Here is a 59,180-nt window from a genome sequence, read left to right as displayed (position 1 = left end):
CAATCCAAAAGAAAAAGAAGGAATCGCAATCAATTCATCCTACACGTGTTCTTACAACTGATTATTACGGTCTTATCCCACTTGTAAATGTTGAATGGTTCAAATCAATTGAATCAATTTATCGTTTCGTAACGTCTCAAAGGTCTCCTACCGAGGCTGTTCTTCGGTCTTGCAAGCGGAAAGAAAAAACTGACTTTTCCATTGCGCGGAAAAAAGTCATCTTGATAGTGAGGTCCGGTCGAGAGAAGGTAAAAACAAATAGAAATGAGGAAAAACTAGAACAAAAAGACGGAGAAAGAAAACGAGATGCTACAAATGCGTTGCGACACAGGGAGTTGGTAATATTTTCTTTCTTCGTACAGAATTCACTTACGTTTGCCACCGGACACCACGACGACCGGCTTAGCAACTCCTTGCAGTGTCATGAATATGAAAGTACGGAACGGGAATCCTTGGCCGTGCGGGTTCAACAATTCAAAGCTCCGGTGAATGGAGCGAGAGAAAGAAAAAGAAGCGAACTGAAATAAAATTTAAGAGCAGTTTTGTGTCCGGCGGATTGAATTTGCATTATCCAGGATTCCGGGGTTTTCCCGTTGCTCGTACTACTCGTCTGAAAGAGAGAGAGAGTAAAAAGAGGATGCCTGGGAACAAATGCGCAACCGGGCGATGTGATATTAGTGCTGATCCTTTGGCAATGATTACGCCCAGTACCGTTCGGGATCCGACTTCTGGCGTCCCCGGGAAGCCATTTCCCGCTCAGCACAATCACCACACTGTTGGTCACCGGTTGGTGGAACTATTCCGGGTTGTTTCTGGCCTTAAAAAGGATGTCGTTCGCTTTGCCTTCCAGGCATCCCTGAAACGGTTTCCATATGAACCAGCGCACGTCCTAGCGCCAGCTAGTCCGCATCCTTGGATCGTTCGTTATCCTTCGTTACATTACGTCCGTACAATACACGTACGTTGTGGGAAGTGAAAGAAGAACTTTCCCTCGGGCTACGTTTGGAGGTTTTCTTCCTGATTTCACTCCTCTCTCTCTCCCTCTCCTCGTCAGTCAAAGGCTTTCATTTTCTCCAATTTAATAATCATGCAATCCAGCAGTAGTCCCACGTGCCTCGCATCGTTCTCCCACTCCCCTACCCCCCGGTAATAATCCCATTTCGTCCACATTTTTCCAACCAAGCTTGCCGTCCGGGAGGATGGACGATAATAAGGCGCAGGATAATCCGATCTGTGTGTTAAATTGTTAAATAATAATATTGAATTTAATCCTTTTTGTTTTACCGAAAGTCGGGGGAATGATCGGGACGCAATGGACAGCAGCAATGAGGTCCTTTCGTCGGTAAGGATATGATTGCGGTGGAATTATGTTCACTTCGCCGCCCGCCACGAAGCCACACGAAGCGCCAGAATTAAACACCGAAATGCCACCGGACCACCGGAGGGTCCTTTTTGGGGCTGCCGGACAACGAATGGACCTGATTATGAATTCAACGTCATCCTTTTTCGTCTTTGCACTGCCAATCTATCGTTTGCTTTTCCGGACGACGACGAAACGGAAACGAAATGTCCTCCCCGTCGTTCGCAGGGTGCTTGGTGTCGATGGAAAAATTATCTTTCCCTCACCATAATTGCATTACACTTGGCCGTCGGCCACAAGGCGCAAGGCACAATGTGCCATAACCATTCGGGCAACAGTCATCTCCATCCAAAGCCAGAACGGGAAACAATATGCCGAATCGGAGGACAACGCGTCGGACGAGCTAATGCCCGGGCTTAACCTTCTGGCAGGAAACAAATGCTAATGTCGAATTGACTTTCATTATATTCACCAGGCAAAATGGTTTTTTCCAGAACGTGATGTGATTAATGTGCCAATATGGATGGCTCGGTAGGATTGTCCTTTTCCATATTTTTCTCTCTCTCTGATTAAATAATGCATAATACAGCAAGAGATATAAATTACTACAAATATTATTATCTTTATTTACGCTTCGTGAAACATGATTGAAATATCTTTCTCAAAAGATTTTTTAATTAAGAATTGAGATTAGATTTTGTTTTAAAATCATTATCCATTTTAAAGATTGGCGAAAATATAGTCTGCCAATTGGATTTTCATTTTTTTAAAAGCTGTTCAATTATTGAACTAAACAAAAACAAAGTCAAACTATGAATAACAAACTCACAAAATAAAACTAAGAACTAAGAACTAAGAAAATAAAAAAAAACAAGAAAAATCATAATTGAAACAAATATGATTTGAAGAAAGTAAATAAAAGTAAATAGAATTAAAAAAAGTATTTGAATTATACTGGTAACCGCTAAATAGTATAACCGAATATGATAAAATTATATGTAGCCCATAACTCATTCCACATCTTTAACAACTTTTTGAAGATTCAGACAAAACCATAAAACTGTCAAAGAATATACTAAAGTTATTTTTTCTTAACTTCAAAGTTTTTGTATAATTTAAAAATGTTTATGTTGACGCTTAAGTAAAACATTAATAAAAGAAAAGGTAAAATGATATCGTGTGGCAGAAAGAGTTTTTTTGCTGGGTTTAAATTGCTCTACTAACCTGAAATTGTAGGCGATGTTCTCTCACATGGCAATCTTGCATCATTGCTGGCTGGTGGTTGGTAGAACCTTCCATTACGGCGCAAGTAGGACCATGCATTACGATGCAGTCGGTTCACTGAAAACAGGCGAAAGCAACATCAAACCAAAACTTCCCGATGAAGCATCCATTCGAATGTTTCTTTCCGCAGTCACGCTGATGTTCGTCGGTTGCCAAATCATTTTACTCGTTACACTGCAGCAACATTGATAGGTATTTTATTGGTAATTCAAATCTGTCAGTTCCGCCGTGGTGGTTTTACACTTAGATTCCTTTCGGGTTCGATAATTTGTTTGTTTTATTTTCTGTTTACTCTTTCTTCTCTCAGTTCAGTGGAGGGAGCCAATCTTTCATGAAGTTGTGGTTTCCATTTTAGCTTGTTTTGCTTTCGTGCTCCATCTTGGACAATCATGTACGATTTAACTGGTTTGTTTCGAAAATGTAAACGAATCTTGCTCTTCTCACTTAAGTTAGCATTTTACATTCACTTGCGTTCGGGCACAAAAAGAGTAAATCACGCGTTCTCAACTGCTGTCCTTCGCTTTCTTCCCAGTATATCGTGGAGCTCGTTCGTGTTCGATTCAGCCGATCAGCAAATTGTTTGCCCTGTTTTCTGTTCCTATGTTCCATTATTTATTCACCTTTCACAGCGCTTCTTCGCCCAGCTGGTAATGTCTTTTATATTGTTCTCTGTATGCTGCGTTGCTCGCTTGTTTCAGCTTAAGCTCCTATCGTTTTCCATCTCCGCTTATTTGTTCTTATCGCTCAATTGTATTGTTTCGAGTAGAGGTGTTTAATGCACCAAGGGCAGTTTTAACTAAAGCACAAAAAAAAACATAGAAGATGAGTTGTTTACTGGGAGTTGGAAATTATAGTGCCGATGAAAATCGAGAGCACAAAAAAAAAGATAAGACCGAAATATGCTACACACACATGCACTAGCGTAGATGTTGGATAGTGGTAGTTTTAACGCACCGGAAGCTGAGTTTCTATTTTATTTTTCTTTATTCCGTATTTACTTTTTGTGTCGTCATTGCAAGCAGTTTTATTGTTTTATGAGTTTGTTATACTTTTTTGTTACCGAGTTTTCCTTATGTCCTTCTTTACCTTCTTTAATTGTGTCAAATTAGGCTTTTATTTACATTAAAAATCATACATCATACCTTAACATCGTGCACACTAGTCGTACATACAATCACACTTACTCTTGCACACCATGTAAACACACACACGTACACATACATATGTACACCAGCACACGATAAACCTAAGCATCACAACTTACGCATCAAAACTGATTAGACCACTCAAAGTTAAACATATAATGATCACAAAACGACCTTCTCTCCATTGCCTAAGAGCTTTCTCCAGACCGTCGTCTCCGTCGTATCCAGCATACCCAGCAATGGGCCGGTTCATATCTCACTAATCGTGTCCTGTTTTTTTGCCTGTTCAATCAAACAATCATCAATCAATCATCGGTTCGATATTCGCTAACTGTCCTGTGACTAATCGCCTATGGAATCCTTTCTGTTTCTTTTAACACCCCATTCCAACTGAAGCCAATAAAATTAAGCCATCGGTCGGAGTTTGTTAAGTTTTGTTGTGTTCTACTATTGTGTTTTAGGTTTGCCAATCTATTTCAACACTCTACCATGGTTCCTTTGCTACAACAATCGCTACACAACCTCTTCGCGCCACCAAGCGTCGCTAATATTGCACTGTCTGGGGTAAAGCGGGTTAAATCGTTTAATCTGCTGTGCTTTCCCTAACCGGACTCCCTGCCCTTGGTTTGCTTGCTATTCGCACTAAATCGCTTACACATCGAGGAACGAGAAGATACTGCATTAAGTGGTTTGAATTATCACTACGGCTACGTTTGTTTATCGTGCCGGAGTTCTGTTAGGGTCTCTGTTTGGGTGACTTGTCCTAATCCTGGTACGCTGATGGTTCTATTCCACAGACATTTTCACACGTACACACAAACACACACTATGCAAAATATATATATATCAAGCGGCAATGAAGCGTGTTGTGTTGCGAGTTTTGAGCGGGCAGTAGCGTAATTGTAGTTTTTGTATTTTTTAACGAGGAAAACGATAGAAAAATAACTCTAGCAGTAGTCCCGGTCTAACTTTTCCCTCACTTTGACTTTGGGAAAACTGTACGGAGAATGCAACAAGGGTCCGTGTCAAATACCACAGATCATCGAGGATGCAAATAGGTTCCATAATCTAGTAGTAATTGAAATAAACTGTCCCTAACAACCACTTCTATCCGAGTGATCGCCTACTACGAAATAAAGCGGAAACAAAATAGAACGAACCTGTGTTTGAATGTGTTGTTCCTACTGACCGGTGTCGCCGCACACGGGTGCGGACATTCTAGTGGGTGCGGAGTACTAGTGTTTTTTCCATCCCTATCTGGAACCTACGGATCTACACAGATGTCGACACCGAGTCTAGTTTCGCCAAAAACAGCCCTTCCCTCTTTCGAGGTTTTTGTGTTCTAAACGGATTTTACGGGAAACATCATTTCCAAAACCCGCTGTATATGGCTGCTGGTGTTTAATGACCGCATTTGAATGAGAAGCTGGTCAATCGCCCGTCCCCGCTTACGTTTCTTTCCTGTACTCGCCATTTCCGTGTGTGTGTGTGTTTTCGCACATGTTTATCATATATCGGGTTTATTCACTGTTTACATTCCTTTATCATGCCTTTTGCTTAACTTATCCCACACTTTATATTGATAAATTTTTCACGTTCCTTACATGGTTTATCCCTCTTTTACTCTCCTTCTCTCTCTCCACAAACACACTCACACAGACCTTTTATTTTTCCTTCATCGAGAAGGTATCACACATTAAGATATTTTTTTATAGTTTGTCTTGCGTTCGGCTATAGTAAAGATATCATTTGACGGCCATTTAAATTCGGTCGATAACGGTCAAAAAAAAATGGTGCTCGCTTCGGAGCGCCCCCCGCAAAAGTGACCTCGACGGGGGCAGAAGTTGTTGTTGGGCCGAAAGAAATCCCGGAAAAGCAAAACCGAACCCATCTCTAGAGCGCCAAGAGGGCGCGTCTGTTTCACCATCGTCACAGAAATACTCCAGCGAAGCACGAGTTGAAATCGAATCGAAGCGTACCAAAGATTAAATAAAATTAAAGCAAGTGGGGGTGTGGGGTCGGTTTCCCTACCCTACGTAACATAATATAAAAAATAACAGTACTCGAGAGCAGTAGCATTAATAATCATTATCTTCGTAACAGTGTAGCTGGTAGTAAGAGCGCGTGTTCGTAATAACTAGATGATCGGCGATAAATATCAATCAATATTATCAATGAAGTGTGCAACGGAGTGGAAATAAAAATAAACATAACGAAAGGAGGCACCGCGTGCCCATTTGTGAACGATTTAAAAAAAAAAACGGAAACCGATACCGGATGTGAGTCGAACCGTTCAACGTGGATGTTGCACTAAATACCGCGATTCCGCCCATCCCTAGTCCTTGCCGCCGGCGGTATGCTTCTTATTGCCACCGCCACCATTCCCGTTGCTTCCACCTCCGCCAGCGCCATTGTTGTTGCTGGCCTTCGTTGCCCCCGCCGGTTCGACGCCCGCCTCCTTGATGGCCATCTTCTCCATCAGTGGGATGAGTTTGTCCGCTGCGGCACTGCTTGTCGCCGGTAGCTGCTGTTTACCGCCGTCCTCCTTCGTCATCGTCGTGGAGGCCAACGCTCCGGTTAGGTTGCGGGTTCCGGATGCTTTCCCACCACCCGTTGACGATGCGCCTCCGACCGGGTTGTTGTTGACCAAGTTGCTGTGACTCTGTGACGACGCCAAATACGATGAGGACGATGGTACGGGATCGGTGGCGGTTGCGGTTGCGGTTCCGGTGGCAGTCGTGATGGTCGAGTTTTGACTCGAGCGCCAGATGCCGGCCACGGTTCGTGGGGTCGTTTTGAGGGAAGTGTTGCAGCACAGCGGCGACAGGACGCACTTGCTTTCGGCGGCACTGCGCGGATGCAGTCGATCGGGGGACAGGGCGCGCCGCAGCAACGGTGAGCTCGGTTCAGCCGTTTTCGCCCGCGGGAAGCCCTTCTTCGTCGTGGGAGCGCCGGGTGCACCACCGGCTACGAGGCCCGGTACGCCCGTGGGAAGCGGAAGGCCGGTCACCAAGGCGCTGCTACTGGCACCGATGCAGGTGGCTCCGGGCAGTCCTCCGGGGCTGTACGATTGCGTCGTGTTCGAGGCACCGAGTGGATGCACCACTGGGAACGCTAGCGGACTGGAGGAGCGAGTCGGGGAGGCGGGTAACGGCGAAGGGCTGGGTGTACGGGCGAGTGGCGACAGTGGCATGTGGTCGGCAGATTTACGACGATTCGAAGGACGCCCACCCGGGCCACCGGTCGAGTGGAGTGCCTTACTGCTGGCACACGGCGACGAATGAAGCTTGTGCTTAAGCACGTGCAACGTCGAAGGGCGCTGGTACAGCGGCGCACCATCGTTGTACCCGAGCGCCGACTGTCCCACCACGCCCGTCGGTGTGCTCGGCGCGGAGGTGCTTGGTGATCCGGACGCCGGTGATCCGGTGGACGCATTCGCATACAGCGCTGCTGCTCCGGAACCGGAACTCAGCGGCGAAAGACTCAACCGGTTTACGGCGGGAGCGCCGACAGATGATGCCGCTACGACTGGCAGGGAGCCAGCTCCCGGGCCGCCGCCAACGGGAGACTGACCGCCGGGTGGAATGGGTGACATTTGCAGTCCCGGATGCCCCACCATGATGGCACCACCGGGGGCGACGGACGGACCGCCCGTGCTCGGTTGGAGCAGGTTCGGCTGGCTGCCCTGGAAGCGGGCGAGCGACTGGAAGCTGCGGCTCGGTGGAACCGCCGACGTAGGCGACTGGATGCCGGCCACCATCTGCTGCATCTCCGCACTCGCCCGCTTGCTGCTGATCCGCCGGAACAGCGACGCTTTGCGCTTCTTCTCGTTGTCCTTCTTCTGCTTGCGCCGGCTGTGCGTTGACTTCTTGGCGAACTTGCTCTGCCACGGTTCACGCTTGCGGCCACCCGTTTGAATGCTCGTGTGTTCGAGTGGTGTCGCCCGGAGGCTCACCACTTCCGAGCCGCTCAGCAGCAGCTGCAGCACTTGCGTGTGGTACAACCCCTGCACGGCTTCACCGTTTACGTGCGTAATGAGATCAGCCGGCCGAAGACCGGCCTCAAACGCCGGGCTGCCTTCGTCCACCGCCATCACCAGATGGTGCATGGTGTAGAAGTCCGTATCACCATAGTACACCCGGATCGTGTGCACGGTGAAACCGAACCCACGCGGACCCCTACGGATGATCAACGGTGGCTTCAGGTTCGTGACTAGTGGGCTCAGCTCCCGACACGGAGACGTATCGCGCGAGCTAGCCGTGCTGGAACAGTTTCCGGCCGAATGCATCGTGGACGAAGCGATACCCGTACTGCACCCGGAGGAGGACGAAAGGTTCGAAGCGGTCGTACCGGTAGCGTTCCGGCTCAAGCCACCGCCCGCGCCACCAAACGACCGACCAACGGCGGTCGTGACGGCCGAAGAAGAATCATCCGACGACGTCATAAGCGAAAGTCCCAACGCCGACGCACTCTTCACGATGTGCCGCGAGCTTCCGCTGAGGTTGTGCAGCGAGCTCGACGGTGACGAGGAATTGTGCACGATCTGGGACGGCGTGGAGGACGACGTTTCGTGCCCGCTCTGGTCGTCCTCGATCGAGATGGAGAACTTCGGCAGGATGCGATTGTGCACGTGAATCTTGCGCTTGCGCTGTATCTGCGGCGACACGTCGTCACTGTCCGTCTGGGACGATTCCGGTGTGCTGAGCTGCTTCAGCGAAGACAGCGGGTAGAAGTCGCTGAACCGTTTGTTCGTCTCCGGCGTTTCCGGCGTGCTCGGGGCGACGACGCGCATCGATGAAGGGTAGCCGGAGGGGCCAGCACCGACATTCGCCGGCGAATGGCGCAAACTGATGCCATGGTGGACGAGGAAGTCTTCCCGATCCGGTGTGGCCAACTCGGGCAGGTAGTCGAGATCGGGCGTCGAGGGCATCTTGTAGCGGGATGGATTGATGTTGAACTTGCGCAGCTCGGGCGTGATGATCAGCTTGCTGATGTCGTTCGGGCGTGGGTGTGTCGCATCGAAGCCATCCTCGAAGAGGCTCGGCAGCTGCTGCGGTTTGACCACGCTAGTGGTGGTTGTGGTGGTGGTGGTGGTGGGAGTTGTTGCAACACTTGACTCCGAAGACACCGCCGCCGGAGTCTTTACGTTCGAGGCGACGATCGTCGTAGAAGGTGTCGCCACGGAGGAGGAGGAAGAACTCGAGCTCACCGGCAGGGGTGAAGCAAGCACCGCATCGGGCACGGATGAACCGGAAGATGAAGAAGAGGGTGCCTGTGTTGGGGTTTCACCCTGCACGACCGCCGGTCCTGGTGGTCCTGCTGCGGCTCCAGCTTGCGGGATACCGACCGCACCGGTGCGACTACCCGTACTACCGCCGAACCCATCCGACGAACTGGCAATGGACGCCTGGGACAGACTGTGCTGCTTGCGATACTGCGGCGAGTATGAGCTGAACGACCCGAACAGGGGTGAATCCTCCATCTCATCCGTATCGTCCCCGCAGATCTCGTGGTTGTAGCGATCAACCCGCGTATCGAAGTAGCTCGTGTCCTCCTCGTTGTCCAGCTGCGGCACAAACTCCGCCTTCTGGCGCAGCAGATTGTTCCAGTCGAGCCCGTAGAAGTAGCAATGCTCCTTCACCTCGTGCGCACTGCCCGTGCCGAGCCGGTCGCGCGGGTTCTGCTGCAGCAGCGCCGTTATCAGATCCTTCGCCTCCTCCTGCAGCGGCCAGTCGTCACCGTCCGGCCATTCGATGTCATCGTTGACGGTGTGGGCGAACAGTTCCTCGGGTGTCTCGCCGAAGAACGGTACGCAGCCGATCAGAAACTCGTACAGGATGATGCCCATCGACCACCAGTCGACCGGTTTGCCGTAGCCCTGGCGCAGGATCACCTCCGGGGCGATGTACTCGGGCGTACCGTACACCTGCTTGTCGGAAAACTGGCGCGTCTCGCTGTCCAGGTAGCCCTCGTAAAGGTTCGTCGCCAGCGACATCAGGCCCATCTTCGAGAGCCCAAAGTCCGTCAGCTTAATGTGCCCGAGCGCGGTGATGAGCAGGTTGTCCGGTTTCAGATCGCGATGCACGATGCCGTAGCTGTGCAGGTACTCCACGGCGAGCACCGTCTCGGCGAAGTAGAACCGTGCCATGTCGGACGGCAGCGGGCCAATGTTCTTCAGCAGCGTCGCACAGTCGCCCCCCTCGACGTACTCCATCACCAGGCAGAGGTGTTTCTTCGTCTCGAACGAGCAGTACATGCTCACCACGAACGGGTTGTCGGCGAAGCTGAGGATGTCCCGCTCGGCAAACACCTGCTCCACCTGGTTGCGCAGCATCAGGCTGTTTTTGTTGATCTTCTTCATCGCGAACCGTTGGCGCGTTTGCTTGTGCTTCACCAGGTACACCGCGCCGTACGCCCCGTTCGAGATCAGCTTGAGAATGTCAAAGTCTTTCTCGTTCGGGACGGCGTTGTTGGTGCGGGCTTTGAAACTTTTGCCTCCACCCGTCGATGCCGGCACCATAGAGGATCCACCGGTTGGTGCAACCGTCGGCGCTGTTGTTGCCGCTGCTACTGCTCCCCCACCATCTGCTCCGGTGTTGTTATTGTTTAGGACATTCGAGGAACTGCTGGCAGCACTGTTTCCCGCCGAGCTGGACGATCCCGAACCCTTCGGTGTGGAGCACATCATCATCTCGTTCGCCTGCCGATCGCTCACGATCGACGAGTTGTTATGGGAGTCTTCGCTGGCGGCACGGTTCCGGTTGCCCCTCAAGCGTACCCGCTGACTGGCCGCCGTCTGGTCCTCCTCGTTCTCCGCCTCCTCCTCCAGATCGGCACAGTTGACGCTCGAGTTGAGCGACGCCGTCTCGATGTTTAGCTCTTCCTGCAGCTCCGCGATCGGGTCCCGGTTGAGGCCGAGCTTCTGGATGATGTACTGTGGAATGTCCGCCTTGATGCCCTGCGTCACCTTCGCCTGCCCCTCGGCCACCTCCAGCAGCCGGTAGAACTCTTCCGGGTCGAACTCAAGACACTCGAGGAGGCGTGCCGGGCGCGAGATGATCAGTAGCAGCTTCTTGATCACGCCCGTAATTTCCGGCGCGGCTTCGGGCGATTTCTCCTTGGTTTCCACCAGCAGCCGCTCGAGGTTGTCGCTCATCTCGTAGAAGTAGCGCGAGGTGATCAGCTTCGCGTGCGACTTGTGCAGGCAGTCGCGGGCCATCTCCAGCACCTGGTGGTGCACGAAGCGCACGATCGGCTGCGAGTTGCGCGCACTGTCGTTGATGATGTTCTTGTTCTCGTTGATGAAGTGGCTCAGCCGTTCCTCCATCTGCTGCGTCGCCTTCGGGAAGCGCTCCTTGTAGAAGGTGTTCATGATCGAGATCTCGTTGTCGGTGATGGGCGAGTGGCTCGGGCTGCTGAGGCTACGCGAGCGGGGCCGGTGGATCGGCGACCGGCAGCCGCAGAAATTGTTCAGCTCATCCTTGCTGCCCGCGATGCTGCCGGGTGCACCGATACAACCCGAGCCCGAGCCGGAAGACGATCCTCCACCGAGCGCACCGGACTTCATCATGCAGTGCTGGGGAAGGTGCGGACTGCCCGGCAGCTGCGTCGGTGCTCCAACATGTGACTGTAGGCTGAGCGGTTGCTGAGCCGTTTGCTGCTGTTGGTACAGCACACTTCCACTGGCGCCTGAGGCTGGACCAAAGCCACCACCACCGGCAGCCTGCGGTGAGATCGAACTGTTCGCCAGTGGGTGCTGGTACGGAAGGGACTGATGTCCCCCTCCGGCCGTCGGTAGCGAATGGTGGACGGGATGGTGATGATGGAGGAGCTGCTGCTGCTGCTGTTGCTGGTGTTGGTGTTGCTGCTGCAACGTCATGTGATGGTAAGCAGCCGACGGTATCGGATGATGGTGGTGATGATGATGGAAGCCATGGTGATGGTGACTATGGTGCGTCCTCACATCGACCAGGCTGGGATTGCTGTCGTTCGAGGAGAAATGCAGCGACAGCAGCTGCAGATCGTCGTTCGTCGGCACGGCTGGGAACTGGTGCAGCCGCTCCTGGCTCGAGCACTGCGACGAAATGTTCGAGCTCCCGGGCGTCGTGACGTAGCCGGACGAGGGCAGCGACGCGACCGACCAGCGCCGGCTGTCGCACGTCTTCGAGGCGGCCACGGCGGCAGCGGCGGCCGTCGACGCGATGCGCTTGATTGGCACGAACGGGAACTGCATAATACTGGGCGAGTTGATGCGCGGACTATCGATGGGACTAGCGGGAATGGGCGAGTGAGATCGGGGCGAGATGTTCGCGACGAAGCTGAGCCGGTGGCGGGCGACGGCCGCACTGCGAGCCGCCGCCACCCCCGACGACGAGGACGACGAGGTTGGGCGCTTCTGGCCGGCGAAGAAACTCCCCCCACCGAGCGTGCCCAGCCCGAACCCGCCGTTTTCTTTCGCGGTCAGCGACAGCGTCGGGGCCGAGTTGCCCAGCGTCGAGTTGCGGACGCGCACCAGGTTCGAAATGTCACTACCGCTGCCGGAGTAGCGCAGGGAGTGCGAGTGCTGCGGCTTGTAGGACGACTTCCGGTACGATGCCGTCTTGTGGAGGCTCGAACCGGACGAGGTGCGCATCACGACGGTTGCCATCGAGGCGGCGGCGGCGGCCGACATGAGCGGAGTGCCGGAGGCCGTGGGTGATGCCGCGGCCAGCGTCGTTATCACAGGGCCAGCCACGGGTGGCTGTGGAGATACGGGTGGATGCGGCGACACGGATGCCGACTTACCACCCCTGATCGGTGAAGAGCAGGCGGCCGGTGCTGCGCCACCGATAAAGGCCGGTGCCGGCACGGATGATGATTTCAAAAGCACCGGTTTACTGGAAGGAATCACCACCGGTTCCTGCTGCTCGTGTCTCACCGGACCCTGATGGGTGGAGATGGATTTCTTCAGTCCCATCTTTCCCGGGCTGATCGGAACGGGACCAATCGCTGGAGCGACCACAATTCCACCACCGTTCGGGCTCGTTCCTGCCGTGTCCTTCCCTTTCGCCTCCTCCGGATGATGTTTCGAGTGTGGAGGTTTCGACGCGGACACGATCGTGCTTGCGGCCAGAGAGTTCGAAGCGCCCATCGGTGGTAACGGTGATGGCGGTGCCTGTTCCTGACTTTTCCGTCCACCGGACGGTGGTGCGGCCACCGTTAGTAACAGTTCCGGATCGTCAAAGTTTAACGATCGTACCGAGCAGTGCGGATGATGATGATGATGATGCTGGTGCGATGCCTTTGCTGTACGTCCTCCTCCATCTGATGCTACCGAGGATGTCGTTGTTGAAGACACTGTCGCCGTGGTAGTTGAACCGACCACCTCGGTGGACTGTTTTTGACTGCCACTGGACGACGACACCGATGACGGCGAAGACGTGGCGGCAGCATTCAATGCTGCACCTCCTTTGCTCCTTCCACCGCCACCGCCTCCGTTCGATGTCTTCTGACTCATGATGGTGCGTCTAACGTTCGGTACCACAAAAAGAGACCGTTCCTCCTACTCCTCCTCCTGTGCACCTTCGAATGTCGAAAGTGAAGGTGGTTCCGGGATGTTATCAGGCAAATCTGAAGCGAACGACGGTACACGGGTTGGTTATCAGGAAAGTTTAGGGTGAGGGCGCATCGATAAGCGGTGCGCTCGCTCGGGAGGGCATTCGCCCCGAACCACACAACCTCAGTAGGGTCAGGATGTGGGTGAGGGAGTGATGGACTCTAAATCGGTACCGCCAGTGAGAAAGTAGGTAGCCGGCACGAAAAGGAGGCAAACAACGGGGGAATTGCAGCGATTGTTGGAAGGGATGTGTGATGGATGTGGTGTGGGAGGAGTTTGTAGCGTGCACCAACCTGTTCTAAGATAACACCATTTTTGCAGCTGACCACCTCCTCCTGGGTGTCTGCGTGGATTTTTCGTCGACACACACACGCACGCAAATGCAAACAATCACACACGACTTCTCTTGATGATCCTCGAGACCTCGACGGATGAACCGGTGTGCTTATCGCGGGACACGGAGGTCTTTCAAGGACACGGAGGTCTTTGTTGACCGGTTCAATAATTCCAATGATGTCTTATTTATCCTCTTCTGAATATCGTAACTCGTATGACCTCGAGGGTAAACAGGACAGGCAGGCACCTGATTGTTTTATTTCTTTTTCCTTCCTCCACCGTCGATGCTAAGTGATGTTAAGAGAGGCTGCGGTTGTTTGTGGTGACTCGCTCAGCCGACGTGTCCTAGGCGACGATCGTCAGTTGACAACTGACGATATGCATCGTTCATCGTTGCAGTTGCACTACACTGTTCCTGCGGGTCGAAGCGAGGCACCGGAAAAGAGAGAGAGAAGGAGAGAGAAAAATTATATTAACAAAAACCGGTAAATGCGGTAATAAAGGTTCATTAGTAACTGAGCGAGATGTTTGCGTGCCACTCCGTCCCCTCCTTCCCATCTCGCATCAAATATCGAGTAATATGCCTATCGATAAGAGGGAACCGAACCAACCCACCCTCCGTCTCTCCCTCCCTCACAGAGGAAGTAAACCGGAAACAACGTTGTATTAGATAATAGCACAACAAAGTCAAATGCAATGCAACACACGCGTTGGGAGGCCAAACAACGCGCGTATAAAACCTAACCTAGGCGACCGGTGTTGGAACGGAACTGCGGAACGTTCCCTCCTTCCTCCACACCGTCCACCGGTGGAGGTCCTTGGATAGAGTTCCAAGCGCCAGCGTACACAGTTGCTTACCTCGCACGAAGGTGAAGGTAACCTGCAACTATCAGCGAACGGTTGGGCATCGACTGGCATGGCGTACATAAATGGCGGCCTCGGTCGGCGCAGCAGCAGCCAGTCACGAGCGCGTCCCGTTACATGCGATGCTCGAACGTGGCAGATAAGACACAAGCAAAAACACAAATAGATCCGTTTCAAGCTCATCACCATCGACAGGCAGGCAGAGTCAAGCGTCGAGATGGTTCCGACACGACAAAGGTTCCGATTCCCTCCGGATCGATCGGACGCGACATCCGACGGTGGATGCTTCGCTTTCTATCATCTCCACCGATTTTCTCTTCCCTCGTGGCGTTGACGACGATGAGCTACCTCGAGTGTAAATATTGCTTTATTTTCCACGCTCATCAGCGGAACAACAAACGATCAGCCGGGCCTTCGCACGTGCCTGAGCCGTTAGACGTCGTTCTCCCTACCCCCCCTGGACGGTGCTCAGTGCTCCGCACGAACATCCGGTGTGGTGCGTATTCATCGAACCTTCCGCGATCGCCACTTTCCGGATTGGCGAGCGTGATTGTGCACGATTTGGCAGATGAGATAAATGTATATAATAATAGAGTAGTAGTAGTAGTATATGTATATCCAATTTAACATTCATCTTTTGTCGGTGTTAGAATTACAAAATAATGGGTTCGAATAATTTCTTTCGTATTGTGGTTGAGGTTTACAAACTGATTCGAGTATATAATATTTTTGAATAAACATAATATAAGTTGTTTAGTAAGAGAAAAAAATGTGACAAAATAAAAAACCCTCGGGTGGAGGAATTTTGATAAATTAACTCTAAAAATAATAATATAACACTGCAATACATTGCTGAGGTACGGCCGAAACGGGTTTGCAAAAAGCATGGATCCTTTCATTCGTTTTATTTTAAAATAAAGTGATTCGCAACTGAAAATATTGGAACATAATTTTATCACCATTACAGTAACTAATAAACACTAACATGTTCGATTAAATACTATCGGGAGCAAAATTAAAAATATGTCGTATGCTTTTTTCCGAAGCTTAATCATCCAGCGACCAAAATAAAATGATTTGGGCTTCACGAATCTCTTATTCAAATATTAGTGAATGTCAAAAGCGATGTAAAGAGTCATGCAGACCTATTTACCCCAAATCTAAGAGATCAAAGGCGGATCACAGGCAGCCAAGCAGCTGCTTCGCCCGTACCTTTTGCCCATATTTTTTTTAAATTTCAATGTTGGAATTATTTTGCCAAATAGAGTTTTGATAAAGAAAACTCGCCTTCTCATGTTTTTGTTGGGGATAAAATAAAAAAAATCATGAGCTAACGAATATTTGAGTGATCAACTAGAAGGTTTCATAAAGAAGGAAGACATTTCTCAGAATATTTTGAGTATAATGGACACATATGAAGCTTGATATTGTATTAACTTTAGCTTTTTTAACATTTCATAAAAATACTTGTTTAGTTTTAAAACGAATTGAAAAGATATTTTATAAAAAGTAAAAAATGAAATCAGCCTAATAAAAAACGTTCGAATGAAATAAAATTGAGGCAAATTGCAATTAAATCTAAATTTTAATTATTTTGGCTTAGTACTGTAGTGTGTATTTTTCCGGAACAAGTTACAGATACTTAGGGCCCCTAGTCCGCTTAAGCTGCCTCATATCGAGACGTCCAAAACTCTTTGAATCAAAGCATTTCTTTTCAAATCATTTTATAAGGAGATCTAGAATAACTCAAACTAATAATCAGTGAAGTCAGAAGTCGAAAAGAAATAAATTTCAAATGTCAACAGCTACATGCAAGACATCAATAGCAAGTTGTTTTTCGTTTTACCTTTCACAGTAAAGACTTTGGGTTTTTACCTTATTTTGCAGGTATATTTACGTTTTATGTTGTGCTGTCACATTTTTTGAAAAGGACATGGAAATCAAAGACGGAAATAAGCTGGCACATTCAACTCTTGTGTCTCTCCAGCTCTTTGACTTATCCAAACCCTGTTCTACCGACTGCATTGAAGTACAAAGTACATTGTTTTGTTCGATTCGACAAATCGATCATAACCATAAATTAAAACCGATTTACAACCTCTATCGGCATTATATTTTAATTCAAGCGCAAATGTGGAAGCTAATAAACGGAAACAGATGTTTGCGGCCGGCCAATTACACACACACAAACACACGCTGCAGTATCTTTGCTTGCGCATGGCCACGCTTCCGCCACGAAGTCCATGCGTGCGTTGCGAAGTCCGCGGCTCGCGCGCAGACAATCAGCGAACGAAGCCTAACTTTCAAATCCAACACTTCCGTCCGGCCGTCACGGTTGGCCGGAGAGTGTGTCCGACCGCCGATCGTCGGAACCCGTCTTGGCCACCGACCGCGGCACGAGAGATCGAAAGTCATGCGAACGGGGAAACTCCCAACGTGAATCGTCGGACCGGGGGAGTTCCAACAAACCGTGTCCAAACCCGTGCGCCGATGACGGGGTATCGATTTCGAAATTGGCGCTCTGCTCTTGACGTCGAGAGGCAAATTGCGGTGGATTTGTTTCCCGGGAAGATGCGATGAGTCTGATGGGGGTTTGATGGGGAAGGTAACAAAAGCGGTAAATTACACAAACATTAAATTCGACAAGCATTACTTCACAGTGAGTCAGTGAGTCGAAGAACACTCCGGTAGAGTGGCACAATACTGGACACAAAAAATAAAATAAACTTCAAGTCCGTAAGCCTTCACTTTTGCCATTTGGAGATTCTCATCCAACAATGGTACATCGTTCTAGGCAAGTGCTTCACACAAGCGACAGGTTTATCACCAACTATTCGAACACGGCGGTACTTCTGCAATAACGATGGCACAAGGCAAGCCACACACGCCCCTGATAAGCACGAGTTGAATCGAGCTGATGATAAGGGTGACTTTAGCTATCAGCGCCTTCTACCGCAGCAACCGCGACGTCTCGCAATCTCGCCAGCGTCCACAGGAGTTGCTAATCAGCACTGTTTGATTTCCACGCGACCCGTGGGCCGGACATAACTGTGGAGGGTCTCGCCGTTCAGCGTTGCGCAGTGTATTATGCCATCACGGCGTGATCTTCTCCGTGCTGGCGTAATCGCGGAGCTGGAAGCTGATCTGTTTTATGTTTACACCAGCACCGCACACACGAGGGTCGGTTGCAGTTTTTACCCCTTCAATCAGCACATTACGATTATGGGCAGGTCAGTAGTTGGCGAGTCGAAGAAAGTATCATTGGAACGATATGAAGAAACAGCTATCGACCGTTTTTAAGACCAGCCAGCCCGGGTCTATGGGTTGTGATTCACCCATAACCAAAAGTAACGCTCGTAAAAATGAAGAAGATAAAAAAGGGAAAACAAACACGGTTTGCACACATTTTGTTGGCCGGTTTGGAAAGCATTTTCCCTTTTCAACCGGAGCCCCTATAAGCCAGATGATGGAGATGTTGGATGTCGGGGCGCGAAGGCAGTGCACGCAATTGCAATTCACACCCACCGACCGGAGCGAGTGAAATGGATAGGTGCGTTTGTATGGGTGTTTAATTGCTTGGAAATTGTTTTATATGATCTCCTTTTCGGCATCGCTCGTACAACACCACCTAGTGAAACCCGAGCAGCCTCGGACCATGAAGCACCAACCAAGACCAAGGTTGAAACGGTCCGCATAAGGCGGAAGATTTCAGTTTTCTCTGCTTGTTGACTTAAACAACAGGGGTCGGCAGCTATTAATTTTCTCATCGCGGTTCTTGTTGGATTTGATTTTTTTTTTTCGCAAAAAAGTAAGTTGGAAACATTGAACAAGTTGTTCAATAACATTCCTTTCAAGTATACTTTTTATATCGCTGTTTTAATGTTGGTAGTTCTCCAATTCCTTAGTATTCCTTGTGAATTTCAATTTCCTCTACTTCTGCTTTGCTCTAATCTATGCCTCCTGCTTCCTGTATAACAGCATCCTTTTGGTTCCCGCATGTACTTTGTTTATAGCTTGAGTCAGGTTTTAGTTCTTAAGTCCTTGTTTTTTGTAGTCTAATTTTAAGTTTTGCTTAGCCCTTACGTCCAGACAAAATAAAGTAAATAAATATACATAAATATAAACCATTTCGTCCAACATCAATAGGGAAAATGACTTGTTTACTTTGCTTCAATAACCAAGGAATTACATTTTTCACAAAACAAAAAATGGTTCACAATATTCAAAACATCCCGAAATTGTTTTAATGACTGAGAATACGCCAGTAATACCTTGCTATAATAAAATAAAATAAGTAGAAAAAAAAACAAATAATGTGTTAAAAACGTACACGAATTCAACAAAAATAGACATAAAATAAATGATTGCATGGAAAACTTAAAAATTAGATAAAATATATTAAAGTTACTTCTCGGCTAAGGAAACTAATACTCCATTTAAAAGCGTTTAATATCACTGGCCTTTTAGCAAACGTGTGCCGACCCCTGTCTTACACACAACAAAATAGACCTTCCTCATGCGATGTATTTTCTATTGCTGATATTTTTTTATTACTGTTCCATGATATCGTGACCAATACCCCCCGTCACGACACCAACCAACCTTACCCTCACTGATCGACCGATCATCTTCTGCACCATCTTGTCTCTTCCGGACGAACGCGAGGCCTGATGGCACGCAGCCGTGATGTTCATCATCATCTAGCAGGTTCTACCAGCACAAGCCCGGTATTGCCATTTACAGATAGTGGCGTTGCACTTGCTTCAGGTACGGTAACAGGGAAGGAGGGGTGGATGGGTAGATAACACGTCTGAATGTTTGCCAAGTCATGAGCGAATGGGGTAGTAAATAAAAATACTGCCACCGGCACACCAAGGGAGGCAAAAGGGTGATAATTAAAATGCCTTCCATGTAACCTCTTCCAGACCCTGGTTAACTTTTAGGAGCGGCCACTGTGGTGTTTACAACATATTTGAAAATTAAAACGCGATCGTGACCCTGGATCGACGGTAATTAAAATGTTGGAATGCATCACGAGTTGTGGTTAAGTTGGATCTTAAAATCATTAGTGCATTTTAAAAATCTGTTTTTAAAACTATTGCATATTTAAATTAAAACCATGAACTGCCGGACTGAGTTCTTGGCACCGATTTCTTCCGCATCAATTTCGATCCCCATTGAAGCGAGTTGAGCATGTTCAGCTCCCAAAATTATACCCGCCAGCTTTATAGACTGCCTGTCCTCGGCCTGCGATCGTTCCCATGTGCGTCTGCGTGGCCACCACGCGCTTCCCACCGCACCATTTGGCATTCAAATCCGGTGGCAGCTCAGCTGCAACTGGACCGACAGCGAGGAACAAACGCCTGCGCCGGACGCGCTAGGTTCAGGGACGCGCAACATTACGCGAGCTCGACTTTTTACTACCGGGCACTCGCTCCGGTCCCGCTCCTCCTCCTCCTCTATACAGTGTGTAGTACGGGTTCTCCAAGCAGTTTAACATCGGCAGGGCTTGCGGCTACGATAGACGCGGCTGTGTCGACGGTTGGCCTTTGCTAAGCCATAGACACACCAATCACCATGGTGGTGTATGGCGTGGCTTCGCACTAATATGGTTGAGCTCTAGAACATACGGTCGTGGCAGCAATCGAGAGCGGTTAAAGCCGGGCCAGCTCGGGGCATTATTAGATGAGGTGGTCCAAGACGTAACATACATTTAAAAAAGAAAAAGCAATACACACGCAGCAGTCAAATTACTTCCTCAGACGACGTGACTTCTGAGTACCCCGGGGCACAAGGTTAGGCACCCGAAGCCGCCGGTCGGCAGTCTCGAACCTCGACTTGTTGTGAATAATTACGCACCATCGCTTCGCCGTCCGTGCGTGTCGGCGAAATCGGTCGTGTTTCCCACACTTCGAAATAGCCCCCCGTACGGGAAGGTCACATGGAACGGAAGTACCAATCCTCGAACCTCGGGTTGTGACCTGATTCCAAAAGGGTCCAGAGAAGTTTTGCGAGACACGCCGAATGCGCCTCCAAAAGAACCGGAGGGACCATTTTCATCGAGAATAATGGAAGCAACGGGTGGCCGGGGAAGGGGGGCAGAATGATTGTTTTAGTGCCAATAAACTTTACGACGGTTACACGTCCGAACCAATTTATTTGGGGCAGAAAACATTAGACCCTCGTTAGTTAACTGCTTAACACTGATTATAAAATGTTGATGGTGTAATAATTGAAATTCCTATAACTTTAACTGCCTAGAAGTTTCTTGTGTTAGGGAAATACTGTGAAACATATTGAAACACCTTAAATTTTTCCGATAGTGACATTCAAACTATCATTATAAAGAAAACAAAACATAACAATCTGAAGTATTGTACAATGCAACAAGCAATATCACTTATGAACTATTAACATAAAATTTTGACCTTTTCTCCAAACTATAAAATGTTGACTGTGTAATGATCGAAACTCCTATAACTTTCGCTGCTTAGAACTTTCTTGTGTTAGATAAATGCTGTGAAACATATTAAAAACACCTTACATTTTTCCGATAGTGATACTAAAACTATCATAATAAAGAAAACAAAACATAAAAATCTCCTGTAAAGTATTGTACAATGCAACAAGCAATATCACTTATAAACTATTTACATCAAAATGCGACCTTTTCTCCAAATGGATAGAAGTCCGAGCACAATTGTTGAAGTGGAATTAAGCAACGGAAATACCTCGTTTACTGCTCGCGGAGAACGAGAGTCCATTAGCTTATAGTGTCTGGTTATTAGACCTCGTCGGTGTCGCTTCAATTGGAATAAACTGGAGGAGTAGAATAATCGTCTGACATTTCTTTAAAAGCAGCGAGAAAAAACGAAAAACTAAATGTCACAACTAGAAAGTATATTGTTGACCAAAAAATGTTGACTAAATGGTAATAATATGGATCTTTTAAATAGCACAAAACATAATAAATAGCAAACAGTATCAAATAGTTTAAGCAACAATTTATCATAAGCTTTGTCGTGGATTATTTTGAGTGAACAATCTTTAAGGTGCTTCCTAGGCGAGAATGTTCTTAAAAGGAGTTTTTGATTCATGTAAGCTTTATGATGCCTTTTTGTTACAATACTGTTGCTATATAAGCGTTAATTAATCGATTCCTTTTTCACCTCAACCAACTCAGAATGAAGAAATCCCCAATTCATTAAGTCTAATTAGAAGTTGATTGCCGATTAAAATTCGCTTGGCCAAATATTTAGTCAAGCAGCGCAGTAAGCGGTACTGATTAATCCCACCCTCTCCACTTCCGAGAGGGAAGGCGGCGGCTACCATCAGTCCGCGTGGCCACCGCGAAGGTCACGGCCGTACACCACTACCACCCGCCACCGGGTGACTAAACGCATCCGAATGTTTTGCTCTTGGCCGGCGGCGAAGAAGAATTTGATTCGGGCCTGTGCCGCCCCGCGCGGTCAAGCAACATTTCTAGCATTCATGTCGCTTATAAAAATAGCCATCAGCAGGCAAAAATGTATCACCCTTCGCGTTGGCCGCTTGTTTGCGGGCCGCCACCGCCACTGCATTTTGCAGGGAAACAGGATGCACGAGGGCGGAGGGACGTGTGAGAGAGAGTAAATGCCTTCGGTTTTGGGGCCGTGTTTGGTTCGTTCTGAACCGTCGAATCTCACTTTCCTGCGTGGCGTAAAAATTCACCGAAAAATCGACAGACGTCATAGCGACACCAAATGACATCGTCGGGAGGGGGAAGGGGGGGAAGGCAGTGGGATGTGTGGGATGGTTTTTCCTCTCGCGTGCTGATCGCCGATGAGAATCGTCAAATTTAGCGGATCGCTAGCGTGAAAAGTGTAATTTCCACACACCTGCCTGTTCCGAGTGTTGAAGACCGAAGCGATCTTTGTTTTTGCGATCGCCCAGGGCAGGGGTAGGCAAACGGTGGATTTTATCTAAAAATGTTTGTTTATTTTTTAAGCAAGAGTAGCAAGGCGAATTGATTTTTTATGATTTTAATGAACCTTTCAAATAGTGCAACATAAATAATGATTATTCAAAGTCACGCAGCCAAGTTCTACGTTTAAAGCGTTATCAACACTGAATTTAAAGTTATAAGGAATAAATAGTTGTGTCTGAAGTACGGTTAACAGGTTCCTTACCACGTCACCCATATATGGGTGACGCTTTTATTCGTGTTAAACATTGAATTTTTAATGCTCCGTAACTGTTTTTCTGTGATGGAAAAATGGCTGATTAATGGTAAATGTTAGCTGCTACAGCTGAATTATCGGTTGTTTTTTTTCAACATCCTCTTTAACACCCTTCTTCGTTTGTAAAAAAGATGCAAAACACGTCCGTTGATGGTATTATTTTTGGTACGGAACGTGTTGAATTGAAAACAAAACGTGTAATAATGAGCTGTCCACTAAATTGTAATAATTTAGAGCAACGTTTGCATTAAAAAAATACAAAATTTTTAACGATTTTCCATGCAAAAGCGGAAAACGCTAGCAACTTTCTTTTGAAAGCAAAAAAAAGTAGCATTTCTTCTAAATTTAGAACAAGTTTGACAACCGTGTCATTTAAATTGAATCCGCCGTGACAAAAACATTAATCCGCCGTGACCAACCAATCGAAAAAATATTAAAGCTACTAACACTTAAATACTAACACTTAAAGGTAGGACCTATTCCAACATTTTAAAGTCCAAACGGAGTAGCATTTGGTCGTGAATGGCACACAACTGCTAAACATCCCTATATGACTGATTTTGTCGCTACGGCTAAAATTTCGACCAAGGACCGCAAGGCAGTTGGATTATTTTTGAAAGTACTTAAAAGATGTAAATTTACAGAAAAATTTACTTCATTCAATTAGCTTGGTTAACTTTTCTCTTATCAACGATGAACATTTATCTACGTTTTTTTAATGCAAACGTTAAGAAAAATGAATTGATTTTAAATAATTTCGGCTAGTGATATCTACAACCACTCAGTTTTATAAGTTTAAGTAAGCTTTAAAACTTATATTTCAAAAGCAACAAAAATGATGTATTCCCTTTCCGAAACTATTGTTTTCCTCAAATAACACAATTTGATAAAGATAAAAGTGTCTGAATCTCTATAAAAAAAACCTGATCAGGTTATGCACAAATGTGCCGACCACTGGTATAAAAGCGAATCCAACCAAAAACCCCTGAATCCTCTCCATGTAAAGCGATTGTGTCGCCTTTGTGCCTGGTGCGCAACTAAACACTTCCCGAGGAAGTTCCACTTTAGCACACCTCCCTCAACCATCCCACCAATTGAACGGGTCAATGCCAAAATAAACAGCTTCCGTTATTCATTCGAACTAACCGAATCAACGCGCCGCGAGTTGGCTGTCTGGGTTTGGTTGCTATGGTGGTTTAGCCGCTACTGTTTATCCAACCGACGCTCTTCTGCTCCGAACGTCCAGGAAGTGGAGGAGAAGCGGGGTTTGTAAAACATCTGTTCAAAGCCACGTTTTAAAGATCAATGTCCATGGGGAGCTGTTGTTGTTGTTCAGGTAAGTGGTGCTTTTATGTGTATTTGTTTTTTAATTGCCCCGAACCATTTAGTCGTTTGGACGCGCGCGGCGATATTTATGTGCTTTCATTAAGTAAACGATTAGGGGCTGATGGGTTCAACTTGCGAAAAGTAACAGCCCATCACGGACCGAAACGATCCGTCAGCCCTTCGAGCGAGCGAACAGAAGCAGCGGCCATTTAAAAATGGCGTTGGTAGGCGCGATATTTTTAATTCGCACCAACGACGCTAATCAATTCGTTTCGTCCGCTACTTAGTTCGGGTGCTACCGGTACCCTGTTCTCCCCCCCCTCACCACACCCCTGAGCCGAGTGTCTTGGCGGTAAACAAATGGTCCCCGGCCGGCTACCGATTAATCAAGGGCATGTTTTGACAAGCGTCATCCTCCGGACCGGCAACGGGTGGGTGACACTTTTCGCTAACGTGTCAAAAGGGATGCCGGGGAAGGTCGGTGAGGGGGGTTCGCAAATCATCCACCTTGTCGTTTCGCTGCCACCTTACCTTGCCTTACCGGCGCAATTGGAGCAGATTTGTGATAATTGAGATGTTTTTCTTGAGCCCCGCCACGATTGTGTGCCGTAACATCGAGAGCGGGCTAGATGTTTACAATCAAACAAACCGAAGCGCTGCAGCTGACACGATCGACGCTGTTGACGTAGTTGGGCATGGGTTCGAGAGGAAAATAAAATACCACAAAAACCCCCGCACAACGTACTCGAACTCGGCCGAAAGTGTCGAATTAATATTCCTCCCGACCCGACACGCCTTGGTGACACTGTGTCTTTTCGCGTACGGCGGGGCTTCGTCTCGTGCGACACAAAAAAGGATAAAATTAGACCGTTCAGTTCATTAGCTCTAGCCAATCTCACAGACAAATTGGAATCTACTGCGTTCGTTAAGTATTCCGCAGGATGCTCTTTAGTTGGCACTGTTTGACGTGAACAAATTGTGTTCACCCTTTTTACTTATTTTACCACACAAAAAAGGAATTTTGCATATATTATTAAGAATTACAGCGGGTCCCCGCAGTACGCTAGTACTGCACTATTGCTGCATATCTCTTTCTTTGTTCGAACATCTTTACTATTTCCATCTTTTGTAATTGTTTGTTTTGTTATAGCACACTTCTTTCGACTACTTTTATTATTTGATGCCATATTAATCGCTTCAAGATTATCGTTTCAAAATTATACAGCTTAATGAAACAAGAACCAACATGTATTGATTCAGGCCGTGTGTAACTCAGGTCGTTGCAGTCATGGCCTTTAAACGGTTGTTTAAAACTGCATTTTAATAACTTCATTCTACCAAAACAAAACAAAATTGGCTAATCAGAACCCAAGCAACAACGGTAAACGCTATGAGATGTAATTTGTAAAAAAAATCGCGTATTGCGAATTCGCGTATATCGAGTATAGCGTACTGCGGGGACCTACTGTACTATACAATTGAAAGTGACGGTATAACGCCAAGATTTCCCGAGCAAACATGCCAAAAGTGATGTTTTCTCACATGGTCATTAGGTGTACGATTTCATTAGCATCGGAGCGGCAAATTTTGACAAACACGAGATACACACGTGCAACAGTTAGTTCATCTGGCACAGAGGAGGTGGTTAGAGATCGTTAGAATTTTCCAATCGTCATCCAAATTTGTTCCAAGGAAACGATTCTCGATGGGGGCCAATAAACCTTTTCGAGGGCAAGTTCTGGTGTAGGCGACTTCTATTCCGCTGCGGACCGATGGGGACAAAGACGGGCCGGTACGCACCTCTGCAAGGGAGCGACGGTCGACCGTGATTCACCGTGACCTAGCGGAAGATTTCCGAGGGCCAAAAGCAAGCAACAGGTGTCCGCAACCACCGTGTCTTGTACTCGTCAGGGGCCTGCGTGTGCTCTGGTAATTTATATTCCCTCCGTATGTTCGCCCGAGGCCCGGAGACACCCTGATCGCTCATAATCCACCCCTCGCTTCGACCGAATCCCAGCCCGCGGGAGGTAAACAAAAACCAGACGCAGCTTCTGACAAGCGGTGACAGGCTGGGTTGACAACGCTCGAACGCGGTCCCCACCGAAAGGTGGCGATCATGCCATCAGGTCGTGTGTTTCACCGTGAGGCGGGACTACCGACACTCTGCGGTGTTTATAAATGGGTTGCGCGATCTCGCACTCACGATCGGTATGATCGTCTTCTTGGTCCACGAAACGTGCACGGTGTGAGGCGAGCGTACAACAAGCTCTCCCAACCGGAGAGATGGGATCGGAGAGATCTGCGGTGTGGCTATGCGGCGGGATTTATTTTGATTCGCCCTCCCCCGACGGAACGTGACTTCATCGGAAATTCTTGACTTTCCGCTGCGGATGACACGAGAGCAAGGAACGGAAGCACGGGGCGGTGGTCGGTGACAAAAATAATCTGTAATTACGCGCGGGGATCGCGGTAGCGGATTGTCGCTTTTCATCAACTCGCTTGCCGAAGGTTGCGGGAAGATTTCAAGGGCTTGCGGTTTCATCCGCCTCAAGCGCGAGAAAGCGTCGAAAGACCATGGGATAGGAATTAGGCGGCGGGGTGCGGATTAAATTACACACATCGGCCAAGGTGAAGCATCGCTTTACGTGGTTGATGAGGTTAATCTTGCCGTCCGTTGGGTTATCGGTGTCTTAATCGGTGGATGGCAAGCATCGGAGATATGGACGATATCTCCTGAGGATATCGCACAACCGGTGGAAAAAGATACGAACTGTGCGGCTTACGGCTGCCAGAAGAATTCAGATCATTTAACCTAAAACTCAAGGTAAACAGTGATGCGGTTTTAATGATGTCTTGCCACGAGTGTTTAATTGGCGTGTTTTTGAGTCCTCAACATTCAGTACAAGCTGTAGAAACATCTGTTTCAGAAGTTTACAACTATTTCAAGGATGCTTTTTCTTTGTCATCGCTTCTTTAACGAAATATATTGTAAGAGTTCTATCAGACCCCCCTCAACGTAACAGTAAGATACTAACTCATTGCGAGTCATCGAACCTACAAGTCCCAAGGAGTTCTTCTGGTATCACCCATTTCAATCTCCGAGCAAAACAGAGAGATCGTGATATGCAAGATTAACAACGCAGGAGTAAAATACTGATCCAAATCCGTGGTTCCCAACTCCAAATACGAATACTTTTGCTTCCAGCATCCGAAGTGCGGAAGCGAATATCTGGTGTAGGCGAAGTATTCCAAGCTTCCAACAGTGGGTTGGCAATCCTGTTCGCCATTGGGCTTCCTGGATGTTTGTCTCTGATTAATTGTGTGTATTATCTAGGGTATGAAGAACTAATGTCAAACCATCCAGTAATAAAGAGTTGGTAGAAAAGAACAAGTAATGTTCAAAGCTACAACGAAAAAGATCGCGGAATGTTTTGCGTAGTCTATATTGCAGAAGCTGAAGCGATGGTTAAGGAATTACGACTAAATACCGCACGGTGACTCGTGATCGTGGGTTTACCGAGTACCTTAAAGGTGTTCGGTGCCGAGACACCCTCCGCAGAGGTTGAGATTTTCAGATCAAACGATCTTGCGAACGCGAGCGCACCCTTTCATCATCGTCATCGGCGGCTTGCTTGGGCCAGCGTGCGATTGCCGCAGGCGCTATGTCTCTTTCTATTGGCCCGGCGTTGATCTACTTTCGATTTTTTTCCCCTACAACCTCACCACCTGCAACCACCCCCCTTGGGCATCGTCACCAATGTGGGTTCGTGATTTGCGCGTGAATTGCGCGCGGTTTCGTTACAGCCACAGCGCAACTCCACTCTACTGGGGGGTTGGGGTGTTGTTGTATCAGAGAGGTACAGATGACGAAAAGGAAAAAAAACGACCATGGGTGCCTTCACTCGACCCCTGAAGTCGGGGTTGGTTCTGCTCGGAAAGCTTGCGGCCCAAGAACTAGTCAGCGAGAAGTTGTGTAAGGGAGTCGCCTCGATTGCGGTCAACCGCGACACAATCGGTCCGCCTGATTACCCAAACACCTAACGCGACTTCCCGCTACGGAACTTACCCCCTCGGAGCTCGCGGTACTGGCTGGAGTTACTAAGCGAAAGAATAAGCCACCACCCCGACGACAGACGTGCCGTATCCGCTGTTCCCAGCAAACGGGCGTCGCGCTTTCGACTGCTGCTACTTTAGGGGCGGAACGCACTGCCATCTAACTACACGAAAAAGCACACACAACACACCCCGTACCGGACACCCGACCGACCGCTGACTCTGATGACGGTGTATATGGCAATCGCACATCCGATCGGCGATGCTGCTTATGGAACACGCGGTTCGGAGTCACTTCGTTTTGCATCGCGTTCGCGCCTCATAGCTTGGAGACCGCGAGGTGTATACTAAACTAAGCGCGCAACCAGCGAGAGAAGTCCACAACAGACGCTGTGGGCAATCGAGCGCGTGCGCGCACACTTAGTGTGGGATGGGTCAAAAGGGGGCAGCTTGGGAAAAATTATAACTGGTATATGGTTCGGCATTTCCGATCGAGAAAAGCCTCGATCTCGAACAAACGGGAGCTTGCCATTTCCCCACATTTTTTTATTTTCTTATCCATAAACAACACAACAACACAAATCAAAGCACAATGCAAAATAGTGGTATACTTGTTTCTAAAACCCTTTCCTTTAAGAAATTATCTACCACAAGCAACCTAGTTGAGACACGACCACAAAGTATTCTACAATGGACGCAAGACAAAGACATTAAAGAGACACTGCGTATAATTGACGAAATGGATCTGTCTGGAAGGTCGCGCATTTCCATACGTGACACTTTGGAATATTCTATGAGTATTCTTTTGAATTGTAAAAATAAAAATAGAGGAAATGCTTATTCAATTATAAAAATTCTATAACGAAAGGATTTTTTTTTTTTTTTTGAAGAATATGTTTGGTTCTTGATGATGATTTTATGAAACATTAAGACCTCTTTCGGTATGTAAATTGAGAAAAATGATACAATTTATCTTTTCAAATAATCGAAGCGTGTGATCAACGTTGATTGGCCGAAACAATTTGGAAAGAAATAAATAGTATTCTAAAATAAAAACAATCGAAAATTCCAATTGCAGAATTTGCACCATGGATGATTCAATTTTTTTGCTTATTTCCAGTTACATCGAAACAACATAATGGTAAAAAATCAGTGACTCGACTTCGAAGCAAAAATTGGGAATATAAAAGTACGTGTTATATGCGCAAAATTGAGGGTAAGTTTATAGAGACTGAATGAATTCTTTTTAGTTTTAATGATAACAAACTTCTCGTCGACAAAGAATTGCTTATTCCTGAACCCATATTATCGAAAAACCACCTGTTATCGTGTTCGTATAAATTGGATTTTTGATACTTCTAAACGGAATCTTACCCCACACTACTCTACTACTCCACTGCTTGCGCTGTTGCTGCTAGTAGCCGCTCTGGCTCACCAAAACAAAAACAACACCAGCAGCCGCTCGCGCCCCACGTGAACGGTGGATTAAGCTCGCTGGATGGTTCATAAATCGCAAGCCTATCTAACGTACGGTACACCCGACACACCGTGTCCACTACCTTCGCGCACGTTGTGTTCGGTCTTTGCGCTTGCCCATATCTGGCCACAACTTGCCATCGGGGTAATGCGTGTGCGTGTACGAGCGTGTGTGTGCGCGCATGTTTTTCCACCGTGTCATCGTCACCCTCTGGTTGTGCTTACTATATTTTTTTATATTGCGCCCCGTGCAAAGTGCTCCGAGCCAGCGATCGACCGCAGAACCGATCCGAACGAACCTCAGACAAGGTCAGTCACAGACGGTCGAGACCCGGCCCGGCCTCTCGCTGGGAATCCTACCCACGGCGCGTGACTCATGTTGGCCCGGTCCAGATGGATGACACATGGCCTTTTACAGGTCGGATGATTTGTACCGATGCCGAGTGACGCACACCCCGGGGCCGTTTGTAAGACTCACTGACGATCCCCACCCGAGTGGAGGCAAGGTTTTTCTTCGGCGCCGATGTGCAAGAAAGACTTTGTGCCCGCGGGTAAGGATATGCTGCGTTTGTCAGACGCAACGGAGGTAACGCACAGCATCCAAAAACACACATGTGCAGTCACAAACCTGACGGTCACCAAGCGATGTGTCATCGGGTTAGTTGTCCAGCTGACCCAATTTAGATATTTGTTGTTTATCCCTTCCTCGAGCAGTGTGTGGCGTGTAAAACACATCAAGCAACACCGATCACCATGGCAACAGCACAAAACCCTTGCCTCGCAGATGAAAATTAGCACCTACTTCGGTGAGCACGCGCTTCGCCATCCGAATCCGGCCGCCTGGCTGACGTCGGCCTCGGCGGGTCGCGATGAGATGGCGCCTAAATTTGGCAAAACTGCGCTTGCGGTATGCGTTTTTCTGCATCCATTAATGGAGACGGAAACTGCCTTAGTGGTCGTGTGCAATGCGTGCGGGTAGCATATTCAGGCGGCAGTGCGCCAAAAGATCATTCGGTCGTGAATCACGGCCACCATCCCCCGGGAGGGTAGGGTAAGAGGGTTTGCCCACCAAGTTCACCTCCGGGCCAGAGGAGGGCAGAGGGAGGGGGTAGTTTTGTAGCTCTTTCCTCCTTTTCCGAAGGTTTTTACCTTACCATCCCTCGAAGGACGAGTTTCTTTTCGTGTTTCCTTCCTTTCCAGACGCTTTACCCCTTGAAAAATCGATCGTTTTATTTTATGCTACACGGAGCACCGTCCTCGCCATATCGGATGCTGATGCCTTCTCTCCGGCTTTCGTACGGAAGATTTGCTTTCCGGCCCTCTTTTCGGCTACCTTCTTCTCGTGCCGCTGGCAGTGGCCATAAATATTTTGGGAACCTTTTGGCAAACCTTTTGGATGATTCAACCGTTCGCGTCGTCGACATCGTTTTGCAACGGGCGTTTTTCACACACAGAGACTCTGAGGTGTACGTTTTCATTCTCCTTATTTTTTCTTCCATGGGAGTTGTTATCTTACTTGCCTGAAGAGATGCTTCAAGTATGCCGGCAGCGAAATCGCGAAAAATAAACAGATAGTAAACAACGGCGGAAACGCACGACTGTAGTACACACAGACACACCCCACTACCAAGACCACCGAGCCGGGCACTTGATCGAAGAAAGAAAGAAAGGTATAACAAGATCTTCAAACCAGGAAAAAAAAACAAGAAACAAGATCTGCGAAACTGGTCAACAACATTCGAGTGAATAAAAAAAAAAGAAATATCAGCGGATTAATGTGTGGCCCTCTCCGTGGGGCCCTGCTGTCCGCACCGATGCGTACTCTTCCTGTCCACGGCATGGTTTATCGCGTGTGTTTGTGTGCGCCGTATCTCGTGTGTTTACGTACAGGCTCATCGTGCGTTTTACTTCCCTTTTACTTTTTCACTTCGGATTGGTTCCGACCGAGCAAAACGGTTGGCAATTTCTTCTTGCACCTCTTGACGGAGCCGTCATGAGCGGCCGCTTCTTTTGCACACCCTCGGACACACATGGACGATCAAGAGGCTGGCACAGTGGGCAATTTTTGAAGAATGTGCAATAGCTTTCAAATTTGTTTCAAGAAAAAGCATGTGTCAAAGTTTGTCAGAGTGTCATTAGTCATAGAAACCATTAAATCACCCCGAAAACTGCATCCAAGAGGAGGTAATTGTTATGGTTGAAGTATAAAATAATAATGATTTTAACACTTTTCTGCTTTTGAACTATGGCAATGTATATATGTTACGAATTATATATCTGCAGGTAAGATTTAGAAAACAGCGGATCAAACCCTTAAATACTTTCGATTACTGAGCTGGCTAAAAAAGAGTCCAATCCATATTTGGTCCTCACTCAGTTAACCCACGCCTTGCAAGGCAAACAAACGGTAAGCCATCAGCTGGTAGATAATATTCAAACATACCTCCAACGAAAGAAACATAACAAAACCTTCGAAAGATAATTTCCTGCACCCATTCGGGGCACACTAATTTCACCGGCGTCCATTCGTAGCAACGAAACGACAGAGAATGGAAACGACCCAGTTTGTTCGTGGGCGCCATAAATGATTCTATTTATTGTGCTTTCCAGGGCTTGATAAGAAAATAGCGAGCGGGCGCGATTAAACCAGCTGCACCCAGCGATTTCCACCGGATTGTGGTGCCACGGTGCGCGCAGAAGAGATTAGCGTTTACCCATCCTTCTTTTGTGCTTAATTTAATTACACCCAGCACCGAAATGGTCCGGCGCAACTACATTGTTGGACCGTCGAGGGACGGGCCCGGTTCACGACGACGTGGTTCAACGAACTTAAAAAAAAAACGGGGAACGGAAAACAAAGCGGCCAGCGATGTGATCTGATCACCTGATTTTTCCATGCCAGCAGGGCGCGTTGCTAGTTGCGCATGCCTATCGGCGAAATATGCCAATTTTGTCCATCGCCATCAGCCCACAGTGAGTGTATGCTTTTTTTATCTCTTTTTCCTCTAGACAAGTGGGGAACCAGTACGTTTGATTCATTAGAAAACGGCCCCAACAGGGCCTCCGGCCATCTCGAAGGTAAAGACGGTAGGACGCCGCGTGAAGGTACGCACGTTTGTGTGCAAGTTCGGCTGTTTTTTCTGAACGATTTTTTTCTCGTTCCGTTTTTCTTGGCATGTTCGCGAAAAGATTGGTCAAGCGCGCACGTGAAGGGACGACCGCAAAGCAGCAAGCGACGACGGGTCGTCACGAATCGCGTAAGTTTAATCCTTCAACATTAGACGAGTCAAGCGAAGGCACAAAAGCGTCCGCGAGCGAAGGAGAAGGGTACTTATGATTTGGTTGATCCATTTTGAAGCCTTTCCTTTAATGGAAAGTTTAGCCTAACCGGACGAACAGCCCCGGGGCGATACTTCCCGTCTGCTTGGGTCGTTTTATTATTGCAAAAAACAAAAACAAAAATACAACAGTAAATTACTTTGGGTTAGGAAAAAGAACTCACCTATTGAATTATGGACAACTTCCTTCCTTCCTTCCTGCTGGCCGGGTTCAGCAGTGGAAGATGTCGTATGGGCGGCACGCCGATGGGAACGTGGTGCTCGTCGTGCGAAGGTTTCGATCGCCATTTCCGCCCTCCGTGGCCATCGAGTTCGTGTTTGACGTTTAGAGTACAATAAAAAATATACTATGCGAATCGATCCGTGTTTTCCGTTCGCTACCTTCGGTTCCAATTCCGACAGGGAAAATCAGATGAAAATAGTAAACACAACAAATCTTCTCTCTTCCCCCGCTACGGAGGCCCTCTCATTGGCATGCGCTCTCCCTCTCTCTATCGCTCCTGGTTTTCCCGATGCTGATGTTTTTCCAGCTAGTTGCAGGGAAAATCTCTCCGCTCCAGTAGGAAGGATTTTCTCTCACAATTGTTCAGGGAAACCGCTCCGACGACGGTGCTGTTATCGTGGAAGGATACTCCTCCGATGAAAACTGCTCGAACTCTAGAAGGTGAATTTGCGATGTACACAAACTTGCACGCACACGTACCACCTCTTCCTGCTCCGTGACCACCACACACGCCACTCGGTGCCAAAATGGGAAGGAAAAATGCTTCCTTGAGCACTGGAACTGATTTCACTGAACACCTTTCCTTTGCGCAGCTTTCACTCGCGGTAGGCGGCCGGACGGATGGAATTTTCTTTCGTGTAGTTTTCGAGTAGCACTTACAACACACGGCACGGGACGGGAAATCGAATGACCGATACACTCGATTCCTGCGCCATTTACAATTGTATGCCGAGAATCAGAATAACGCCGCACTAGCAAACTGGAAACAGCAGCCCGACATTCTGTCCACTCGTTTCCCCGTGGCTGCCCAGTTGATTATGTATCTGCTCGAGGCTTCGATTCCATTGAGGATTCGACGGAGCACCAGCACTCGATATGATTTCCACTCCACAGCAGCAGGCACTGACCCGTTTGATTGATGCTATTACCATCAGGGATCGATACGAGCCTCGGCGAAGAAAGCCAAACAGAACCGCACAATTTACAACAAGCTTCGCGAACTGGACCACCTAAAGGATGGTGGGTACGCCGTCCCGCAGGGTTTCTTCCCTTTGCACTCTGCTTCTCACCAGCGCAGCGACGGGCTGAAAAGACTGCACTTGCATTCTGCACCGCATAAAGAACGAGGTGTGCTTTGGGCAAGCGCTTTTCTTCACAATGAGACGACTGTTGCTGGCTAGCAGCTGCCACAGTGCAGCTTGAAATTGCAGTTTTACTAGTTCCTCGTCGTCACCTCCGCGATATCGAACGCAAACTACTTTTATGACGGAAAACTGGTCAAAACGCTGCAGACTGCGCTGTCACAATGACTGTCAAATCAAATGTCAAATACAAGACCAAGCTTCTTTCAACAGCGCCTCAAACACCTTGGTCTCAAGTTGCAATAATTTGTGAATTTGTGAACAAATTTACAGTACCAATCTTGATCTTGTTTACATGTTTCCTATTCAATGGGAATTTTTCATCAGCAATCAATAGAAAAAGCATACAGAACACACCCTTTAAACGCTCGCCAGAACTCGTTGTTCTTCAACAAAAATTGCTCAATAAACTGATGACAGGTTGAAGCTTCTCTCCTGTTCTATTCTTCTATTAACTACAGAAATTATAACTTGGAATATGGCCAGGACAATCATATTCTTCAAAATACGAATGTTGCTGGGATTTTTTTTAACACACTGCAATTAAAACTGCTCGAATACCAGTCTGCACATAGTACTCGAAAACTGTGTTAATGCAGCCTCCCCATATGTTGCTGTAGCGTAGCCTTGGTATCGTTGTCAAATGACGTCATGACAAACAGCTGATCGATGCGAGTTTTTGAAACAGTTTAAAATGCAACGCATAGCTATTGTTGTTTAAATTTATTATTTAGATTCGCTAGTATTTTTTGCTTAAAATCATTTTTGCAAGAAAATTGATAGTTGTATGTAGTTGTTTATTTCACAATGCTAGCAAAATGTTTGATGTAAGAGTGGTTGGAGGATTAAATAGGTAAAACACATTCCATCCATTATTCATTCATCATCAGCTGCATGCATCGGCGAAAACGTCGATCAAAGCAGGAAAAATGTAATACTTTTCCAAGCCACCATATTCCTATTCATTTAGCTAGCTCATGTTGCGTCCAAGATAAGACGTTCGAAAAGGATGTGCACTGGCAGGGGTCGACGCTGTTCCGAAAGCAGCGAAAATAAGGAAGTTTAGGAACGGGCAAGCAACTGCGATCCTGCAAGAAGCAAGTCGTCTTTTCAATTTGCACAATCACTCGAGTGCACCGATTCAATCTAATTGGATTGGTACTCATCCATATGCATTCATCCCCGGTGTGGCCATGCGATCCCTTTTCCGGGTGGGCGTGTGCTGCCCAAAAGCCGGTAAATAGAGACTGCTCATGCAAAGGAACCAAACGGTAACGGTAACAACCGTACAGAGAGATAAAAGAAACCTGAAGCTCACTTAAACAGCGATAAAGGAACACCATTCGCCAAACCCGCGAGACGGTTTGCGGATCCCTTTGGCTGGAGTGAAAAGAAAATTGGTGGCAAAATAATTACATTTCTGCATTTCCACATTTCGGGACAATTTTTCTTGCGGACATTGAGTTCAAACGTGGAGTTGCCTTGCCACCCGGCGGTGGTATAAAAATTTACATTCTATTTTCATCCCGACGTGTTCTTTTCGAGGCGAGCGTTCCTTGGCTTTTTCCCGCCTAATGGTCCTCGGGATGGGTTTTCCATTGCTCGATGTCGGAAAAAATGAAGTCATAAGTGAAAATATACCCGCCCAAATGTGCTCACCTCGGAAACTTAACGGACTTGATGAAAAAAATGGTAATGCAGGTCTTTCACGAAAAAAAGGATCATCTTTTGCTTAACGAAGGAAAAGTACCATCGTTTCCTTCATCAGCTGAAGAAAAAACCACACTAACAACAATCCGTTTCATGCATGGGATCGTAACGTTTGTCGGATCTCTTTTGGAACGTTGGTTTTGCTACTTTTCGATGGCCATTCAAAAAGGCCAATGTAATCATAATCATGAATGAAATCTTAACTTTTCTGGACCCCTGCACATTTTAGCAAGTATCGCCATGTTTAATTGTGTAAACCATCTATGCTGGAAGTATGAAGAGTTCACAAAATTTGTCTGGTGCTGGTCTACGGCACATAAAGGTTTCAAAGACGATCGTTATAAGAGAATGGAGCAAATAGACCAAATAAAAAAAGAATATTTGAAACACGACGATCCTGGCTTTCCATTAGTAAAAATTATGCCAAGAAATGCTTATTACAAGATAAAACCACGAAGAAAAGAGGGAAAGGAAAAACCTCATTCAAAGCAAGTGGCACACTTGGTTGCAGAAACACCATCACTTATGCTGACTTGAGACAGTTCCGAGCGGCGGCTGCGGTGTCGTTCTATGCAACCGTTTGCAGCCTTTTGATGCCTTCTTGGCTGCAAAGAGCACACTATCGTTTTCCAGTAGACTGCTCACGACCGACGAACGTCCTTCCCGAGGTGCTGGTTGTCAAAGGCTTTTGAATATCTGAAAGCCCAGCCTGGCTACAGGCACTGACAGATAATGATGTCGGTGCTAGCTCGTTGAAATGGATGCACGTGTATGTAGTTTTTAATTTTCATTTCATACATTCACCAAGCAGAGCACCATTTCATATTGCCTTGTGGTGAGTGTGGGAGCGAGTGTATGTAGTTTTTCCTCGTCTGCCTTGTTTCACCTGACTACGGCTGTAATTGGCGTAATTATGGACAATTTGAAGGCTGCTTTCTGGCCGCCGTACTGCGGAGCCGGTGCCTTCTGCTGTCGTCTGGATGGCTGCACTTAAGATGCCGGCAAGTGACGGAAGAGACTAATATTCATTAGAGCAGCACACACGGCTGACCGGAAAGAAAAGAAAGGAAAAAGGTAAACAGATGCACGTCTTTGGGCTTGAATATGTCTGTGAAATAGAATAATGAGTCAATGGGTTTGCTAAAGCTGCCAGCTTGTACGCCATTTTTACATTACCGTCGGTATTAGGCTTACGTAATGGAACGGTAGCTAATTATTGGCCACCGAGAAAAGCCTTTCAGTTTTCATCAGATGATTTTACCGTCGAAGATGTTCTGTGCGCTCGTTGGGTAGCAAACATATGGAGCATAAATGCTGTTTGGCTATTCGGTAAGATAACAATTTAATTGGGGGTTTAACACATTAAAACAAACAAAAAACCACTGGAACGAAAAGGTTAGATTTAAAACTCATGTGTTTTTCAAGTATCTATTTGTTCGCAAACTAAAGACAGTAACTCATAGAAAATTTAAGTGAAATTATTGAAAATCCAGTCAATATACCCTAGAGGAAAAAACAGGGCTTACAAATAAGTGCATCTTAGCATTTAGAAAGTTTAGAGGGTTATAAACATATTCTATTGAATCTTAACATGCAGAAACTCAAAATAATTTTAACGTTATGAAATTACTTATTTGCTAAAATTATTAAAACCAACCATAACTCATCAAGGAATACACTGGATAACTTTTTCTAAACATCGAGAAATAAATCAGATCTACCACCAGATTCTTTGTCTGCCCCTCCGAACTCATATCTGGATAGCAAGTTTACAAAATAATGCACTAAATTGTCGCTACCCTCAGGATAAACTGGTCAAAGTATCCTGGGAGTGCGATTCGGTGACAAATTTATGGAGTTCGCCGTCGAAGCAGAACACGTCGCCGATACGCATCAACGGTCTAATTGAAACTTGTGTGGTACTGCACGGTTGCTTCCGATTCACGACGAATGCGAATCATCGAGGGTTAAAGGCCTGAAGGATGGTATCCTAAAATCCGAAAACGAATGGATTAAAAATGGTTTTCTGGAAGACTTACGCTGTCCGCGGTTAGGCGTACAGTATTAATCATACTTGGAATTGAAAACGCCAGCAAATTATGAAATTCGTTCCACGCCGGGAAAGTTTAGATTTCCTATATGGCGGATGGAGCGAGAGGAAGATAATCCTTCCGGATGAGATAATGATCAGGGATCTTTACTTTGCCACACACAGGTCCGTGTACGTGTGTCTAGGGAAGTTGATGGAGCCGTGGGATAGGATAATGAATAGCGGATAGGGACAACAGTGGATGACCCGGTGCGGTCCTTCGAGAATCCCACCCGGAACGGGATGGCAATCGTTCGCTTAAAGGGTGAAGTTTTTGTTAGAATTAGAGGTATATGGTCTAATTTCGGATCGGGAAACAAGGAACACGTGCGACCGATTCCACTATACACACAGGAATAAAATTCTTTATTCAACAGTTCCGGTCATTTGACACATGCAGTGCTGCCAGTGTCATCAATTCAGTAGTTGTTCAAACCAGCTTGGTTCAACACTTCTTGTCAAACCAGGTTGGTTCAACACTCCTCCTCAACGCTGAACGTTTTGATGCCGATTGCCTCCCGATGTTGTCGAAGCTTCACCGCTTGCAACGGTTTCGTGAGTAGATCAGCTTGCATGTGCTCGGTCGGGCAATACTGCAGTAGCACGATGCCGTCCCGAACCATTTCTTTCACAAAATTGAATTTTGTATCGATGTGTTTTGCCTTGCGTTCAGCTCTGTCTCCGCTAACCATCGCAATGCAACTTTGGTTGTCCTCATTGACCACGACCGGACCAACCTGTTGTTCGCCAATATCTGCCATTAGCTTGAGGACCCATTTTACCTCCTGCAGACACTCGGCAAGGGATACATACTCGGCCTCGGTGCTAGATAGTGCCACACACTTCTGCTTATGGCAGCCCCATCCGATGAGCCCGCCGCCGAACTTAAAAAAGAACCCTGAGTTGGATTTGCGGTCGCTCTCGTCTCCTGCCCAGTCGGCGTCCACAAAACATTCCAGCTTCTGTTCGCTTCTTCCGAGGTAAAGTACGCTGTCCAGTGTACCCCTTAGGTAACGTAGTATTCGCTTAGCCTCATTCCAATCCGCTTCTGATGGATCTTGTACTCTCCTTCCCAGAATGGCTGTAGCTATTGAAATATCGGGTCTACTGGTCACAGCAGCGTACAACAGAGCCCCAATAAGACTTTGGTACGCTTTCGCCGAATCCAACTTCTTGCCAATCTCCTCCTTTCGTTTTAAGAAGCCGGGATCCATCGGATATTTTGACGGCTTTGCATCTTTCATGCCGAATCTTTCCAGAACTCTTTCCAAGTAGGCTTGCTGATCAATACAAAATTGTCCTTTGTTTAGCCTAACACGTATTCCAAGAAAGAATCTTAGATTACCCATGACACTTATTGTAAAGTTCTGTTCCAGGACGTGGACCACCTCAGAAAATTCCTCCTCCGTGTAACAAATGACAATTACATCGTCTACGTAAATGAGTACAAAAATGGACTTATCCGCTTTTTTGCAAATGTATAGGCACGGGTCCGCCGTTGATTGAATGAAACCCTTAGTTTTCAGTACGTCGTCGATTTTCTTATTCCAAACACGAGCTGCCTGCTTGAGCCCGTAAATACTGCGACGCAGCCGGCAGACTTCATTCGGTTTACCACTCTCGTACCCTGGTGGTTGTCGCATAAAAATCTCCTCCTCGAGATGACCATGAAGATACGCTGTCTTTATGTCAACGTGTTTCGCCAACATCTTCCTTTTGCTCGCTAAAACCAGCATCGTCCGAAAAGTTATCTGTTTTACGACTGGAGCAAAAACTAGATCATAATCGGTCCCGAATTTTTGGCAAAAGCCCTGCGCCACCAAACGTGCTTTATAACGAACGAGATTGCCGTCTTCGTCCGCCTTGCATTTGTAGATCCATTTCGACCCGATTGCCTTCCGTTGTGGCGGCAGTTCCACTAGCTCCCACGTATTATTTTCGCGATGGGACTGCATTTCCTCTGCCATTGCCGACTTCCACTTGGTGCTCTGTGGACCGGATACAGCTTCCTTATACGTCCTTGGTTCAGGCAAACTTTCCATCACCAAATTCACTTCCTCGTCGTATCTTACCGGCGGAACGCCTGCTGTTTTCCTCTGTGAACGACGAACGGTATCAGTAGACTCCGGAGGTTCGATCTCTGGCACCGCAGCTCCAGCTTGAACTTTACAGTCATCATCATCCCACAGTCCACGAAGCCAATTGTTGTCGTTGTCGTTCCAAAACCCTCGTGGCCAACCATCACCTGGACAATCCTTGCCGTAGAATTCGGACTCAGAGGTTGTTTCGTGAGTCAAATCGGGTTCAGCTTCCTGTATCACTGTTTCATCGAAAGACCACTCGATTTCTTCCCTTCCAGTCGGACTATCCTCCAGTTTGGGTTCATCGTGATGATGCTCCTTAGATCCGTCGCTGAATTCGAGAAAACGAACATCCCGACTGATTTGGATTTCTCCCGTCCGTGTGTTTAGCATCCGATACGCTTTATGTTCCGCGGAATAGCCGACGAACGTCATTCGTTTCGCCTTGACGTCTAACTTCTTACGCTTTACCGACGGAATGAACACGTAACCGACGCATCCAAATAGTCGCAAGTGGGTCAAATTTGGTTTTCTTCCAAACCAGATCTCGAACGGCGTACGGTCTACTGCAACAGATGGCAAACGATTTTGCATGTAACAAGCGGTGTTGACTGCCTCCGCCCAAAATCGCTTGTGCATGCCCGCGTCCTGAAGCATACACCGGGCCATCTCACTCAGAGACCGGTTTTTCCGCTCCGAAACCCCGTTCTGCTGTGGTGAATGCGCCGCAGTGTACTCCACCTTTATTCCTTCATCCGCGTAGAATCTCCTAAGTGTCTTGCTGGAGTATTCTCCACCCTGATCGGAGCGAATGATCCGCGGTTTACGTCCGAACTGATTTTGAACCAATTTCACAAATTCGCGAATCTTATCCTCGACCTCAGATTTTTTTTTCAGGAAATAGACGAAACTATAACGACTGTGATCGTCTATTAAGGTCATAAAGTAACGACATCCCCCTGGCGTCGTCTCCTCCATTGGGCCGCACACATCACTATGGATTATATCCAGCACTTTAGTCGATGTCTTTTCTGCTTCCTTGGTGTGTCGGCTGTCATTCACCAATAAGGCCCGTTCATCAGCCATATTCAGTCGGTATAGGCCACCCACTTTATCAGCTGTAGCCACGACTTTCGCACCGTAAACAAGCTTGCAATTGCTTTTGTCGAACACTGTATGAACACCTTTACTGCAAAGTTTGGGCACTGATATAAGGTTGCACTCTATACCCGGGGCAAAAATAACGTCCGTTAGTGTTATCGACACGTTCTTTCCAAAGTCATTGTCGCACGAAATAACCACGCAATCCCCTATTCCACCCGTACGGATAGATTTGCCGTCCGCTGTAAAAATCTCAGGACGCACACTTCTGTCTAAACGGCTGAACAACTTTTCATCGTTGGCTAAGTGTGATGTTGCACCAGAGTCAATAAGCCACGCACGCGTAGTTCCGGGAACACTGGAACGCACCGAACAAAGGAACGACGCTTGGTCGTTTTCGCGCACTGTTTTTGCTCGTTCTATCACCTTTTTCTTTTCGCTGCTTTTCTGCTTCAGGAACTGCTTGCACGCCTGCTTCTTGTGACCGGGTTTTCCACAAAAGAAGCACACAATAGACTCCTTGTTCGTTCGGCTGCCCGTTTTCAGCGCCCGCTCCTCCGCCGCATCACCGCTATACAATTTTTCGCTTTCATCCAGTAGCTTGGACCGCACCAGCTCCATTGTTAGATCTTCGTCGGAGCGGTTTTCCAAAACGGTGGTGAGGGTATCGAAAGCCTTTGGTAGGCTCCGCAAGATCATAGCTACTTGCATGTATGGTGACAATTTTTCTCCAGCATTCTCGAGACGAGAATACAATTCCTCCATGCTGTAGAGGAAATTCTCCATACTCTCTCCTTCAACGAAATTTGCGCTGCATATTTCCTTTAGAAGTGCCACTTTTCCAGTTAATGTAGCTTTATGGTGGTGAGCCTTCAGGGCATCCCACGTGGATTTGGCGCTTGTTTTATCCAGTATGAGGTTATGTTGGTTGTCCTCAACCAACAAAGCGATGGTGGCTCGCGCCTTCGAATCCCCTTCCGTCCAATCGGAAGTTACCGGTGCCGGCGCGACACCCGGGTCAACGTATTTCCACGTTCCCTCCCGCATCATCACCATTTTTACCTTGAACGCCCACGCTCGGTAGTTCCGATTATTCAATCGAACAACACTCACTTTAGAGAGATCCATTGTATTTTTTGTTTTTCTGACTGCGACTAATTTCACTTTTAAAAAAAACTTCGCCCGAAAGATTAACAACACTTAATACACACCGCGTGGCCTGGGCCCATAACCTCTTAGAATTAGAGGTATATGGTCTAATTTCGGATCGGGAAACAAGGAACACGTGCGACCGATTCCACTATACACACAGGAATAAAATTCTTTATTCAACAGTTCCGGTCATTTGACACATGCAGTGCTGCCAGTGTCATCAATTCAGTAGTTGTTCAAACCAGCTTGGTTCAACACTTCTTGTCAAACCAGGTTGGTTCAACAGTTTTATGATATATTACTTTGCCGTCAGCAGGATAGTAAGTGCAGCTTCCGCACGACCTTGCCCTGATGCGGACATCACAATTTCAGCATCTCCCCTCTGCCTAGGATAGGGCCATATTTATAGTCTCAATTTAACCTTTCTCCCCCAACCGACGGTCTCGTATGTATGGGCTAGCTAGGTTGTCACCTGGCACAGAAGCGCATCGCCGTACGCCAGGGAAATCAGCACGTTCCACGGTGAACCGGCTGGTATTTTCCGCGGAAACGAGACGTCGGTCAGAGGTCAGAGGGTGCTAGGATGTTGCGGAATGTTAAGGGGCGCGCGAAAGGCAATGAAACAGATGTTAATTAATAGCCTTCCTGAGGGTGATTTATGGTGGCCGTTCGTCGAAAGTGAATGAATCAAATTAATTATCTTTTTTTTTTTCTAGAGTGTCAAAGGGCGTTCGGCGAGATGGGAATTGTATGTTCTTTTCATTTTTTTAAACCCTACATCTCGCTCTTTCTCTTTCGGTCTCAAATGATTGGCCATGGGTGTCGATTAAGAGGAGGTGCTGGCCGGAGTTGCCATCCATTCGGAGGATCTGCGCGGGGATCGGTCCGGCGCTGAAGTTATCGATTACGCAAATCAATTTAATTGCAAACGCCAATCCAACCGGACGCAAATGAGCCGCCCTTATTGGGGTCCTTTTTTGCCAGGGCGTGTTTATGTGTGTGTCTCGGGCCCGTTCGCTACTCGCCACTGGGCTACGAGATGGGATGGGGAAATTGAGCTATCGATGGCCGAGCAGCACCATTGCCTTTGCCGCCAATTTTCAAACGATAAACCAATCCGTCCAGTGGACCATCAAACGAGAAAATGACAGCGAGTGACTGATTGTCGACGAAAGATGATAGAGAGCCCCATGAAAGGGTCGTTTATTCTAGTCCGTGGGAACAGGCAGTCATTTGTATGCATCAACAAGAAGGGAATACAAAATGAACCTAACAATGGATCAACGCATCAAAGGTGCCAACATTTTCCAAACATTTTATCTTACTTTTAAACTAATCAAAACTTCAAGAATTTTGCAAAAATAATCCAGAAAAATAAAATGTTTTAAAATGATATCTTCACAGAGGCTAGAGTTTATACTACAAAATACTTCGCATTGAAAAACACATCATTTAGCGTAAATCAGATGAAAAAGAATCCGATCCGCGATCATGATGGAAAAGAATCCGATCCGCGTTTTCTGATGATGAAAAAGAATCGCGGCCCAGTTTACTAATCTGAAATTTGTTTACTTTAAACTTTTAGTTTGGAGACTTATTTTTGTTGAATTTTATGCTTCTTCATATTGCCATATTGTACGTATTCTTTGTACTACATGCTTTAAATTATTTGCTTTTATTATACTTGAAATTCATCATCTACTCGCATAAGATTTTAACATCATGCTCTCAGTTATCAAAACAACATATCTTAGGAAAATTTGAACATTGTGAAACATATTTTGTCACCATTTGTGTTCTCTGAATGTAGTGATTATGGATGTAAAGCAATCATATTATTTTGCCACCGGATTTTGGACGAGTGTTACGAAGCTGGGAAATTTTAAAACGATCAATAGTAGAATGCGATCGAGAAAGTCTAATAAACGTATATAAAGATGTCGCCTGAGATTATTGCGATCGAATCCGATAAGATTTAAGATATGTTCTTTATGAATTTAGCTCCAAAAATTTTCTTATGGCCCAGATGGAATCAACTGGTGGGTAAATGAATGTGTAAGACTGTGTGACTTCGTTTGACTTGAATAGAATTTAGAATGTAATCAATTTAATTTTATCGTCAAAAAACAGCCAATTTAAAAATGTGTTGATGAACCAACATTTATATGTGTATGTGTGTAATCATTTTTACTCTGTTTTGCTTCAAATTCTTAGTTTTCTTTACTTTAAAACATTTCATTCATAAACTAGTAAATAATATTAGATTTATTATTAGTTGTTAAAGCAGCACAGTGCTTAAATTATACTTAATTCTAGATGATACTTAAATACCGTTGATAATAAATTCTTTCCTCATCACAAATCACCAGTTGATGCATTGAACGGTTGCCAGATCTGAGGAAAGCGCATCGCTGTTGGTTCTAGCAAAAAAGGATTCTCCATATGTTTTTATTTGATTTGGACCACCGAGTATCATCGATACGGTGCGATACGGGGTTTCCCGATGAAGCAACAAACGGAACATACACAGTACGTGGGGTTCGACCTGGGTTGAACGTAAAAAAGATCTTCGAGACCAACGGAAAGCATGGTTGGCACGCAGACAGCACTTTACATTTTCACGCGTTAAATATTTAATGAATGCAAACGTGTAGCTCGATGGTAGGTCCTTGTGCCGGCGCAAGGAGGACTCCCGGTGGCGTGTGAAAATGGGCTTAAAGAAAACAGGAAACAGACGCTGGTGCCAAACATTGTGCCAGGTTGCGCTTCTTGATACACCACGATGGGTCCATGGGGTAAAAAGAAAGAGGTAATGAAGGATGGGTGGTAACCGGCATCCGAGCAGGCGGATTTATTTTCCACCACGATGCATCTGCGGTCGGTGGCACTAACGAGATGTCGCGCCAAAAGGAGTTTTCCATCAAACCCATCCTCGGCAGGTGGCGAAACCTTATCAGATTGCCATTCGTCGTTGTCGTGCCAGTCTTCGGCTTCCTCTACCTCTTCAGACAGTTGTCTTGGCTGTCTGGCAAATGCGCGAACAGTGGCAACAAATTGTACGATCGGCACCATTTTCCTAGCGTGGAAAAAGCATTCCCTCCACCCCCACCGTCCCCCAACGACTCGTGCGTGTTAGTGTCAGTGTTCCTACCGTCACCGCGCGACTGAAAAGGGGCGGATTTCCAGGTGCATTAGAATTGATAATTTGCCACCCGGGATTTCGGGACTTCTCCCGGGCAAGGTGCAAAGGTGCAGGTGAAAATGTGTGTGTGTTTTTTCCTTTCTCCCATTCCTTTAACACCAACGCCTTCCGGGCGAACTTTTCACTCCAGACACTATCGCTCCAATGTGTCCAACTTGCTTTCGGAGTTCTGTGTTTTTTAATCCTTCAAGAAACCATTGTGAAATGTCTGACGGTCGGTTTTGTTTCTTCGGATGGAAAGTTTTCTCCTTTCCAACCGGTGAGTCCGGTGGGTGCGTGTGGGAAATCGATCGAGTGATTTAGCGTTGGGAAATCTCATCTCATTTGTTTTCTCTCAGGTATCGGACAAGACAGTGGCAAGAAATGCGTTTTTGTATGTCGCCCCATCTAGTGTGAAAGTGAAGGATGGCTTCAAATATTTAAATACGTACTGAAAACAAAAAGAAAAAAAAGGTCACAACTCAGATTGCAAGATGAACTCCTGAGGTGGGACAATAGAGAAGACTAAATAATAGACCTCCGAGAAGCTGGGGTCCTTTTTTTCCTGGTAACTTTTTTTTCACTCCACATTTTCAGAGATGCATTAGATTTTTATCCGATAAATGAGGCGGACAAAGCGTTGGAAGAACACCACTTCACGGAGGAAAAGAAAAGTTGATCAGCGAAATTAATCAACAATAGGATCACTAATCCTTTTGATTCGTGCCCGAGATGGTTTCACGACGCTTTCCCTTGCACGTCTCTGGTGCACTTTTTCGCTCGCTCTATTCATTCGTGTTTCCGGACTCGGGAAGGATTTGTTTCCGGGACACAATATTTTCCCCATTGTCCATGATAAAGTTTAATCCATTTTCGAGCGGCTTTAGCCCTCCGGCACTCCGCTACTCCTCTTACGGTGGTTTTTGGGTGCATCGAAATTGTGCTGCAGAAAATTTCCTCGCCGTCCTCTCTGGACGACATGTTTCCTTCGTTTTGCGATGTTTTATTTTCTAATGCAAGCATTGTGGAAAAGTTTAAAATTTCCACCCCACTGCTACGGTTTAGTCGTATCGGGTTTCTCTTTCCCTGGAATGTAAGGATTAGAAGGTGGGATTGTTAAAAGAGAACGATTTGGCAGGAAGAAAGACGAGTGAGAAATGCAACTTCTTTTCCACATCCTAGAACATCTTAAATGGGCAAATAACAAAGAATACTTCCAACCCAAGCTCAATCTTTTTTCCGGCACCCATTTTGACAAATTCTGCGGCGTGAAGTCGGAGGGACAGAAAGTCAGGAACAATCAAGGAAAATAGAGAACAGACAAAAAAAACTCCATCTCCACTCGAAGGCCTCGCTGAGATTGCAATTGCATGATGGAGTGCATTCAAGTGTCAGTGAGGTAAAGAAAAGGAAAAGCATCGCTTTTCAATACAACTACCAATGGAGGGGGCGATCGGGTCCTTCCGAAGAGAAGCAATTTTCCCCATTTTCACACTCGGTGGAGGGCGCTGTTGGGAAGGAAATTTTCGCACAGCTGAAACAGACGGAACGCTTGAGGCTTAGGAACAAATTAGTTCATTTTCATTATAAATTATCACCGAGGCTGCACTTAACGTGGAGTAATTATTTTCATTAGCATGTCTTCGGGGAGGAAAATGGCGCTCGAACGTACGACACAGCGTGCCTTTTTGTGACTGTGGAAACTTTTCTGCCCTACGATTCAATGTGCCACGGAACGGCTGGAGCGGGTTACGGAAGCCATTTGGATGGCATTTATGTCCCCATGGGGATTCGCATTTGTTCGGTTAACAGTTCTATGCTGGTCTCGTGTTTTTCCGTGTTCAACACCAACCACCCTCCCTTTCCCCCTGCTTGGTGCTCTGGTGCACGAAAAGCATCGGATTGATTGTTCTTTCAGGGTTCAATTTAGGTCTTTTGATGGTGATGTTGCGGCCCAAATTTGATCAAATCAATAAATCGAATCGCCGGCTGAAGCGCCTAATTTTCCTGCCCTGACCTAAATTTATTGACGTGCCCTCGAGCAGGATAATGACGATGATGCTGTTATCGGCTGATGAGGCGACTGCTGGTTTTTAAAACAAAGAGAAAAATAGAACCAACCAGCCGAGATGAATTTAGCTTTTAGAAGCCCAATCAAAAACACAACCCAACCGAGTGAAGTGATCAAGGTGAGAAACGAGAGGTGTTTTATTTTCCAAATTAACCGAGTGAAACTCAGCCCCATCGTACGTCAATTTACATCAGCGTGAAATGATGGAAAGGTAGAAGGTTCTCAGACACTTGATTACAGTGTCAGTAATCCACAAAGTTAATGTGTACACAATTGATTCTTCGTGTAAAAACTGGGCATGTCTTTGATGGACTGGTTTCCATCGTTTCCATATGATTCGTGATGGTTTTCAACTGATAATATTTGTTCTGTACTTCCAGTAAGTGCACATTTACTGGGAGAGAATGGGAGCTCAAGACTCTTAATCAAAAATATTTCTAAAATCCTTTCCTTTCCTTTTGTAAAACTGTAAACCAAAGCACTTACTCCATGGGAGAATATTACGTTGGTATAACTGTAATAAACAGAACGCGAAATGAACTTCGTTTAATATAATGCAATAACATACCAGTACTAAACACTTCCTATTGAAACTGTGAGTAAAAACCATCATACTGAGCAACGCTTTCGAATAGTACGCCACAATAGAAAGGTGTTTTCCATCCAACCTTCATAGCTCTTTCCACGGCGTCCATTTTCCTTCTTTCCAGGGGGTGCACCACCCCCATGCGTACGATTTCCCTCCGGGATCCCTTTTTATCCCACGGTGCGTCTATTTGTGTGCGCACCGGCAGAGATTATATCCCTCATCGTTTAGCTTTTTTAAAATGCAAATTCAGACAATTTTTCTCCTTACTCATGCATTTCATTCTCATTACAAATCATTCACGGTCCAATGAGGAAAGCGGCCGGGACACCCGAAAGACCGTGCCGGTAAAGCAAACGGATAACGATACCGTTCGCCCGGCGTTGTGGGAAGGGAAAAGACTAGTGAAGTACCAACCACCACAGAGGGTCGGAGATTGTCGTACTTTAATTCTTAGGAAATAAGCTGGAAAATGACGTTTGAAATAGGTGATTTTTCATATCCTATGTGTAAATAATGGTTTGTTTACAACAAATAACATATTTTTAGTTTTTTTGAATGTTTTTTAAGACTTTAAATAACATTAATAAAATGTTGTTCACAAAATGTAAAACATTAGTCTAAAAATCTTTTTTAATCAAAACACAACTTTTTAAAAACGACAATTTGATTTGAAATAGAAATTCGAAAAAAGATAAATGAAACCATAAATTATGTAAAGTGTTGCACAAATAACAATGCTTTTCCCAACTTCCTTTCGCTCTCGGCGCAATGCACCGATCTCGCTGTGACAGTTTCCTCATAGTTTTCCGCCGATAAAAGGACACCAGGTCGTCCGTGGATTTGGTATGCGCTTCATCATCGTCAAAAGTGAGCCCACTGCAGACATTCCGAACCGAGCCGTGGCGTGGCGACCTGGCGAGTGGCAATATCGTGTCGGTGTGTGTTCCCTTTTGACTCCCCTTCCGCGTGTTGGACGCGCTTGATCGAGCTTCCACCGACGTGTCCACTGGCAAGGGAGCTTGTCGATTTAAGCTGATGCAGGCCGATCGAGCTTCCCGACCGGGGGCTTGCTTCTGCCGGTGATGGCGCCGGCGTATGACATCTATCTCACTGCCGGTTTATCGATGGCAGGATTGCTAAATCATCCCGTCAGGATGTGCCGCAGGATGCACACACACACACACACACGTATGCGGTGGGCGGAAGGCGTCATCTTAGCTTCACCGAACCGGAAGACAGCTGCAATCTTTAACCATCATAATTTCTCAATCGCTCGTCGCGTTTGGCCCGCGTCCGGGGGATCGATATGGATACGAGACTCCAAGACCTGCTGATTCCGTGCCGGATATCGGCACTGAGGAACAGTCGAGGGTGGTTGATTGCTCCTCGGATTTGCTCGGGCGACGTCTTTGCATTCTGATGAACCTCATCCTTCCGAATGGTCGCGAAAATCGCGCGCGCCCACCCAAGGCAAAAACCATTTCAATGAAATTCGCTTTTATGATAGAAAATTGAAAGAAAATTCCCTCCCCATAAAGAAGAAAAAAAAGACAGAAACAACCATACCAGGGTGTGGGAAAAAAACGGGAAAAAGGTATCTTAAAACCACCGGAAAATGATAAAATCAACCGAAGTGAAACGCATTCGGTTGGAATTCGGCGGTGGTACACATGCTCCGGGAACACTGGAACCGATCTATCTTTCCCTTCTTTTGCCATCGTATGTGCAAGGAAGGAAGTGTACGAATGATCAAAGGCCTTTGGGAAGGTTAGGAGTGTACAATTGCTCGTTCGGTGCCGCATCGTCTTGTAATGTGGACAAGCAGAGGCGACGGTCGGTACAAGAAATTGTACGTAGTGTACACTGCATCGTTACAATGCTTTCCGGTTTCCGGGTGGGTCTTCAAACGATTTATTGTTCTGGAGGATTTCCCGGCTTTCGCCTTGGCTCGAGCGTGCCACTAATGGCGTACCGCAGTGAGTGAAAGTCGTACATCCAAAGATTTCTCAAAATAATAATTTAAATTGAGGGATGCGGGATTTCCAATTCATAAAAGGAACCATTGGCATCATTTCTAGTGTTGTACCTAATGAATGACGAGTTTCATTCATATGAATCTTTCACCTAAGATTCATACACACGGATTCATGATTCTTTGCGGATTCGAATTTTTAAAGCTTAATGAATCTTTCGAAACCTTAATGAATCTCCATGAATCTTTCATTGGCGTGGACCATGCGACCAAAAAAAAGAGAGGTCCCTCTACCCACATTTGACTGATAGCTTTTCATCAGTTGATGTGTCTTTGGGATTCATGAATGTCTCGACGAAAGATTCACGAATCCCTAAACGCAGATTCATGAATCTGAATCTGATTTACACAACTCTAATCATTTCCTCTAGATTGGTAATAATTTGAGAGAATTAAGCTTCTATTTACTACAAAATGAAAAAGAGAAGAGATAATTATTTACACTATTTAGGCAAGTAAAAAAAACATACCCTGCGAACGTCATATAATCTTCCTTCCAATTACGACCATAAGCCTTTTAATTGGGTGCCTGTTTTGCCGATTTTGGAGGTAGAATAAAAAAAAACCAAAGCCCGAGCAAACCATCCAACCGGGCCGGCTAATCCTTTCATCGGATAATCTTCTTAACCTTACTTACATCCAATCTTCCGGCCGGTGGGGCCATCACTTTCACTCGATTCAATGCGATGGACCGTTAAGCGCCGGGCCGGTCGGGGAGGGAGTAGTATTGGTCGTAACCTCCCTTTTTCCGGTGTTTAATTTCAACAAGATAAATCCCGCACTCTGGCGGCCATTTTTTGTTTGATTGTTTGGTCTGCGCGTCCTAGTGCGCTCCGCGAACTGGCCTGTCAAACGGTGAAGCGCCGGGAATGCAGTGTTACAATTGAGTGAACTAATCGTGTGGTTGTGGGAAAGAGGGGTAAAAGGGTGGTAGAGAGAAGGATAGCTGAGAAGGGCCAGCTGATTCACGTTCACGATCCACTGACCATCCATCGCCATCAATCAGAGCAATTGCAGCTGAACCGTAACAAAAAGGCATCCCTTGTAATGGAGGCTCTCCACGAACCCCGAAAATCGGTACCAAAGTGACGCACCTTTACGCCGGGAAATGGAGAAACTGCGGATCAAATCTGTGGAAGGTGTCAAAGGTGGTGTGGAAGCGGCACATAAAGGCTTGACGAATCCAACGGTGTCATGTCGCATTATATGGGATTAGGAGTTAAATCTTCCTTCGAGAACTTATCTCAACCTGGGAGCAAGTAGATTGTTTGGGGGGGGGGGGGGGGGGGGGGGGGGGGCGAGTGGCAGAATGTGTAAAATGTCATTTGCCTTCCTTCCAATTAACCCCAATTCTCAACTCCTGTGTCCACGAGAGCGCGTCCAAGTGCGTAACGGCTTGTACACCTCGACGCCCAGCCTGCTCGAACTCCTCAGTCCGCGTACCTAAAACCAACCCGGCTTCATTCGCCAACTTATGCAACATAAATCTCACACCCCGCCACCCCGCCGAGGGAACCGCTCCGCAGCAGGGGACAGATTGGGATCGGATCGATGTAAAAACAGCCCCCGAAACGTGTAACTACTTGTCCGTACGTCAAGTGTCAAATATCCCAGATTTATAGGCGATGGGTCCGTGGCGTGCATCGGTGCTACACCGGCCGGTCGGATTTGGATGTCCATCTTGCTAGCGCCGGTATACACCACCTTCTATGTCGTCTCGAAGTTCTGACGCTCATCGACGGTCTTATTATTGCACTACTAGCTACGGACGCTTGTCCAGATTGAGTCTAATATCTCGATGGAGATCTGTAAACTTGCTACCACAGGAGAACACAAGAAAACAGTAATGGACAAAACGGTCGATATTTCTTACATTTCCGATAGTGTATTGAATTTAACTTGTTTATGTTGTTTTGCAGTATTGCTGAAACTAAGCAAATTATTTCATCTCTTTGCTCTTCTTAAGTAATTTTGACAGTTTTAGAGATGTCCAAATGCAAGTTTGGCATATTTTTTATTATGAACATTGCAATTCTTAATTTTATTTATTAATCGATGGTTCTTTGGTTTAAATTATGCTTAATATAATTGTTTTAAATTTGATTGTTTCAAATAATTTTCAAATGTTGATCATCATCAATTGATTTTATTTACATCTCTTCAGATTTTAATAACCTTCCTGGTTTTGATATAAGTATATTTTAATTAACTACGTAATATGACTACTGGGATACTCAGCATTATATTTGAGTGTAAAATGGTAGAACCAGGATGAACACTACCCGAATTGCATAAAACTCGGTTCAAAGAAGGGTCTTGTAGCCCTCCAAATAACTCCAAGTCGTACCAAAAAAGTCGTGCAATTAAAGGAGGAGGCTTTTATATAATGCTTTTTACTAGCATTTTTATTTTTCGCTTATTGAATATCGTTGATTTTCAAGTAATATTAGATTTATTACTTCCTAGCATTTTATTATATTTTTCTTTTAAGTTCATATTTTCCTTTGCCTAAGTGGCATAATACTTGAAGGATTTTTTTTTTCAAATCAGTTTTATGGAGCACGGGCTAATGATTGAGGAGTGTAGGTAATCTAAACATTTTATTGTTTTACCTTATGATATTTAATATTTTGCTGTTATGAACTTCTATAAGTCTCGCAGCTAATAATTTGAACCTCACTGTGCACGAAGACAAATGCTGCTACACCTGTTCGTTAAGGATATGTAATCCTCCGCACAGATTCTCCATCGCTTGTCGCGGGTCTTCGCTCCATCTCTCAACCCTGTCTATCGTGTACTGCAGCTTGTCCCGAATCAGCCCGTACTGCGGTACAACAACTTCATTGATTACCGTTCGACAGCCGTCCTGCGATTTGTGTGTTCGGTCACCAATTGCGTACGGAGCGAACCGACCGAGCGGTGAACGTTTCACACAGACCGGGCCCGGGTGGTGAAGCGTCTGAAGTGAATTCGGCGCTGCCGTCTGCGAGCAGAAAATTGCTTGTTAAACAGCGAAACGGAGCACTGTGGACCAGTGTGACATGTCTTTACGAGATATGGTGTAGTAAAACTAAAAACAAAAAAACGCTAGTTTTAGTGAACCATAACAACATAAGGTTCAACGAATGAGAGAAGTAGCTACGAACAGGAAAAGAGAAAAACACGAGTAGAGGACAGACTCTCGCACCCGAAATGAAATGAAAACATGCGTTTCCAATACTAACGGTTTTATTGCGAAAAAGGAAAGTGAGTGCAATCGGAGGGACAACGCAAACAAGCAACAGTGGGCAGAAGGAAAACCCCCACGCTGTGAAAAAAAAAACGTATGGGACTGGCCAAATAAGTGAACAACATGCTACCTCGTTGGATTGCGAATGCGGGTTGAATGCTGGGCTAGAACACGATCTGGTACACACACCCGGTAAGGGGACGCTGCGAGTGGGTATATAAATTTAAAATTTGTGCCTATTTGTTTTGCCCGGTGGACATCGGACCCGGGGCCTCCCTTTCCGACGCATGCTCGTCCTCCACTGCGTTGGGCAGGTTGTTCTAGCGCGTGCAGCGTGCGGTAACACGGAAGCTCAAATTAATAATTTATGGCTGCCTGTTGTACACCGGGTGTGGATTCGGCGCGTCCCGAAATGGGCTCCGGATGTCCACGGCCAGCTTCCGGTCGAGGCGTCTGTTGATGAAATGTCAACCACGGGGGTTAAGGGTGTTCGTGGGGATGTTTTACAACGCCATGACGAGTGGGCAGCTGTTGGGGATGCAAGTGCGCGAGTTGTTGATAGTGCCACTTCAAAATGATAAATACTGGAAAGTGAAATAAAATATGGATGTCAGGGTGGACCGTGACATGATGTTCGTTCGCTCGAGGGAGCGCCGGTTCACCACGCTGCAAAACTTGTGAGAATGGATTGAACCTTCCGCATCATCATGACGGATCATCATTGAGATTCTAATCTTTGTCGGTTTTTTCGTGGGGTAGGTTTTATGCAGCATTTTATCACATCGCATCACAACATCGAATGTCAATTCGCAGGTCGTTGATGAAGCGCTCCCTGAGGAGGTTTGGTTTGAGTTTGGTTGTTGCATGTATGTTAACATGTCCTTTAACCGATCCTTATGGAGGGGGAGAATGAATAACGATCGACATCTGTAGATTAATTCTGAAACGATATGAAAAAAATTCAAAACTAATTGGTCAAATGGCATTGGGGAAATCAAAACTAGTATCCAAAAAACTATCTTTGGTCTTAAAAGTGTTTGTATAAGAAATGATAAATTCAATTTGTACTGCTGTACTAGATTGATATAATGTAGCGAGAAGCAAGTAGATGAATAAGAAATGAATTAGGGAGTTGTGAAAAACATTGTTCTCCGACTAAAGATTTCCAACACTTTTGAACTTAAGGGTTTTATATGGCCCAGAGCAGAGGCGAATTTACCTATGAGCGGACAGAGCGGCGGGAGGCCCGGGTTGAAAAGGAAAAGGATTAAGTAATTATAGAGCTTATTGAAATGTATTGTGCGACCATGAAAGATCAAAAGATCAATGGAAGTTATTTGCGATTTACGTAAAACGCACTCTATTATCAAAAGAATATATTTAAAAGAAAAAGAAAGAATGAAATAATCTGAAAAAGTAGTGCAAAAAGTAGTTTCTAATAGAAAATTAATATGTTAGGTCAGTGTAGGGTTATGGAGGCCGTAGTAAACGGCAAGATTCGGATAATTAGAGAAAAAGGTTTACTTGTCTAGATTGCTCTGTATATGATGTTTTTAAAGTTACCTATCACATCATATTGATGTGTTGATGAATTTATCAAAATGATTGAAAATCTAATCTGAATTCAAATCTTCTTCTTGGCGTAACGATCTCTTGGTCATGCCTGCCCGTTAAGGGCTTACGAGACTTGTTTTCCTGTGATTTTCTAACCGGCGCTACCGCTCGGCTGTCGCGGACCCCCTAAAACCTCAAATCTGATCGGAAATTATGAATCAAATCAAAGCGGCTTTTAATTATAGCACTATTTAAAACATCTCCCGGTATTTTCCAAGTTGATGATTCAGCATTCGTTTAATCATATGTATCCGAGTTAGACAAAAATAACAAAATACTTTTTAGAATTACTATTGATAAATATAAAAACTATAAGACAATACTGCAAATATGTATAACAGAATACAAGCTCTTAATAAAGAAATTAGCTTTACTTTGTTCTTTGGTATAGAAATATTTAGGTTAATGGAAATGCCTCGATAGTGCCGGTTACGCGTGGAGCCTGGGAGAAGTTCGATTCATGTCTGGCCTAGAGACCTTAAATGTAGGAATAAAATTGCTCTAGTTCTAGTAAAATACAAAGTTGGATAATTATAAACAGTGTACACACCAGCACCTTCCTAAGACACTTAAGCAATGACATTGACTTACATATTGCGTAAAAGGGCTGGATAAACTCTAGAAAAAGAAAAAGATTTCTCAGAAACGTTAATCGCTTCCTGTAAAACCCTCTTCGAGCCAGTCGCGGCAGACTCATGCAATCTTAAATCGTCTAGTGCGAGGACGACATAATTGATCTCAATTGCGCTTTCAACGGCATGGTATGTTCCTGGGTTTCCGCAGCCCATTCGTTCCCGTCTTACACATCCGACAAACAAACACACAGTTTTCAAGTTCCGGTAATTAAATCGAAGTAATTTGGCAGCACTACCGTGTCTCTCTTGGTTCAAGCAGAATATTTGCGCGCTTCCCAGTTACCTTGGGTTACGTCGGCGTTGAAGGTGCCGCCACGTGGGATATTCCGCGGACCCAGAGTGTCACCGTAAAGCGATCCTGCACAAGCGTAGGCCGTGGAAGTGACATTGCGAGATGTCGTAACGTTGGCTTTCCCCCATGGGAAATCAGACGACTGTACGGATGGTTCCTTCCAGGGGTTGCGTAAACGTGGTAGCACCGCGGATGAGAAGATTGAAATATTATTATCTGTCCAGCATGGGGACACCGATGTTCTGAAAATCACACGCAACCATACATGCAAAGTTGGAGTTGTCTAGAGCGAAGGAATGGAGTTTGAGGTTGTGGATAGCGTCGGAAGTCGAATGGATGTATGGATGGCGTAATGCTATCGGTGGTGTTTCCGGAGCAGACAGTCTGTTCTGAGCTCGTAGGACTGGGACTGGTGAAGTACTTCGCTTTCACCGAGCCGCGCAATTGACAAAGAAGTTCAGCAGTTAAAAGGAATTATAATCCCATTAAATAATGGCACTTCAGTCTGAGACGTGTCCAGCGCAATCGTTCAACATGGACACGTCCGCGAGAGGGCATGTTCTTTGTGTTCGCGAGTATTTCGTTGATCGGGTGTGTATGAAAAAAAGAAGTTGGATAAGACCATCCTATGCTGTCCACTCTTCCGACACCTTACTCCTTCACTAATGCGGTCGAAGATAAGCGTAATGAGCGAACACCCCGGGGATGGTTCGAAAGGGAATAAAAAAACCTCGACCCCGTGCACGTAAACTCCACTTATTAATCACAAATTAAACCTGGTCGCAGTGGGGAATGGTTCTGACTCGGCGCGACTCGTCGTTTACTACATAATCCGCGAGCTGCAACGCTAGTGGAGTCTCTTTCCGAAAACTTTCGACAAGGGACCGCGGCAGGAAGGTGAGTCCTTAAGATAACCAACACCCGAAACATCCTCACGCGAAGAAGGATGGCGAACCGACCGTGTGGTATCGGTGGTTCCGGGTTGATACACTTGACTTCCGGGACGCCCTACGACTTCGCTGACTTCCAGCCCCATGCCACAAAACGTAACGAGCGGTACACGGCCAATAATAAGCCCGGGCCCAAGGCCGGGCGCGAACAAACACGAACCACCGGACGAAAAGTATAAACAATATTAATTGCTTCCTATTTTAGTTACACTTTTCTACCCGGTACCGTTGGCGTTACTTCCGGTGCACCGTCGTCACTGTTCGCGCCCTAAATGGATTATATTAAATACTTTATTATCAAACTTTTTACATTACGCCCCGCAGTGTGTTGCGCGTTGGTGGTCGTGTTCGTCGATCTGCCATCCAGTTCCGTGTATTCCTTTTTTTTAATTTCTTCCTTCCACTTCGTTATCGTAAGCTGCACCGAACAATGTTGTCCAATTTCTCATCCTTTCTTTTTCTTTTCTTCGGCCGTTTCTAGCATTTTCTTAGTGGAGAGTGTTTTGTATTGTACATCGTTTCCACTTTCCAATCTTTCCATAGCCCCCATTGGTCAAGATTCTTCACTGAGTAAGTCGAAAGTCAAAGTACATCGTCATGGTGTGAGAAAACTGTTGCCTTCCTTTATGTTTTCAGTTGGTAGTTTGAGTTTACAATAAGATTTAAGTGTGAAGGATAATTAAGTGTATGGCAATCTGAAGCTTATAAACTTTAAATTAAGGTCTACACAACGAATAAATAAATACGCGTTTCTGAATTTCCTTCTTGAAATGTTATTATAAATAGTATCCAAAAACAGTTTATTAAAACAAATAAATTGAAGCATGGAGTATGTCCAAAGTTCTAGTAGTACCGCAGCGCAAGAGAGAAATAATTATGTAACATTAATTATCCTGTATCCAGCGCACACTATTAGCTGTCGTGATTGTAAAGCAAAAGTAGAAAAAAACTTTCTTAATTCATCTACCAACCCCCAGCTACCAAACAGGAGCAAGTGTCTAATGAACGGCGTAAAACGAATCACGATCTCATTCCGCCTGTCTGAGCTTCTCTTGTAGTTGTACGAGTGTAAGTGTTTGTTTTCATATCCTGGGTTTTTTAACTTCATCTTAAATAGTCTTTGATTTTCTTTTTCTTTCTCTTAACAAAACGATTCGTTTTACATTTGGAAATGTTTAGTTTGTTTTTTCCATTTAACGGAATAAATGGAGGCTCCTGGTGTTTTTTAATCTTTCCAATTTTTCATGCCAGTAAGTTTTATAAAATCGTACGATTCGAACGTGAACGAATATCTATCGTCAACGACTGTTTCAGGCGTGACTTTACTTTCGAATATTTTTTCTATTAACCAAAGGACCCGGTTCCGTCGTCACCCACTCGCTTCCTGTGGTCCGTTTAATTTTAAATGCTAATTTTTCATTTCGAGACGTTCCGTGCCACGCTTCGGTTGTGGATTATTCGCTAATCATTTGTGCTTTTGCCTCGAGCAAGTCGCACCGGTTTTTGCTTTTGGGGGGAAAAGGAATGTTTTTTTTGCTCATCAATACTTCCGGGGTTCTGGAGTTTTTAACCGGGAGGGCATTCACCGTCTGCTGCTGGTTCCTTCCTGGTTTGGCTTGTACATTTTCTCAGCTCCTTGATTTTACCTCCCGGGATGGAAAATGTGTGTTCATTGACACGGCTAACAATGTGATTATGGATTACGGAAGTTTTTAATACCCAAGAAATAATATCTTCTCACGGTCGCTCACGGTAAGGCGAAAAGATCAAAAACAAGATCACACGAACAAAATTGTTCCAAATAAATGGATGAAATGGAAAACAAAAAACGTTCGAGCGTCTTTTCAAAGAAGTCTATCTGGTTGAGGCTAATGTTTACGAACTGTAAGGCAAGGAAAATAAAGGAAAACTAGAAAGGAATTGTTCTTAAATTACTCGCGATAACACGCGCCTCAAAAGTCGTGTAAATTAGTTCAGGACTTGTAATGAGTGTTTTCTTTTAAGCTCCTACTTTAAACACCTCCATTATCCGGTACACCGGTTGGGGACACCTTTCACACCGGGAATATTTGAAATTAAAATCCACCGATTAG

At 46.1% G+C, this 59,180-nt stretch overlaps 1 protein-coding gene across 3 annotated transcripts; it reads right to left on the bottom strand.

The window, feature by feature from the left end:
- Positions 1-4,825: 4,825 nt before the first annotated feature.
- Positions 4,826-34,440, bottom strand: LOC131259143 (microtubule-associated serine/threonine-protein kinase 4). 3 transcript variants are annotated; one of them, XM_058260569.1, is made up of 3 exons: positions 33,161-34,440; positions 13,678-14,135; positions 4,826-13,398 (listed from the first exon to the last, which is right to left on the bottom strand). In XM_058260569.1, exon 3 carries the CDS (start codon positions 13,283-13,285, stop codon positions 6,125-6,127), a length of 7,161 nt encoding a protein of 2,386 aa, XP_058116552.1. In that variant the 5' UTR covers positions 13,286-13,398; positions 13,678-14,135; positions 33,161-34,440; the 3' UTR covers positions 4,826-6,124. The 3 variants fall into 3 exon arrangements, with proteins under 3 accessions (XP_058116552.1, XP_058116553.1, XP_058116554.1); XM_058260570.1 differs by lacking the exon at positions 33,161-34,440 and adding an exon at positions 29,557-29,621; XM_058260571.1 differs by lacking the exon at positions 33,161-34,440 and adding an exon at positions 28,196-28,217.
- Between the last annotated feature and the right edge of the window lie 24,740 nt (positions 34,441-59,180).

This window comes from Anopheles coustani, chromosome 3 (assembly GCF_943734705.1).
Source record: "Anopheles coustani chromosome 3, idAnoCousDA_361_x.2, whole genome shotgun sequence".
In the NCBI taxonomy this organism is placed as follows: domain Eukaryota; kingdom Metazoa; phylum Arthropoda; class Insecta; order Diptera; family Culicidae; genus Anopheles; species Anopheles coustani.
This window is presented reverse-complemented; position numbering and strand designations above follow the sequence as displayed.

Excerpts from the sequence above, each read along its gene's own strand:
- LOC131259143 (XM_058260569.1), bottom strand. The coding sequence starts at position 13,285 with ATGAGTCAGAAGACATCGAACGGAGGCGGTGGCGGTGGAAGGAGCAAA.